This window comes from Benincasa hispida, chromosome 4, assembly GCF_009727055.1.
Source record: "Benincasa hispida cultivar B227 chromosome 4, ASM972705v1, whole genome shotgun sequence".
In the NCBI taxonomy this organism is placed as follows: domain Eukaryota; kingdom Viridiplantae; phylum Streptophyta; class Magnoliopsida; order Cucurbitales; family Cucurbitaceae; genus Benincasa; species Benincasa hispida.
Genome location: NC_052352.1, coordinates 29,490,867 through 29,562,955, shown reverse-complemented (window position 1 = coordinate 29,562,955; position 72,089 = coordinate 29,490,867). Strand labels below are relative to the sequence as shown.

At 35.4% G+C, this 72,089-nt stretch overlaps 4 protein-coding genes across 5 annotated transcripts in view; 3 read left to right on the top strand and 1 right to left on the bottom strand.

Annotated features, from left to right (window-relative positions):
• The first annotated feature begins 17,001 nt into the window (after window positions 1–17,001).
• LOC120075341 (U-box domain-containing protein 44-like) lies at window positions 17,002–43,326 on the top strand. Its single transcript, XM_039028641.1, has 4 exons — window positions 17,002–17,506; window positions 17,672–18,254; window positions 18,346–18,655; window positions 41,375–43,326. The coding sequence occupies exons 2-4, from the start codon at window positions 17,691–17,693 to the stop codon at window positions 42,964–42,966; spliced, it is 2,466 nt and encodes an 821-aa protein (XP_038884569.1). The 5' UTR covers window positions 17,002–17,506; window positions 17,672–17,690; the 3' UTR covers window positions 42,967–43,326.
• Window positions 43,327–57,374: 14,048 nt separating this feature from the next.
• LOC120075879 (F-box/kelch-repeat protein At5g42350-like) lies at window positions 57,375–60,386 on the bottom strand. 2 transcript variants are annotated; one of them, XM_039029613.1, is made up of 3 exons: window positions 60,185–60,386; window positions 59,903–60,001; window positions 57,375–59,624 (listed from the first exon to the last, which is right to left on the bottom strand). In XM_039029613.1, the coding sequence occupies exon 3, from the start codon at window positions 59,427–59,429 to the stop codon at window positions 57,687–57,689; it is 1,743 nt and encodes a 580-aa protein (XP_038885541.1). In that variant the 5' UTR covers window positions 59,430–59,624; window positions 59,903–60,001; window positions 60,185–60,386; the 3' UTR covers window positions 57,375–57,686. The 2 variants fall into 2 exon arrangements, with proteins under 2 accessions (XP_038885541.1, XP_038885540.1); XM_039029612.1 differs by lacking the exon at window positions 59,903–60,001.
• Window positions 60,387–66,305: 5,919 nt separating this feature from the next.
• LOC120076156 (secreted RxLR effector protein 161-like) lies at window positions 66,306–66,977 on the top strand. The gene has a single exon (XM_039029926.1). The coding sequence runs from the start codon at window positions 66,306–66,308 to the stop codon at window positions 66,975–66,977; it is 672 nt and encodes a 223-aa protein (XP_038885854.1).
• A 4,699-nt stretch (window positions 66,978–71,676) lies between these two features.
• LOC120076155 (MLO-like protein 9) overlaps window positions 71,677–72,089 on the top strand; it is a 7,191-nt gene continuing 6,778 nt past the window's right edge. Inside the window, exon 1 of the mRNA XM_039029925.1 lies at window positions 71,677–71,811. Coding sequence (XP_038885853.1) covers window positions 71,677–71,811 — 135 coding nt within the window. The remainder of the gene's footprint in view (window positions 71,812–72,089) is intronic.

Here is a 72,089-nt window from a genome sequence, read left to right as displayed (position 1 = left end):
AGGCCCTTACAACGTGGCTTACATTAGGGGAAAAAATAAAGGGGAATTGAAGCGTATGGTAGATTTTTGGGGTTTGGTTTTGAAAAATGGCAAACTGGCAAATAATAAGATTTATGGCAATTCACATGACATGCACATGGCCACGAATTTTCAATCCCTGTTTTACGCTTATCTAGTTCGTAGCTTTTGTTATTGATGAAATTACAAATACATTGTAAATGCATAATCATAAATAATGACGGGGTTCTGTGTAGAGGGTAATTGCTGATGCCTTAATTCTCCACCTTCCCCTCAATCGATTTGTTTGAAAAACTAAAAATAACCGTTTTTCTCAAAATAACCACACTTCTTGATTTTTCTGATGTAGTTAACATTTCAATGCAGATTTTATTATTAATTTAGATTCTATTTAACCACTTTTCAAATTAATCTCACTTGAATTAAATATCTATATCTCTCTACCAAATTTAAATTTTAAATATCCATAGATTATCAATTTTCATTTATCTAATCAAATTTTAAATTTATTCAAATGTTTGAATTGTTTTTCATTATTTTATACATATTCTTAATAAATTAACCATATATTTTTCCATATTTTTTAAGATTTGAATTGTTTTGAATGTGTTATTAGGTTCAATTGTACATTTGTTAGGTCTTGAAAAGAGCTATGTTTTTTATGTTAATTCCCTCAATTCTACTTCAATTCTTTGCTTAAAATGTATATTTTATAGGTAAAATCTAATCTCGACAACAATGGATTCATCACAACAAATATGGAGCTACTTCGAGCCAAAATAGACCAAAATGATCACTTAAGAAGAAGATCAATTACAAATTACCACACTACCCTCAAAAGGATCAAATTTACACACTTCATCAATGCTCGGAGCATCGTAACGCTCCCTCCATAATGTAACCCAATGGCAGCTCAACACTGAAGGATAGAATACTACATTTTGTTGCAAAGCAGGCCAGCATCACAACACTCTACACAACATTGCAACACTCTAGAGAATGATGGAAAAATAAAAATGTGCACTCGCGCCTGCGCAAGTGACCGTCGGACTCCATAATTGTAGGGTTGCAACACTGCGACCCTCTTCAATACAAAAAGCTTCAGTTTCAAACTTCACAAAGGAGGAGAATTTCACATTTTTTATAGAGAGATTTCGATTTTCATGAACACTAGAGCTATTCTTTGTAAAATTTAGAGAGATTCTATCAAAATTACTTCATTCTTTGTACCAATTATGCAATTCTTAATAGATTTCTTGAAGAATTTATATCCCCATGAGTAGGTAAGTCTTTTTCTTGGTGAATTATGTAGATTAGCATTTTCTTGAGACTTTTTTTTTAATTCTTTCATGTAATTACTTGTTCTTGAATGTTCTTGCTGAGATCTTGAATAAATTGATTAAAAATGAATTGACAACTCAAATTTAATTGATTTTCTATGAAAAATTACATGGTTCTATAAAAAATTATAATTAGGTTGCAAGAATTAGTAATCTTGATAAAACCTTGGACTTCTTTTCCTATTTTCTTGAAAGAACCTACTAATTCATAACATTCATACAATTAAGCTTGAATTTTCAGTTTTTTGATTTCAAGAACTATCATAGTTAAGAAAACCCATGAGTTTAACGTAATTTAGGGACTAATTGTGGAATGTCTTTAGGAAGCAATTAAGAACTAAATTAGAATTAATTGTTTAATTGGCTAATTAAGGCATTAGGGTACTTCCTTAATGAACTATGGAACAACTTAATTGCATGAATTTTGTTAAGTTCATGATAGAATTTTTTAAATCTACAAAAAAAATCCCCAATATTCATTTTTTCATTGAAATTTATTGTATAATCTCTCTCATTTCTCTCATTACTAAAATTTTCCTATCAATTCTTATCTTTGCTTTGATTTTAGTTAGTTTCTTCACAAACAAACCCCCGCAATTGTTATCTTTTTTAATTCAAAGTTCATTTTTGGCCAATTTATAGAGGTTCCTTCTGATAGAATACGAGACATACGCAGCGGAATTGGAACCTAATTACACTCTAATTGCTTCTAAATTAAAGGAAAATAGCATGCAATTGAAGGAAAAACAGTGAATTAAAAGTGTAGAGATGCTACCTTTGAAGCTCTCGAAAGCCGTTTCTCCTCGTTGAATCTCGACCCGAACTCTTTTGGACCACCACTAGATTTGACCTACTATCCTCTGGACTCAGAACCTAGTTGTGGGATCCGGTGGATAAAGAAAAACCGAGAGAGAGAAAAGAGATGAAAATAAAGTATGGAATTTTGAGTAGGTTTGGGTATTTCCTTTGTTTTTCACAAAGTTGTAATTTTCCAGTCCAAATATCAAAAAACTAATTTTCAAAATGGTAAAAGTCTTTTAACTCAATTGAAAAGCCCAATTTATAGAAAAAAGGCATGCAACAATTGCATGAAAAAACTTCACAAAAAACCCAACACCTAGAATCCACTCACTTAGTTGGCTTAATGTCTCCACTATAAGCCAACACCTAGCCCACTATTTTGTTAGTAGAATTATCCAACAAAAGTTTGGATTTTCCCACTAACTATAGTCAAAAGGCAAAATAGTCATTTGGTCAAAGTCAAACTTTGACCAAAAAGTCAACATTTTGACTTTTTATGATTTTATCCGTATTGACTAATTTTGACCTCCCGAGCATGAATCCACATTCATTTTTTCGAAATTCAAATCACATTTGAATATAAGGTCGGTCAAAGTTTGACTTTTCAAAGTCAAAAAACAACTTTTTGACTTTTTACAACTTTGACCATTTCCATTATTTCCGAGCTTCTGAATATGAACATATTCACATTCTCAATATTTAAATCACATTTAAATATTAAAGTTGTATTTCTAAGCTGAAAAACTTGACCACTATATCACATATACTTGTCGGTTTCTCTCTCTCTACCTAATTCGAACAATTCGAATTGTTCTATCATACTGTTCTAAGTTTATTCCATATGAGCTAGTAGGGGAACCTAATAGACCTATAGATCATGAGCTCCAACGATCCGAGATTAGCTAGCTAAACTCTTTAGACGGAGCTAATCAACATTCGTTAACTAACGGGTCATTCCACTATTCGTAGTTGCACTCCCCTCACTATAGATATATTTGTGTCCATTTGATATAACCATGATTATTAAGTTAATCCTTCACAGGTTGTTCGTAATCTCGGCTGGGTCATAAAAACCGTTTTACCCCCGAGACTACATCTTATTCCTTAAGTTCCACTGATCCTCTAATGAACAATTGGTTTAAGGTCCAACCTATAAACCGAATCCCTCTCGGGCCAAGGAGAGGGTGGGGCCTCTTATTCAAGACCTGAATTTAGTACTAAAGGGAACAACCTATCTACTATCCCTATAACGGATAGGAGTGAATTTCGTCTTGCACCCTATGTTCCCAGCTATCCACCCGATCTTACCCCTGGAATTGGAGGCTTATTGGGTTAGCGATGATGAGCTGCCCTCACTTATGAAGATCTAAGGATAATTCCGAGAATAGGAGTTCATAGTTAGCTCAGGTCTCATTAAATTACCTAGGTCATCAATTAACAAAATAGTCAATTTTATACATAAAACGACATTTAGAACGTAAAAAGTGACTATTTCATGGTTCAGTCTTATGCAAACTTATTGCATAAGAAGGAAAGGATAGCATCCAATACATCTTCTCCTACTACTGATGAATGAGTCACCTCGTTTCTGAATATTGTGACTTTTCTTCAGAGCCAGCAATTGGCTGCCGGATTTCGTCCCGCCAGGTTATCGATGATTCTACAATAGGCGGCCGTTACCCGACTTAGCGGTACTTGTCGGATCAATCACACTGATAGCTTAAATAGTTCCCTGGGATCACATTATTTGTACTAACTACAAAGTGGGTCGCATCCATAGTGTCCCCAGAACAAGGCGCCCAACCTCATTCATATACTATAGACCATTTTGGCTATATATTTGAAACTTGATCCACATTTATGTCATTACATAAAGTTTAATCTACATTAAATAGCCTCAAAACCTTAGTTTATTGGATTTAAGATTACAATTTCAATAACAACTTTATCAAAAAACAAAACAGAATATGTTTATTAATTTACAAACTACGAGTTTTAGAACATAAAATCCAACACTCACACCATCGCACCACAATTTTACGCATCAATAGGAAATGGTGGTATGCAATTATCTTGTCTTATGTGTGCATAAGCAAGAATAGAAACCTAGAAATAAGTTCTCTCGACTATTTCGCATATGCATCGCACGCATATATTTGTGTATAGTAGGATTGCATAACTTGTGCTAGCTGGGGTTACCCTTGCGATCAAGCTTAGTGATGCGGTGAATTTATCCCCTCCACCATTTTATCTATTTTTCCATGCATCTTATTACTCGTTAACAGTTGCCGCATCTCTACCAATTCTCATAGTCATACTTCCATTGCTCAATCTGTTTAGTTAGGAGTAGAAGTTGTGCATAGTCCTTTAACTTCATTATTCTTTTATCCATTGCCACAAACACATTACTTCGCAACATTTAGTTACAAGTCCCTGAGTTCGACCTCGGATCACCCCGAGAAACTTGCATTATCGTTATACTTGGCGAGAAAGCAAGAAAACTTGTGGCAGGAATGCATGGTCATCGCATATATTCTTAAACGCATCTTGCATATTTCTTAGTCAACGCATGACCATCGACGCATGGAGATCAACGCATATCATAAGATGCACACATATTTATGCTCCATTTTCTATCCATCACCTCAAGCCTCTGGCCGTCGATCATATATTTGCAAGACGCAAATCGCCTCTGCCTCCGACCTCACGCTTCCAGCTACACATCTTCGGCCTCACGCTTTCGGCCTCACGTCGATCTGCGGTCCTTCACACCTCTGCCTTAGATCTGCCATCCTTCACGCCTCCACCTCCGATCCAATGCCCTTTACGCTATATCTTCGTCGTTCATTTCTTTTAGTACGGAGTTTTTGCTTTTCTTTTTTATTGATGATGTTGAATAAAAAATTTGCACTGTTAAGTCAATATTAAGATGAATTGTTTGTGTCTGTGAATGTGTGTTAATCAAATCACTCTTTGTGTTAATCAAATCATTTCTAATCACTGTCAATTTGCACTGTTAAGTCAATATTAGGATGAATCATGAGTAGTTAATCCTTAAATTATTCATTACTTAATTATTGCCTTACCATTATGTAACTAATTGAATTTTTTGTTCAACCTCACAGTGTCTCGAGAATAGTTAGATTCTTCAAAGCCGTTACAATGGACATGAAATCAGACACGGCCGAATCACCATTTTCTAACTTTATCGTGAGTAAAATAATTTAATTTTTATTGTGTACATATATTGTTTATGTGTGATTGATGATTGATCTTTATACATGAGTTGTTCTGAGTTAATTGAGAAGTTAGTGTTTTTTTTTTTTAATCGTATAGGTAGGTGTAATTAGTTGTTTACTAGTTTCATTTATTTTATAGATGGATAGCAGTAGTGGTAATGTAAGTGAAACCGGTAATAATGAAATGTCGCCTCCTTCTCCTCCTCCCCCTTCTAATGTTAGCCAAACTCCTAAAAATATACCACCCCTACCTCTTAAGTCCAATCGAAAGAGACCTAATAAACCAACTTCGTCTGTGTGGGATCATTTCACAAAAATGGAAGCGAGTGCTAATGATGGATTTGGGTGCAAGTGTAACTATTGTAGTAAAGATTACGCATGTGATAGTAATACTTGTGGAACTAGTACTTTATAGAAGCACTTAAGAAATTAATGTAAAAGTACTCATATAAAGAAGAAGAAAAAAGACCAACCATCCTAACTCCTGTACCTTCAAATGATGGAAATGGAGTCAATGCTAGTAATTTTGTGACGACATTGTTTAGCCAACAAGCGTATAGACTAGCATGCGCTAAGATGATAATTATGAATGAGTTGTCGTTCAAATTTGTTGAGTGATAACTTGTAGAAATACAAGTTATGTATGCCACCTTATCTAGATATTGCGGCCAAAATTTAGTAAATATGCACCTATTGTATGAAAATTAGCCTAGAATTACAATAATTATAAATGTTTGCAATTACACCCACTAATACCATAAAGATAGAAGACAAGCCGAATTTTACTCTGTTTTGCAGGAGACCAAGTCATCGCTTGCGCTCAAGGCTCACGAGAAACTGATCAACACATCTCTGTCACATTACGCCCATCAATTAACAATGAAGAGACGATTACCGCAATGACAGCGCAATGCGACAGTCGATCTAGAGCTGTGTGTAACCGTATGCGGTAATAAAAACAATACCGCATGCGAATCCATGATCGAAAGATGTAGCTGAGCAACGCAAAAGTGGAGGATTGAGACATGTGTACAACTAACGGTTGTGCAGAATTGACGGTCTGATTGCATAACAGAAGGAATAATATCCCTCCATCTTCGGAATAACCATAACCATCAGTGGGGACCACACGGCTGGAGTCAAAGACTTGCATCTATAAATACCCCAAAGATTTTAGAGAAAACTCATGTTAGAGGATACGGGGTAAGTTCTGCAAAACTATTGAGAGAAAAGGCTGAGTTGAGTGATTAAGTGAATAAATCCAGGAAGAAGACGAGATAAGGCCGAGAGGTGAATCTCAGATCTAATCTACCAAACACCTCGTTGAAAGCTCTGTGCAAAGATCCCTGCTACTGGTGGAGCAAGCCTGAGAGGGAAGCTCTTCCTACCATCAAATCCATCAAATCCGGCAAGTAGATCTCCATCGAATCAGTGCCAAGACATTGGCACTTGTTGGTATCTGTTCTATCTCTTTCATCATTGTATTTTATTGTTTCTTTACCTCTGTATTCACACCATGTATCAAACGCTTAATAGAGATATTAAATGTTTCGATAGCTTTCATTTACCATTTTCTGTCTATTTCCATTCACCTGTCAATCACTTTCTTCATGATATCTTCTTAATTCCCTGATAAGCAATATGAATTAACCAAGTACTTAATCTGTGTTAAATATATAAAATGTGTTTAGCTAAGGCATGCTAGACGGCATCTTCACGTGTGAGAGCAGAAGTGAAGATGCCATTCCGACCTATCGAGAGAATGTCAGAAGAATGCGTTAACTAAAGCAAGTAGTACTTCCAGACATGGAAGCAACCTTGTGTTCATTACGTTAATCTTTGTTTCACTACAGACATGTGGGAGCGTGGCCGATCACTGAAAGGTGTACGCCAAGAAAAGAGCGGAACAACATTTGTAGCTTCAACGCAATTGAGAACTTGCGTTGTTATATTCTTTGTCTTTGTCTTTCTGTTCTGTTCATAAGACTTGTCGCCGCATTCCACGTCTTTGCACAACTTTCACAGCCAGCTTTGACCCCAGCATCTTGTAACACAAAACCTGTATCTTGTATCATCTAGCTTAGGTTTATTGTATTTCATTTTATTATCGCATCTTTACTGCTTTATTTTATTTTTATCGCAATTTATATACCTGTACAAACACATTTTTAAAGATTGAAAACCTGGTCGCATATATCATGAACATACCACAATAACCTAAATCAGTCCCCGTGTTCGACCTCGGATCACACCGAGAAACTTGCGGTGGAATTACACTTAGTTCCATCGTAAGGAAACTTGTGACAACGCATGGCATACTACGTGAACACTCATCCTTAATGCATATCTAACGATAGTATCGCATCATTTCGAGCATAGAACATCATCAATCATATCTATCAAATTTTGTGTCACATTGAGATGGAGGGTTTTAGACACTTTTGTAGTGTTTTGTGTCCTAAGTTTAATGTTCCATCAAGAGTAACAATTTCTAGAGATGTATATTAGCTTTATCTTGAGGAGAAAAAAAAAAGTTGAAATCATTTGTAGTTAAAAGCTCTCAAAGAGTTTGTCTTACTACCGAGACATGGACTTCGCTACAAAATGTGAACTACTTGGTCATCACTACACATTTTATTGATTATGAATGGGTTTTGCATAAGAAGATTTTGAGTTTTTGTCAAATTGTTAATCATAAGGAGGAGACTATTGGAAAGATGATTGAGGGTTGTTTGTTGGAATGGGGGATTGAATTTTTTTTTCCATCACTGTTGATAATGCAAGATCTAATGATGTGGCTATTTCTTATGTTAAGAGAAGACCCAAAAGTTGGAAATCTGTTGTTTTAGATGGAGAACTATTACACATGAGATGTTGTGCCCTAATGTGAATAATGGACTGAAAATATGCATGATTCTATTGCCAGTGTCTGTAATGCTGTGAGATATGTTCGATCATCACCTAGGAGAATGAAAAAGTTAAAGCTTGTGTGAAATAAGAAAAGAATCAGTGTAAGGCTCTTGTTTGTTTAGATGTGGCAACTAGGTGGAATTTTACTTATTTAATGCTTGAACATGCAACTAAAATTGATGAACTTTTAGAACTTTAAAGGAGGAGAAAGATGACTCAGATTTTGTTGATTAGTTCGAGGAAAATAACTGTGGAAATAAAAGATTGGGGCCCCGAAGTATATCTAATTGGTTGACTATAGGTGTGTTTATTAAGTTTTTAGGTTTTATGAAACCACCACAAAGATAAGTGGATCTTCATATGTGACTTCTAACGTTGGTTATAAGGAAATTAATAAAATTCAATTTTCTTTAAACAAATGGAGCAATAATACCAACTCTGTTCTAAGTATGATGGCTATGAATATGAAGACAAAGTTTGATAAGTATTGGAGTTCGCTTGAAAAAATGAATAAATTGATGTTTATGGCTATGGTGATTGATCCTCGGTACAAGTTAAAGTACTTGAATTATTGTCTTCCCGATGTTAATGAGAGTGATGTTGTTAAGGATATGGTTGAGAGTATGAAATTATATATTATATCGTCTATATGACTTTTACAAATCACATAACACTTCATCTCGAGGTAGTCATAGTACCAATGATTCTCAACAATTAAAGACTGTCACTATAAATGAAGATGATCATGGTGTGGACGATAAAATAAATGATCCATGGATAACTTTTAAGAGATTGAGAGAAGAAGAAAGTTTATTGGAAGTGGAGAATGATTTTACTTCTTATTTTTTTGACAAGGATATAGAAGATAAAGATGATTTTGAGATTTTATACTGGTGAAAAATGTATGGCTACAAATATCCCATTTTATAAAAAAATTGTTCGAGATGTTTTGGTGGTTCTGATATCTACAGTGGTTTCTGAATCTGCGTTTAGTACAGGAGGGAGAATTCTTGATTCATTTCGAAGTTCTTTGACTCCAAAAATAGTAGAGACTTTGATATGTACACAAAATTAGATTCGTGGCAGCTCAATGTTACTAGATCTCCATCCACGACTTGAAGAGTTAGAGGCTTGTGAAAATATTGAGTCATGTAATTAAATGAATTTTTTATTGTACATATCTAACATGTATTATGCTCAAATAATTAATATATTTAGTTTTGCATGATTTGTTTTTTAGAAAACTCATCAACCTCTGTTGTTTTGAAATAAGGAATTGGATTTGGAGCATAGTAATGATTTTAATTGTAAGTTTTACTACCATAAGATCAATTATTATTATTACTTATAAATGATCCTCTTGGTTTAATGTATTTGTAATTTTTACAGGCATTGAGAAGTGAAAAGACCATAGATGAAGAAAAAAACTCACTCAAGTCATTCGTTATGCCTCATGGTGTAATAGGCCAATAGTTATTATTAAACTTGGGCTTTTTGTTTCTATTTTGAATGATTTTGAATGTAGACTTTGAATATTTTAAGTATGGACTTTGAATTTGAACATTTGAATTATTTGAGTTAGTTTCTTTTGAAGTTTATATTGAATTTATAGTGGTTGTATTTTAATGTAAATGCCAAAACTTTTGCATAGACTATATGTTGTTTGATTATATTTTAATAATTTATGTAATATATTTAGAATTAGTTCACTTCTGTAAATATGAAGGTTTATTGACTCGCAAAAATCAAAATTTTCAATAGAAAAGGAAGTAACTAAAAAAAACAGTCAAAATTCAAAAAATAAAAATAAAAACCAGTGACCTAACCCGACTCAACCCAAAAATTTTGGGTTGGGTTGGGTAGACTCTTAAAAAATGACACCGATAAGGTTCATTTAAAGCCAACCTAAATTTTTGGGTTGGTCACAAAATTCCTCTGACCCGGCCAACTCGGCCCAACCTGACCACTGTACACCCTAGTTCATACCATGCATAAGGGGCTTGTTTCAACCCATACAAAAACCTTTTAAAGTTTATAAACATGATCTGGACATATAGAATCCACAAACCCCTTGAGTTGTTCACATCATAGACCTCTTCATTTAAGTACCCATTTAGGAAGGCACTCTTGGAATCCATCTGATAGAGCTTAAATTTCAAAAGACATGTTATACTTAGAAGTGTTGGGGTTGATGCCCTAAAGTCTTGTGTCCTGTAGTTTGTAAACAGTTACATACGAACACTAGTGATTGTTAATATATGATATTTACTTCACATCTTGTTGTTTTGCTCATTTACTTGTTTTAGTGTTTTACACACAAACCAATAAACATCAAATCCCTGGTTATCTGTATATGACTCAAGCATGTATGTGATGACATACAAGTGGATCATGTCTTGAGTGATAACCAAAATGGTCTGTAGTATATGGATATAGGAGGGAACCCTTATCCTGGTAATGCTACGGACGCGGCCCGCTTTGTGGAATGGTCACAAGTGTTGTGGCTTGCCATAGATGATCTGATCCTGATTATTCGTGTTGGGGACATGCGAACGGGGTGTTCTATACAAAGAGTTTGTATAAGACCTGACAACGAAGTGTTAATGTCTCGTTATATAACACCGTTCATGACAGATACTTCACTTCACTAGGATGACAATAGGTAACATGACCTCAATCCTGAGTGAATTGGGAACTCCTACCATTGAGGGCGGTCCTTTGATTTGTATGGGTGCGAGTGGCCAAGTCGTCGATTCGAACCTACCATTTTGGGGATACGTCTGATTTGGGAGTTGGGAACTCAACTACATAAGAAGGAATTCACTCCTTTTCCGACGTAGAGGTAAGTAGATAGATGGCTCCCTTAAGGGCTGATTCCAAGGCTTGAACGATGTGGCCTCACAAACCTTCTTTTGGGCCGAGAGGTGTTCACACATAGTTGGACTATGTTGTATTGTTCATTAGAGGAATCAGTGGTACTTAAGGAGTGAGATGTAACTACAGGGGCCCAGCTGTACTTACGAGCATTTGTGAAGGGTCATCGTACTGGACACAGAAATATATCTGTGGTAAGAAGAGTTCAGCTGTTGGTCTTTAATGGAATCACTGACAGTTAACGGATGGTGAATCTTGTGGCTAAAGAGTTTAGTCAGCTATTCACGTACCGTTGGAGCTTCGAGCCACAGATCCATTAGGTCACTTGGGTAGCTTAGATAAAGTCGAGAACCAGTGTTTAGGTTAATTTGAAATGTTCAAACTGACAAGAGGAAGTACAATTATATATGATATAATTGAAATGGCTAATTATATATGATATAATTGGCTAAATATATGAGATACATTATTTTGGATGAAATTAGATATAAATATGATTTATATCAAATATAGGAAAAATACTATAGTAGATATATGATATCAAACTATAGGATATAAATATAATATGATTATATTTATTAAATAAATTAATTGATTAATTATTTTTAATAAACCAATTTTCACGTTTAGGAAATGGGAACGTGGGCACCGAAGGTTATGGTAACCGGCGGGATACAAGTTGAAAATTGTTTTCAATTTGTGATGGAATTAAGTCGTGCAAAAAGAATCCCCGCGCCAAAAAAAAAACGTGAAAGACTGATCGTCTAGAGCCTATACAATAGCTTCTCAGTCATTTAAACGATCGTCTAACTCACGCGTCTTTTAAACAATCGTACATTAGTTTCCTAAACGATCGTCCAATTTTTCCTAAACGATCGTGTAGTTTTACTATACGATAAGCGTCCCTGCTATACGATAGCGAAGTTCTTCTCGTGCGCGCTTGTCGTCTACACGATTTCTTCTCCTCCGTCTTCTACCAAACTCACCAGAGCCCACTCTCTGGGTTTTTAATGCCGAGGATACCTGGGTCTCCCTATTGGTGGTGTTGTCCCCGACTTCTTGATCGTGTACGTCCGGATCGTGCAGTATCAGACGAGAGCCTTGCTGGGGTGCTGGTAGATCGGTGGAGTTCTTCCGCTATCATGGGTTCATACATTCGAAGATCGTCTTCCTCTATTAATGAACCTCTTCCCTATGCTTTATTGTATATTGAGCATGCTGTTGTTGAATTTTATTATGCATAACTATTATTTAGAATTTATATCATTTATATTCCGGTCACTCTGAAAATCGGAGCGATCTAAATCCGCTCATGGAATTTCCATTTTTTAGTTCCTTCAAGAAGAAGTCTAATAGCTTCTAGTCGAGCCACTAGTGCAAATGTCTCATCAAAGTCAATACCCTCTATTTGAGAGTATACTCGAGCCACCAATCTAGCTTTATTTCTTGTAATCGCACCATTCGCATCAGACTTATTCTTAAAGATCCATTTTGTACCAATGACATTACCAGACTCAGGTTGAAGAACCAGAGTCTATACCTAATTTCTTTCGAATTGATTTAATTCTTCTTGCATCACATTTACCCAACATTCATCTTTTAAGCATCATTGAAATCTTTTGGTTCCTCAAGTGATGTATAACAAATCTTATCGATCATTTACAGTAATCCACTTTATCTTTCTTTCTAATGGATATACCTGCCTCAAGATCCCCAATGATGTTGCTAAAAGGATGATTCTTCATAATTTTGTTGACTTTTAGTTTTGACTTACACACATCTATAGTGCTTGTCTCATTTTCATCTTCCTCTGATTGGGTAACAGATTCCTACCATTTACATCACTATAGTAACATTGATGATTCCATGACATATTTTATACACTTGTTATAGACCCTATATGCTCGACAATTGGCATAATACCCTAGAAAAGTTCTTTCATCACTCTTCAAATCCCATTTTTTCTTTGGGTCACGATCAGCTAATATGTAACACAAACTATAAAAAATATGGAAGTGTTTGATGTTGGGCTTTTTTTTTTTTTTTTCAAATTTAATAATTTGTTCAGTCAGTGCAGGACGAAGAACACTTTTATTATGAATATGACACATAGTGTTCAAGGCTTTAACCTAGAATTAATAAGGTAAATCATAAGCATGAAGCATAGACTGAGCTATCTCTTGCAGAGTGTGATTTTTCCGTTCAAGGACACCATTTCTACTAAGGGGCGATGAGAGTAGAGAAGTCATGTTGAACCCTTTCAGTGGTGCAAGATTCAATAAATTGACTATTTTCAAACTTCCTATTGTGGTCATTACATATACGAACAATGTTTAGCCCTTTCTCTCTTTACAGTTGCAGACAGAGAGCCTTGAGAACGTGGAAAGCTTATGACTTCTTCCTTATGAATTTAACCCAAGTGTATCTTGAAAAATTGTCAACATATACCATGACAAATTTCTTCCCAGCGAGGCTTTACACTTGCATATGACCCATAAGGTCCACATGAATTAGTTTAAGAACAAGATATGTAATTGTTACCGACACCTTTTTGTGGGACACTCTTATTTGTTTACCAACTTGACATTCTTCACATATAATTCTTCCATGACTACTAACCTTTGGAAGGCTGATCACTACATTGTTTAGTCACAACCTTTTGTATAGCTTTAATACTGACACGACTCAATCATTTATGCCATAAGGAAGTTTCATCTTGCTTAAAGACAAAATATTGTTGCATAGTGTCTATAGGAGTCCATAAATAATAGTTGTCAGAAAATCTCTTGTGTGTCATGATAAGTGAGTTAGCATTATCCGTGAAAACACACCCATCTTTTGTAAAATTCACATTCAGTCCCTGATCACACAATTGGCTAATACTAATAGTTGTTGTAAGTCTCTCTACAATGTCGTCTGCAACTCGTGCTGCCGAGAAGAAGAAAAAGAGATGGAGGAGGAAGAAAGGGGTCAATTAAAAGAAAGAAGAATAAAATAATAGAGATTCTAACATTTTTTTTCTTTTTTAAAAAAGGAACATCAAAGGGCACGAAGCTGCATGAGGGAGAGATACACAAAACCTAGATTTTTTTTAAATTTTTTAATTTTATAAAAAATCATGGATGAGGCCTTAATGGTAAATAGACACCAACATTAGTGAAAATTTCTAGTCTATTGGGCTATTTCTAAAATAAATTGAAGGTAGAAGACAATAGTGTAATATGTGCTTACAATTAAGGCTATCAATGTAAAATTATTTAATTAAAATTAAAATTACTAATAATGAATTTAATTAATTATAAAAATGATTAATAATTAGATTATAATTAATATGATGTTCATTTAATATATTAATGGATTAATTTTAATTATAGATTACTCAATTTTCAAATATTTATAATTAAATTTATCATTATTTTTTAATTAATTAATTTTTATCAATACATGGAACGATAATTATTTTGTAATTATTTAATCTATTAAAATCAATAAGATTGTAATACTTAATTTCATTAATTAAATATAAACATAATTTTTGTTTATAAAATTATGATAGCATTTCTCATATATAATCAAACATAGTCATCTTTGATTCTCAAACATTTTTTTATTCTCTAATATGTATAAAACATTAAATCAAACTGACTTTAGAGGGATTTTTAGGGCCCATTTGACAACGTTCCCATTTCTTGTTTCCTGTTTCCCATTCATAAAATAAATATAAATAAAAGAAAGAAATAATATAAAAAAAATTAGAAAAAAGGGAAATATAAAAGAAAGAAAGAAAAATAAAATAAAAAAAATCTTACGTGAAAGTTGATCCTAAGACCATAAGAATTGAGAAATGATTTAGACATTCTTCCTCACCAATTAGCCAAGTCTCAACTATGACACAATTTAGGAACAACTTTAAAATATATAGAAACATAATCAATTTTGACCCCATTTTTAGGGATTTTTTCAAATTTTTGGAACAAGAAATGAAATCATTATCAAACGAGTCCTTATTATAAGTATTTCTATTTGCACTTGGTACATAACGTGAAGGAAAACTAATCAATAGATAGCTAGAAACAAATATAAATCACCTTAATGGTTCATTATACTACTTCACCCATTCCAAGATTGACCCAATACTCATTTTAATGTCCGCTTAATTAATTTATTTATTTTTCCCTTCTTTTTGTGGTGGTGATGTTTCTTAAACCATCAATTCAAGTGAAATTAACCACAGAAAGTAACGGTATCCTTTAGGGATCTACGGAGAACATGCTCCAAAGAGAAAAGGTTCAATTCACCTAAAAAATATATTCTTTTTCCAGTTAGATCAAACAGGCCAATTGGTTCACTCTCTCATCTTTGACATTATCGAAGTGAGAGGCAAGTTGGCCTCGACCTAGGCCTCCGAGACTGAGGCAAGCTAATTGGACCGAACAATTCAATTGCTTCTACACTTTTTATTGAAATATGCCTGTTTCCTACTCAAGATTGTAGAGGTGGGTCCCACCCTATTATGTTTGAGGTTGTTTACTTAAATCTATGATGAGAATCAAAATGATCCACCATTTTTTTAATACACCCAATCTTATAATCCAATTGATCCCAATATAGGTTGTATTTTGATTGCATTACATATTACATGGACCCAAAGCATATTTTTTTTCTTCACTTTACACCATTAACCATTTCTTTCTCGTTCATCTTTTTTTAAAATCATTTTTATCTCTCCCTCTCGCCTCCCTCTACCACTCTCTCACTTCCTCTCTTGCTTTCCTCCTCCCACACTTTCACCTTCCCTTCCACCTCTCTCGCTTTTCCCTAATTATTTCAAATAAATTCACTCTCTATTCGATCTCTTTTGGAAAAAAACTAGTAACACGTTACTCTTTCTCCTCTGCAACATGAATAGCAAAAAAAAACCCATATCAAACTTTATACTTGTTCATGATATGAACACCATCAACAATCCCATCAAAATCCATGAAGTTTAGGCTTCAAATCTTGAATTAGAGTTCCAATTGATCTTGCTCTCGCTCATGTTTGATCTTGTTCTTGCTCATGCCTAATCACGCTCTTGATCATGTCGTACTTCCCATCTTGAATTCGAGTTTCAATTGATATGTGATTTCATAGATCAATTCCTTTCTTGCATTCGATCTTACTTTCGTTCATGCTTGATCTTGCTCTCACTCTTGTTCATACTTTTTCTTGCTCTGGTTCCAACTTTTTTTGAACAAAACTAGACAAGTTGGGTATGTCTCACTTTGGTTTAAGATTGTGTCTTGAGACTTTTGTTATTTTTTTAAAACAAAGAATATATTACTGATTCTATAGATTTTATATTATTAAAAATTTCGTTATATATAAAATAAAAATAAGTACAAACAAAGTGAACAAGGCATCCTAAAATTAATTAGAAATATAAAAAGGTATTTTAGTAATCATTCAATTACACGTTGTTAAACACAATGAAAAATAATTTGATATAGATAGGTAAATGAGGCCTAAAAATAAAGGTATTTTGATTTCTTTTAAAAAATTTAGAAGTATTATTAAGTGTAATAGTATTGTTTAAGGATAAAGTTTAAAAATATTTTCCATAAAAGTGAAACATAAAACACACCTTTTTAATTATCGAGGTACACATGAATCACATAACATATCCTTTAGTAAAAGATTCAAGTCGACTAAAAAAAAGGAACAATGATCTTTCTAATATGAAAAGATAAGAACAAAAACACAAAAGAGAAACCCTTTCAAAAAAAAAAAAAAAAAAAGGAAAAAAAACAAAAAGAGTTGAGTGGGAACAGATGGTCAGAGGGTAGAGCTGGAACTCGTCGCAACACAGCCGCACGGGTCTGAGAATGGTGGGGTCTCTCTTCCATCTCTCGTCAAGTTTCTCTGCTGCGGCTTGCGGCTTCTCTCTCTCTTACGTTCAAATCCTCTCTCTCTCTCTCTCTCTCTCGCTCTCTCTTCTTTTGGTTGTTTGGAAGCTCCTGTTGCTTCCCCCAAATCACAGCCCTTCCTTGTTCCTCGTATACCACCATCGCATCTCACTGCGACCTCACAAAACTCCCAATTCCACCTCCACCAACGACAATTTCACTCCTATCATTCTTCCCTCTTTCATGGGTAACAGCCAATTACCCTCTAATGGAGTCCACTTTGGTCAACGAGCCTTCCTGGATTGTTCTTCCAGGAAATTAGTCTTACCCTGATTCTTCCCCACTGAAAGGAATCGCCAGCCTTTTCAAAATTTTTTAATGTGCTTGCTTTTACCTTCCCCTGCCACGCGTGATCACGATTGGGTCGCAGCCATTGCAGGTTTGATTTGATGGTTGTTGCTATTGCTTTTGTTTTGTTTTGTTTTGTTCAATCCTGAAATGTTTTTTAGATGTTATTGCGTTTGTTGGGATTGGTATTTTCTTTAGTCCATTTGGGTTTCTCGTTCTACTGTGTAGTCAATCTTGTGCTGGCTCTGTTTCTCAGGGCTTGATTTATAGATCGGATGGCAGAGAGTAAAGAGAGTTGGGATGGAAGTTATGATGACTCCGGAAGTATATCAGATGACAGCAGTTATTATGCGAGACTGCATATTGAACCTATTTATGACTCGTTTTTGTGCCCTTTAACGAAGCAAGTAATGCGGGATCCTGTTACTATAGAAAGTGGGCAAACCTTTGAACGCGCGGCCATTGAAATGTGGTTCAAGGAATGCAAGGAAAGTAGAAGGAGGCCAATCTGTCCAATGACACTAAAAGAATTAAGAAACACGGATCTGAATCCCAGTATTGCTCTGCGGAATACTATTGAAGAGTGGACTGCTAGGAATGAAGCTGTTCAGCTAGATATGGCTCGTAAGTCACTTAACTTGGGAAGTCCAGAAAAAGAAACTTTGGGATCTTTAAAGTATGTTCAGCATGTCTGCCAAAAGGGTTTGTCAAGGCACATCGCACGAAATGCTGGGTTAATCCCTATGATTGTTAGCTTGTTGAAGAGCACCAGCCGAAAAGTCCAGTTTAGAGCTTTGGAAACCCTTCGAATTGTGGTACAAGAAGACAATGAGTGTAAGGTTGTCATTCGTGGGTTAGCATGATTTCATTGGCATGTTGAACTCAGTTATGCTTTCGGAGTTTTTGTGAACCGCTTGTTTCATTTGGCAGGATATATTAGCTGAAGGTGACACTCTTCACACAGTAGTAAAGTTCTTGCGTCATGAGCATTCAAAGGAGAAGGAGGAAGCTGTAGCTTTGCTGTATGAGCTTTCCAAGTCTGAAGCCTTGTGTGAAGAGATTGGTTCAGTTAATGGGGCTATTCTTATATTAGTTGGAATGTCGAGCAGCAAATCTGAGAACATCTCCACAGTTGAAAATGCTGATAGAACATTAGAAAACCTGGAGAAGTGTGAGAATAACATTCGACAAATGGCTGAATATGGTAGACTGAAGCCTCTTCTGACACAGATTCTTGAAGGTACATACATGATCTTCAGTTGTAGAGTTATTATTAGTTCTTAGTAGTTCCCATTTGGTATTTGCTTCTTTTGAAAAAAGGTGAGGAAGCAAACATTTCTTATCGTTGCTTGCATGCAGGTGAAGGTTCAATTCACTTAAAAAAGTATTTTTTTCCCATGTTTTCTGTACAATACTTAAACAAATTTCTAATGAAACATAGTTGCATAAATACACACCGAACCCTATCCTGTGGTATACTTGTTCTAAGTTAAATTTGGAAGACCCATTAGAATGTGCATGTCAAACCCATATCTACTGCGAACCCTATCCTGTGGTATACTTGTTCTAAGTTAAATTTGGAAGACCCGTTAGAATGTGCATGTCAAACCCATATCTACTGCTATAGGAGTAATTTTTCATTATTGGAGTCCCTTCTTATAACTATTCTATAGGAGGTGTTTGTAACTATTCTATAGGAGTTATTTTGCATAGTTGGAGTCCCTTCTTATAGTGGGTTCTCCTCCTTTTTTCTGGGTTGGTTTTTGTTGCCCCTGTGTTCTTTCATTTTTTTCTCAATGAAAGTGGTTCTTTCTTATAAAAAAAAAAGCCCCGTATCTAGTGCTGGTTATCTGCTGGACATTCTCACACTTGCCTTGGGGATTTGTAGGTGCTTCCTAGTTCCTAGACCCTACCTACAGGAAATATTTTACTGAATGCTGTACTTCACCCTTGCCTCTTTTACTGGTAATCAAGTCCAATGTGGAAAGAATTTATAGTACTCTCCTAATGAAACATGCACTATAGTTTGAGCAATATATCGGTGTTACTTGTTAGATATGTAACCAACGTAGACAGACACGTGATTTGTAAGGTCTAATTTTCTTTCTTTCTCTCTCTCTCTTTTTTTTCCCTGATATGAAGTTTTTGTAGTTTGATTTTAAAGATATGTAGACATGCACGAAACTTGTTTAGAGGAGATAGACAACAACCATATACCCGGAAAAGTGGAGTTCTGGAGACCAATTGAAGAAAAGTTTACAAGGACATTTGAAAAAATTTGTGCCTGTCTAGGAGTGCTTTAACTTTGTGTACCTTAGTCTTGGAAAGCTTGCTAACTTAATGTATGTCAAGTGTTCCTAATGGCAAGGAAGGATGCTAGGAAAGAAGATAAGGGAATTTCTTCGAATGGCAGCAGGCAAGGGAAATCAAGTTACCTGATTCATGGAAAGCAGTTTCATAATCACTAGAGGGAGGAGGCAATTCGAGAAAAAGAAATCTAGCCTTACTGATAAAATGGTTTTGGGGGATCCACTTGAATCTACAGATCTATGGAATTAAAGTAATAGTAAATATAGAGGGACATTTGGTTTGTTGGTTGGAAAACCTATATTCATGTAGTTTGAGATTAACAAATTTGGACTATGACAAACCAAGAGAACAACTTGAGGCAGTATTGGATACCGTTGAAAATCACAAGAAAATCACACTGCTTCTTTCTCGAAGCTCTTTGATGTTGAGTTGGTGGGGATTTTCATGAAAGGGCTGAAAACAAAAAATCGGGTATGTGGTAATGGGCTAGGTGGTATTCTGATGTAAATTCAGCGACCAGTGGTCTACTCCTATAAATTCTTTAATAGCAAGCCCAACAAATATCAATTTATTAAAAGGAATTGATAGCTAGGGTGTTTGTAGTATAGAAATGTAGTCAATATTTATTGAGAAGGAAGTTTCTTATATGGTTATAGGCACAAATCAGAGAAGTCTACAGAATCTGTTGGTTAGTGTTGATCATCAAAGGCGGCTGATATGAGGAGGTATGCTTATTTTCTATTTTCTTATTTTTTTTGATAAGACACAATTCCACTGATGGAATGAAATGATTCGTAGAGATACAAAACGGGATCCCATTTTATAGGGAATGCATAACATTTCTCCAATTTGTAACAATGAAATTTAATTTGTAATTCTTGAAAGGTTGTGAATGTTTACACCAAAATAGCCGTCTCTAAAACTTCAGTAGAGGATCTATTTGGCCTTGAAAGATTATGGAGTTCCTTTCATGCCAAATCTGCCGAAAGACAACTCTAACAATATTCTACCGTACAACGTCTCTCTGATTTAAACGAGCGATCAATTAAAAGCATCTGAAGCCAGCCAAGCGAAATTGGGGGGGGGGGGGGGGGGGGTTGGGGTGTGGAATTGCCGTAGGTGCCTTTTCACAATTTATGCTGAAGTAATGCAGATTCTATTTAGTTGTGAGAGTATTATCTAGGTGAATTGACACTATATTGGACAACGATCTCTTTTCATTCAGTTTATATTAATCCTCGTGTATTTTGTTTACTAGGAAAAGATATGAAAGAAAAGTACCTAAAATGCAATGGAAAAAAGCGCTCTCTCCCATCTTGCCCTCATGGCTGCCTGACCACTATCATCTTTTCTGATTACATATTTGTCAACTAGAATGCCTTTGTTTTACCCACAGTTAGTCTTGATGGCAAGCCTAAACGCTTCTTCCAAAATAGAAAAAAAATGTATTTTGCAGTGGAGTTTGACAAACGGTATAAAGGAAGGGTGGAGAAAATACAGAGATGCATTGAAAGATATTTCTTTATTTTTGTTGAAGAAGCGGTTTGAACCAAATGAAAAAGGGAGTCTTTTGACACTTTTTGAACATACCATCTACCTCACTATGACTTGGTGCAAATGTACATCGTTTTCCAATCATATGATCTTACACTCTCTCTGACCAATTGGAGAAATCTTTTGTAACTCCTTGGTTAGGGCTAAGTGCCCTCCTTTTGTAAATTTCATACATCAAAAGAAATTTGTTCCTTTATAAAATATATATATATATAATATATATATACTATATATTGAAAAGTAAAGAGAAAGGAGAAGAGAATAGACAAAGCTTACGTGGAAAACCCTAACACAGAGAGAAAAAATCACGATAGAGAAGTTTTTATTTTTTTAATGTCATACATACAAGAGACCCCAACCTCAGATATAAATAGATTGAGGAGAAACCCTAATTAAGTAGGCATAAAATAAAAAGACAAAAATGTCCTTAGGGCTAAAGCACCATAATTTCAACACTCCCCCTCAAGTTGGGTCGTAGATATCAGTGAGACCTAACTTGCTAACACATGCTTCAAAGGTCTGTCTCGGTAATCCTTTGGTGAGAACATCTGCAACCTGTTGGCCTGAAGGAACGTAGGGAATACAAATAACGACGTGGTCTAACTTCTCTTTAGTAAAGTGTTTGTTAATCTCAACATGTTTGGTTCTATCGTGTTGCACAAGATTGTTGGCAATACTGATGACAGCCTTATTATCACAATGCAGTTTCATGGGACCAGGATTGTCCTAGTGAAGATCAAACAAAACTTTCTGTAAACATATTTCTTTACACACTCCCAGACTCATAGCCCTATACTCCGCCTCAGCATTACTCCTAGCAACTACACCCTATTTTTCTTACTCCACCAGGTAACCAAATTTCCCCATACAAAGGTACAATATCCCGAGGTCGACTTTCTATCGGTCACTGATCTTGCCCAATCTGAGTTAGTATACGCTTCGATGCTCCATTTGTCATGTTTTCTGAAAACTAAGCCCTTTCATGGGGTGGATTTCAAATATCTTAGAATTCGAGTTACCACTTCCATATGTTCCTCATACGAACTCTACATGAATTGACTCACCATACTCACAGCATATGATATATCAGGTCTGGTATGAGATAGGTAAATCAATTTTCCCACAAGACGTTGATACCTCTCTTTATTTACAGGAACTCCCTCCGTAGTATTTCTTAGTTTGCTATTGACTTCAATAGGAGTGTCAACGGGTTTACATCCAGTCATTCCTGTTTCCTTTAACAAGTTCAGCATATATTTTCATTGAGACACGGATATCCCTGCTTTCGATCTCGCCACTTCCATCCCAAGAAAATATCTCAAACTGCCAAGATCTTTAATCTCAAATTCGCTTGCCATCCTCTGTTTCAACTTAACAATCTCTATCGTATCATCACCTGACAAAATGATGTCGTCGACGTAAACAACCAGAACAGTAATCTTCCCTGACAATGATCATTTGGTGAACAGGATATGATCAGAATGCCCTTGAACAAACCCTTGGGATTTAACAAACATCATGAATCTATTGAACCACGCTCTCAGAGACTGTTTTAACCCATATAAGGACTTTCTGAGTTTGTAGACATGGTTCCCAAACTTTGCTTTGAAACCCGGAGGAGGACTCGTGTAGACCTCTTCTTCTAACTTACCATTTAGGAAGACATTTTTTACATTCAGTTGATGTAGAGGCCAGTCCTGATTCACAGCAACAGACAGAAGAACTCGGATCGTGTTGAACTTAGCTAATGGAGAAAAAGTTTCTGAATAGTCAATCCCATACGTCTGAGTGAACCCTAACTTGGCCTTGTATCTTTCGAGCGTTCCATCAGATTTATACTTCATTGTGAACACTCATTTGCACCCAACTGTTTTGTGATCTTCAGGGAGGGCCACCAGATCCTAAGTTTTATTTGCTTCGAGGGCTCTCAATTCTTCCATAACTGCCGCTTTCCACTTGGGAACTTCCATGGTTGTGCGCACACTGGTAGGTATTGCTAGAGCATCCAGTTGGGTAGTGAAGGATTTAAAACCAGGAGACAAATTACTATAGGTCAGAAAGCTATGCATTGGATACTAGGTGCATGACTTGGTTCCTTTCCGTAGAGCGATTGGCATATCAAGAGTGGTATCATAATCGCTAGATTTTTCTAGCCTCTTTCTAGTATCAGGACATTGACTCTACTCAATCTTTTGTGGCAGGTTCTCATTCTCCTGAGGATCCTCCAGCAACTCATTATCATCTGTAGTTTCAACCTTCTCTGAGCTCGTCTCACCATCTTCTACACACCAATCTTTCCTTCAAGAACACTATCTAAAACAATAGGATCTTAAACTTGAATTGGTGTTGGTTTCGATTCTTGGATGTCAAAGGTTAAAATGCCACAATAAATAATCATTTTCAGAAATAGTAAATGACGATAAAAGACTAGTCCTAAACAAATTCCTAGAGGAAGCATCATTATAAAGGAAATAGAGGCCCATGTCATATCGAGCAGTGCCAATTGTCGTCCCCGAGCTTAAGTCTTGAAACAAAGCAGCATCTAGTGAGAAGATAACTCTACAGTTCAAATCTTTGGTTATTTTACTGATAGACAATAGATTGTAAGAAATCTTCGGCACATGTAGCACATTTTGTAAAACTAATCCTTGAAACGGGGACAAACGACCTTTTCCTGCAACAGGAGCGAAGGACCCATTTGCAATTTGAATCCTCTCATTTCCAGCACTCGGACAATATGAGAGGAATCGATCGGATGAGTCAATCAAGTGATCGATCGCTCCTGAATCTAGAATCCATAATTCATTCCCTTCAACAAAGAAACTAAAGGATTGAGGGTTACTTGATTGAACGACTGTTTTGATCCCTACGGTACTCGAGTCACCCAGGTAGGTCACCTGAGGTTGTGCGATCTCCTCAACAGATTCACTCACAAGAGCCCGGTCAGACTTCGACTTGTCATTCGGAGGGCGACGTTGCCATTGGGGAGCGCATGTAGTGTCCACACTGGTTCTTTTGGCCATGACTTTTTGTAAATGTTCACATACCAGCAAGTGTTTTGCCATTTGCTTGTTCGTAGTTCCATCCAGAGGATTTCACCCAAATAGCAGCCGACTCATAGTGGAACAGCAAGCTATTCATAGCACTCGATCTATCGTCCTCAACCGACCTTCAGACAGCTCTTTGAGAAGACAGTATCACTTTTGCCTTAGAATTCGACTTCGAACTATTTGGGTGCAATCCTATAAGGAAGTCATAAACACGATCAATTCTTCCATCTTCGAATACTGAATTCCGTCATGTAAGCAAATCTAGATATTCTCTCGACACAAATCCATCTCCTGCCATAAAGGACATCTTGTAGAAGTATGACGTTATATCTATGCTCCTTGTATTTGTTTACTGTTAGAGTAATACAGACGTGTAATGCGTTCTATCTTTTAGAATATAACCTCTGGACCGCATCCCAAATATCTCGTGCAGTGGCTGAATAGAGCAGGGGTTTCCAATTTGAGGTTCCATGCTGCTGATTACATCAACACAAATGTCCTCTCCTTCAACACGCTCATGTTGGGGATCCCTAGGGCTTGGTTGCGGTATTTCTCCGGTCAAGTATCCGAATTTATGGCGTCCTTCAAGGACCATTTTAACGGTTTGGGATTAGGTAAAGTAGGACTGTTAGTTGAATAGATTGGAAGACTGGAAGACTCGAAAACTCATGGCCATTCAGATTCGCCCCAAAAGCTGCCATCTATTGTTGGAGACTTGCCAATTGCTATTGGAGTTCCCCATGGGATTCCGATGTTGGATGTTTTTGCCCATAGGAGATTAGGATGGAATTTTCTCCCATGGAGTTACCCATTCGATACCGAGGCTGAACAGGGGCATGCGAGAGATATTGCTCCTGAACAGGTGCAACCGGAGAGGCATTAAAGGATAGGTTGATCGGCGGCTCTGGGTACTATCCACAACGCTCGACGCTGCTGCTGGATGAAGCCGCAACTTTGTAACGCGAGAACGAATTAGTGCTATTGGGTGCGATTGGCTGGCTATTGGACGCGAGAAGGGATCCGATCGATTGACTCGATTCGGCTGGAATAGAATCGCCCGATGGTTTCTGCGGTTGGGAGATCCGTGGTGTGACGGTTGGAACAAATTCGCTCGGTGTCTGGGTGATCTGCAATCCGGCTATCGGACTAAAACTACTCGATGGCGCAGCTCCCTGGACGACCAGCGGCGCGATTGCTGGGTTGAAACCGCTTGACAGCTGGGCTCCCATTAGCTGCTGTTGTTGCGTCGGGTTTAGGACCATCTGGAGATATCGATCCACGACAGCCTAGATCATGACTATATTGGTTGCTTCTGCGTCATTCCATCACCTACCAAGGTTGATGACTTAATTTCTTCTATTGGGGCTAGGGTTTCATCACCTTGCTCCGATACCATATTCAAAAGTAAAGAGAAAGGAGAAGAGAATAAACAAAGCTTACATGGAAAACCCTAACATAGGGAGAAAAAACCACAATAGAGAAGTTTTTATTATTTTAATGTCATACATACAAGAGACCCAACCCTAGATATAAATAGATTGAGGAGAAACCCTAATTAAGTAGGCATAAAGTAAAAAGACAAAAATGCCGTTAGGGCTAAAGCACCATATTTCAACAATAGATATTTTCATTGAAGAAGTGGCAGGCAATATGGATTATAGATCTGATTGCGAACCTTCTTCATACCCCTCGATCACATAAGTTCTTTAGACGAACAATAAAGGTAACATATAGAGGGGATTGCCATTAAACTTGACATTGAGAAAGCGTTTAACGAAGTTGATTGAGAGTTTCTTGATGAACTATTGAAAGTTAAAAGGCTTTTAATACTAAGTTGTCATTTGGTTTAAGGTTTTGTAGATGTCTGAGAATAAAAGGTGATTGGGAATAAGATATCTGGGAATCAAAGATGACTGTGTTTCGTTGTGCATGGGTAATGCTATCAAAATTTTATGAACAAAATTTATGTTTGTATTTAATTCATGAAATTAAGTATGATAATCTTATATAATTGTAATACATTAATTAATTAAAAAGTCAATATCATTCAATATATTTCTAAAAGTTAATTAATTAAGGATCAATAATAATTATAATTATAATATTTAAAAATTAAGTAATTTATAATTAAAATTATCACTTATTCTTAATTAATTAAAATTAATCAATTAATATATTAAATGAGCGTCAAATTAATTATAATCTAATACTTAATCTTTTTATAATTAATTAAGTTCAACATTAGTCATTTTAGTTTTAATTAAATAATATAAGAAAATATATTTTAATAAACACTATATTATATAAAAAGTAAAAAATGAGATAAAAATATGATATGTTAATAAAGAATATTAATAAAAAATACTAAATTTTTTTTATATGTCTATAACGAAAGATCAAATTAAAATTAATCTCAATAAATAATTGTTTGATTTTAAAAAAAAAATCAATTATAGTTATTGAAAATAAATTTCTGCACTAATAAAATTTAACTAAACCTAGTTTACTAAACAAATATATTTAAGATATTGTTAGCTAATTAATTAATTGTTTATGTAAAAAAAATAATTGCATTCATTTAATAACTTTTTATTGTGAAAATAAGTTAGGTAAATATTTTAATAGATTATCATTGATTTATTAAAAAATATTTATATTAATTTTATTAAATTAATATTAATTAACTAAGTAATTAATTATATTCAAAATGAAATTATATAAAAAATTAAAAACAAATGGAGAAGGGAAAAACCTACAGTTTTGGAAGGGAATAAAAAACCCTTGTCTGTGGGTAATGAGGATGCTTGTGAATAGTTTATTCTCAGGCAAAATGTTGAAACCTGTAAAACAAACATGAGTTTTGTATGCCAATGTCAATTACCATGCAGAAAACCCTCCAAACAAATGACCCCTAAGTGGAGACATTGAATTCGAGGTTGAATTCCCCCCCCCCCAATTTCTCCATCATTATAAACGGCATGCCTAGAGGGAAAATCAAAGCTTCGAGAGGACTTAGACAAAGTGATCTTTTATCTCCCTTCCTCTTCATCATTTAGATTGTCTTTGTAGAATCTTTTCATTAACATCTAGAAATCGATTCATATGTGGTGATACTATACCAAGGACATCCATCAACAAAAATCACCTCCTTTCTGCTATGGATACAATTCTTTCCTCAACCACATCGAGAGGAAGATTGATAATCTCATCAACCTGGTTAGTCTTTTTGAGGATTCCTCCGGTCTCAATATTAATAGGCATTAATCTAAATTCTTGGGTATTAGCTGTGAAGAGGTTTGGGTTGAGAATATTGCAATTAAATATGATTGTAAGATGGATAAATGGCCAACTACATACCTGGGGCTCCCTTTTTATGGTAAGCCATAATTTATAACTTTCTGGCAGCTCATCTTGGAAAAGATTGATAAACGTCTTCACTCATGTCAACACAATCATCTCTCCAAAGGTGGTAGATTGACTCTCTTGAATGCCACGCTATTCAATTTACCTATCTAATTTTTTATCACTATACCATGTGCCAACTAAAGTTGTCAAGGACATTGAATAAAGCTTCATGAATTTTTTGAGGTCCGGATACAGGGAGAGTAAGTTGTCTCACCTTATGGAAATGGGATAACCTCAAGAGGCCTTCGGGTTGGGAATCACAGATATTAAACAACAAAATAAGTCTTAAATTGAATGGAACAAAAATTTGTATTTCAATAATTGTAATGTAAGATACATAGCCTTCTTATATAGGAGAAAGACTCCTATATAAAAGGAAAGAATCATAAAATAAAATAATAAGTGATTATACAGCTAATTAACATACCGACAATAAGGCCCTCCTTGCAAAATGGATTTGGCCTTTTCACCTAGAAAATGATGCCCTTTGGAGTATTTTGATCAAAGCTAAGTATGGTTGCCATCAAGGTTGCTAAATTGTGAAACAAACATGTATATAAATTGAATTTTAGTGTATCATGTATGGTAAGTTTTGATTTGATAGATAACATTTAAATATAAATATAAATATAAGTACAAAAGCTTATAATAGAGAAATAGCTAATCATACATTAAATGAATCCAAAATATATATGAAAACATAAACTAACTTCAAAGTTCAAAATAGCAAAGAAAAGAAAAGATCCAACTAACTTCAAAATAAGTATAGAAATACATTAAAAACAATAGAATTTCTTTAAACATCCAACTAACTTCAAATGAAAAGCCTTCATTTTTTTAAAAAAATGAAAAGGCTTATGACTACATGTGGAGAAGATAAAAGTAGGAAAAAAAAAAAAAGAAAGGGAAAGGAAAATTAAAAGTCTTGGTGCACTGAAGATGGAGAGATAAAGGTAAGAAAATCAAGATTTGGCAATTAAAAAGAAAATGAAAAGTCTGAAACGTGAATGGAGGAAGAATGGAGGATAAAAGTGGTCGCATGTTTATTGATGTTTTGAATTATGAATTATATTTATTGAAAAATAAGGGAAAGGAAGATAAACACTAGGTTTACGTGGAAAAACCTAGGTCAGGGAGAAAAAACCACGATAGGAGAATTTTATTAATTTTTGTCACGCTTACAAAACACCCAAGACTCAGATATAAATAGATATGACAGAAACCTAAAAATATTAGGATCACATAAAAAGACTAAAACACCCTTGGGGCAAAAACTCCTTATTTCAACACTCCCCCTCAAGTTGGGGCATAAATAACACAAGTGTCGAAGCTCTGTCTTAGTAACCCTTTTGTGAGAACGTCAGCAACCTATTGACTCGAAGGAAGGTAGGGAATACAAATGCTGCCACTGTCTAGTTTCTCTTTAATAAAGTGTGTATCAATCTCCACATGTTTGGTTCTATCATGTTGCACTAGATTGTTGGTAATACTGATAGTTGTCTTATTATCACAATAAAGTTTCATTGGACCATGACTGTCCTGGTGAAGATCAAACAAAACTTTCTTCAATCATATCTCCACATATTCCCAGACTCATAGCCTTGTATTCTGCCTTAGCGTTACTTCGAGTAACCACACCTTGTTTCTTACTTCGCCAGGTAACGAGATTGCCCCACACAAAGGTACAATATTCTGAAGTTGATTTTCTATCTGTAATGGGTCCTGTCCAATCTAAGTCAGTATAAGCTTCAATGCATCTATTGTCATGTTTTCTAAACATTAAACCCTTTCCAGGAGTAGACTTCAAATACCTCAGAATCGGAATAATAGCCTTCATATGTTTCTCGTATGGAGCTTGCATGAACTGACTGACCATGCTGACAGCATAGGATATGTCTGGTCTAGTGTGAGACAGGTAAATCAATTTCCCTACGAGACTTTACCTGCGAGACGCTGGTACCTTTCTTTATTCACTGGAACCCCTTCAACAGAATCTTCCAGTTTAGTATTGACTTCAACAGGTTTACACCTCGTCATCCCTGATTCCCTCAACAGGTCCAGAGTGTATTTTCGTTGAGACAGATATTTCATCCTTCAATCTTGCTACCTCCATACCAAGAAAATATCTCAGACTACCAAGGTCTTTGATCTCGAATTCATCTTCCATTCTCTGCTTTAATCTGTCAATTTCTGCTATATCGTCTCCTGACAAAACTATATCATCAACGTATACAATCAGAACAACAATCTTCCCAGATTCGGGTCTCTTCGTGTATAGAGTATGATCAAAATATCCCTGTACAAAACCTTGGGACTTAACGAAGGTAGTGAATCTATTGAACCACGCTCTCGGAGACTGTTTTAAGCCGTATAAGGACTTCCTGAGTTTGTAGATCCGATTGCCAAATTTTGCTTCAAACCCAGGAAGAGAGCTCATATTGACCTCTTCTTCTAACTCACCATTCAGGAAAGCATTCTTTACATCAAGTTGATGGAGGGGCCAGTCTCTGTTAACTGCAACGGAGAGAAGGACCCGAATTGTGTTCAGTTTTGCTATTGGAGAGAAAGTTTCTGAGTAATCAATCCCATATGTTTAAGTGAACCCTTTAGCAACCAGTCTGGCCTTGTATCTATCAAGAGTCCCGTCAGACTTATACTTGACAGTGAACACCCATTTGCATCTAACTGTTTTGTGACCCTTGGGAAGAGTAACAAGATCCCATGTCTTATTTATTTCGAGAGCTTTCATTTCTTCCATGACAGTAGCTCTCCACTCGGGAACTTCCATGGTCGCATGCACACTGGTTGGTATTGTCACAGTATCCAAATTGGTGGTGAAGACTTTAAACCCAGGCGACAAGTTACTGTAAGTCAGAAAAACTATGCATGGAATGTTTGGTACACAATCTAGTCCCTTTTCGTAGGGCAATTGGTTTGGTACACAATCTAGTCCCTTTTCGTAGGGCAATTGGTATATCAAGGAAGGCATCATAATCTCCTATTTTTCCAGACTCCTCATCAACACAGGGATGGTGATCACGCTTGCTTATTTGTGGCAAGACCTCACTCTCCCGAGTCTCTCTTGGTGACTCATTACAACTTGTAGGTTTGTCCTCGTCTAGAGTCATCCCATTAATTTCACCCCTTTCCGTTATATCACCTTCAATACACTTAGTTTTACTTCCAGAAGTATCATTAGAAACAGGGGACGCTTGAACCTGAGCAGGTACCGGTTCTGATTTTTGGGCAATCCCCGATGTAGCAACAGGAGCCACTATTTCCTTTCTAAGATTCTTCTTGTAGATGTTATCTAGGGTACTTGTTTTGTAGGAAAGACTAGGTCAGACACAGGAGGGACAGGGTTTGTGTCAGGAGTAGGCTCGAAGTTTATAGGAATAGAGTAGGTAGATGAGTTAGCCTCTTCGCTAGAGTTCTCCCCCTGAAGAGGACTAACGGGAAAAAAGGGCTGATCCTCAAGGAACGTAACATCCATAGTGATAAAATACTTCCATGAGGATGGATGNTCCCATTAATTTCACCCCTTTCCGTTATATCACCTTCAATACACTTAGTTTTACTTCCAGAAGTATCATTAGAAACAGGGGACGCTTGAACCTGAAGAGGACTAACGGGAAAAAAGGGCTGATCCTCAAGGAACGTAACATCCATAGTGATAAAATACTTCCATGAGGATGGATGGAAACACTTATAGCCCCAATGGTGAAGAGGATACCCCACAAAGACACATTTCTGAGCACGAGGAGCAAACTTTGTTTGGTGAGGGCTGTGGCTATGAACAAAGGTAGTACACTCGAACACACGAAGAGGGATATCTGGAAAGAGACGTGTAGACATGAAAAATTCTTTAAAGCACTCGAGAGGTGTTTGGAACTTAAGAACACGTGATGACATACGATTGATGAGGTGAACTGCAGTGAGAATAGTGTCTCCCCAAAGGTACGAGGGAAAGGATGTAAGAAGCATGAGAGATCGAGCAACTTCTATAAGGTGGCGATTTTTTATTCAGCTACTTCGTTTTGCCGAGGAGTATAGGCACATGAGTTTTGATGGATAATTCCTTTTGAATTCAAGAACTCACGAAGAGTGTTATTAACAAACTCCCGCCCATTATCACTCCGAAGGATAGCAATCTTAGTATTGAACTGGGTTTCAACCGTAGTATAGAACTGTTGGAAAACAGATGATACTTTTGACTTATCAGCAAGAAGAGAAGAAACACCCATGTAAGACGGGTGTGGTTGTCAATGAAGGTGACAAACCATCGCTTGCCGGATAAGGTAGTAATGTTCGATAGGCCCCAAACATCACTATGAACCAAGTGGAAAGGTTGGGAAGGTTTATAAGGTTGTGAGGGAAAGGTCACCCTGGGTTGTTTGGCACATATACAGACATCACAAGACAAAGAGGAAATATCCAGATTAGAAAATAAATGTGGAAACAAATATTTCATATATTGAAAGTTCAGATGACCAAGGCAAAAATGCCATAACAAAGTCTTTTTCAGAAATTGTAAATGACAATAACAAACTAGTCTTAAACGAGCTACTAGAGGTAGTATCTTCAGAAATGAAATAGAGGCCCCTATCATGTCGGATAGTGCCAATCGTCGTCCCTAAGCTCAAGTTCTGAAATGAAACATCATCAGGTGAGAAGATAACTCTGTAGTTCAAATCTCTGGTTATTTTACTTATAGACAACAAACTATAAGAAACTTTAGGCTCGTGCAGAACATTTTGTAAAACCAACCCTAGAAAAGGAGACAAATGACCTTTTCCAGTAAAGGACCTATCTACGATTCGAATTCTCTTATTTCTAGCACACGGAGAGTACGGGAGGAATCGATCAGATGATCCAGTCAGATGATCGGTCGCTCCTGAATCCAATATCCAAGTATCTTTTCCCTCAATAAGAAGACTAAGAGATTGATTGGTACCTGATTGAGCAACTGTACTGATTCCAATAGTACTTGGGTCACTCGGGTTGGTCACTTGAGACTAGGAGGCATCATCAGCAGTTTCACTCACGAGGGCTCGGCCAGACTTTGATTTCTCATTTGAAGATCGATGTTTGCCATTCGTGGGTCGACTATGTAGTTTCCAGCATTGATCCTTTGTGTGCCATGGTTTCTTACAATGCTCACATATCGGAGGCGATTTGACAACTCTGCTTGTCATTCTCTGATCCGGATGATTTTACCCCAAATGCAGCAGAGTCCACAGCTGTAACCACAGAACCGTTCATAGCACTTGTCATATCTTCCTCCAATCGAACTTCAGAGCAAACCACCATAAGGGACAATATCGACCTTTGTCCCAGTATTCTACTGAGAACTGTATCAAATTTTGAATTCAATCCAGCAAGGAAGTCATAGACGCGATCAGTCTCCTCAATCTTTGAATACTGGACCCCGCCACACGAGCAATTTCAGACAATTTCTCAGCATAAATCCATCTCTTGCCATAATAAAGACAGCTTATTAAAGTATGAGGTCACGTCCATGGTCCCTTGTTTGCATTCATAGACTTGTTTTCGCAATGTATATAGATGCGAGGCATTCTGTCTTTTTTAATACAGCTTCTGGACCGCATCCCAAATGTCTTGAGTAGTGGTAGAATACAGCAAGGGCTTTCCGATCTGAGGTTCCATGCTATTAATCAACATTGAGCGGAGTAGGGAGTCTTCACCTTTCCAAACCCGTTCTTGAGGGTCCCCAGGGTTCGGTCTTGGTATTTCGCCAGTCAGATATCCGAAATTATGTCGCCCTTTGATAACCATTCTTTTGAGACCAAGGAAAATAAATCTGGCCATTTAGTTTCTCTACTGTGATTATTCCTGCAGAATTCCCCACAGACCTAGATGTTTGCAGTAGGTAAATTAGGAAAGGCTGTTACTGGAGTTTCTACGTATATAGGCAAACTTGAAGATAAATTTGGATTAGGGTTGTCTGATGGTTGGATGTGGTCCCAAAAAGCGACCCAAGTTCTACAATCTGTTGTTGAATTCCAATCGAAGAGACACCCATTGGTCCTAAACCTCCATAGTTGATCGACCCATGAGTTGGAGAAGGTTGCTGCCCATTCGGACCCGAAGGATGAAGCTGACCCATAGGCTCAGCTGCTTGGGCGTGAGGCTATTTGATCGGAGGCTGCACGTGTCGTGGTTGGAGCCCTAGATGAGCCGCGACTTGGAGAGCATTGAGCAGGGCAGGGGCAGGGCTGAAGCTCAACGCTAGCTGGGTCAGAGCCACGCTGGTGGACGAGTTGGCCTGCCTAGGAGCGGCACTAAAGCTGGACATCGACTGGGTTGGAGCCGCGCTGGTGGACAGGTCGGCTTGCCTTGAGTGACGCCCGAACGGCTCGACGCTGAGCGACAGCACGATCGGCGGTTGTTGGACTTGTGTGTTGGTGGTCTAAGTCGGCTGGGTCTAGGTTTGTTGGGTCGTGAGGCTGGCAGACTGTGCGCCAAGTTGCTGGAACATGTGCGGCGCGGCTGGGCTTCCAATCAGCTGCTGAGGGTTGAGAATCGACTTGAGGTGACGATCAACGGCAGCCTGGATCGCAGCGGTGTTCGTTCCTCTGCCATTGGTCCATCACCTGCTAGGGTTGATGACTGAATTATTCTATCGAGCCTAGGGTTTCATCCCCTGCTCTAATACCATATTGAAGAATAAGGGAAAGGAAGATAAACATCAGGTTTACGTGGAAAACCCTAAGTCAAGGAGAAAAAACCACGATAGGAGAATTTTATTAATTTTTGTCATGCTTACAAAACAATCAAGACTCATGTATAATAAATAGATCTGACAGAAACCTAAAATAGTAGGAACACGTAAAAGAACTAAAACGTCCTTAGGGCAAAAACTCCTTATTTCAACAATATTAATTAATCACATGGATCTAGAAGGTTAGTTTATGTCTCTTCTTCAATATGGCCGAATGGGAGTTTGAATCTCTTCATTTTCCCTCTTTCTTCTTCTTTGGAATGGAAACAAAGTTACAAAACAACACTTCTTCTTTGGTGCCAGTCTCGCTAAGTTTTGAAGTTTCGTTTTCGATTTTCTTTTCTTTTCTTTTTTTCTTTTTTTTTTCTTTTTAATAATTTTGAAAAGAATGCTTTTACTTCGGCGCTAGTAATGCTGCAACTTGAAACGATACTCTTTCTTTCTTTTCTTTTTTTTTTTTATTTTTAATTACTGAATTGGAAGTTCTGGTTCTAAATTAGTCACATGATTCAGTATCTTGAATTGTGTGGTACATGTTATCTGCGATTCCGAACCCCAATTTAATTGTTTTCCCTTCTTTCCGATATGTATAGTATAATAATTTTTTTTTTTTAATCTTTTAATCTTTTATTATATTTTTTAATAGAAACAACTACTTTCGTTGAGAAAAAATAAAATAACACAAAGGCATAAAAAAAAAAAGAAGCCCACAAAACATCCCTTCTAAAGAAAGGATTCCAACTAAGTAAGGTGTTACCTATAGAATAATTACAAAAAAGCCTCGATACCTAAGCCTAAAGAGAAACATGAAACCTTTCGAAGGACCAAACCTCATTAGGGTCTCTATTCTTGCCTCTGAACACTCTATTGTTCCTTTCCCCCCAAATATCCCACAACATAGCACACACCCCAACAAACCACAAAAGACGGTCTCTCTCTGAAAAGGCAAATGGAGGAGGAACTCCCTAATCGTCGCACTAATATCCCTCTGCCCGGTTATCTGAACATCAAACTCTTGCAGGAAACAACTTCAAGCATACCTCGCAAACTAACAGCCCCAAAGAAGGTAATCTAGATCTTCCTCTGCCTTCCAACACAACATACAACAAAAAGAACCCATTGGTTGGAATTGCTCTTGCCCAAATAGGGTAAAATTCCTTCTTCGCGAAGTGACAAACTCGTCTTATTACCATGGACAGATTGCAGAAACGTTACCCTTGGCTCTTTTTATCTCCTTCTTGGTTTTGCCTTTGCCAAAGCAACAATGGAACTGTCCAACACTTATTCTTTGATTTTCCCTTTACAAAAGGCATTTGGTCGAAGTTTTTTACAACTTTCAATTGGTTTGTGGGTCTCCCTAACGACATAGAGTTGGCTCTGTTTGATGTTAATCGATCTACCATTCAAGAACATTAAAAGAGCGTTTGTGGATTTGCATTATTAGTGCTATTTTGTGGAAGATTTGGGATGCCAGAATGCAAGAATCTTCAAGGAAAAAAGCAAAACTATAGGAGACATCATTGATTTTACCATCGTTAATGTATTTTTTTGGTGTAAGGATATACCAGCTTTAAAGAGCTATTGTTTTCACTTTTTCTTTCCTCACTACAAATTGGAAACATCTTTTTGTATTCCCTATAATATGGGCCCATTTGTATCAGTGGATATCCTTGGATATTTCATTCAATCAATGAAATTGTTTTTTATAAGAAAAAATTGTCTTATCCAAAAAAAAAAAAAAATTATAGTGTGGATCTTTTCAAGAATATAAGAGATTGCTTCGGTGGTTACATTGATTACTTAGAAGATTATTTTCACGCTCATTGGTTGTTTGGAAGTTGGAATCAAAACAAAGGGGAACTATTTTCTTTATATTCCGACAAAGGTGAAAGTTGGTGATGAAATGGTCTTTATTGATCAGGCTTCAATTTCGAAAACCTTTTGTAACTACTCTACTATTATGCATAGTTGGAGTTCCTTTCTTTATTAGAAGGTGCTTTTTTTGGATACTCATGTATTCTTTCATTTTTTTTTCAATGAAAGTTATTGTTTTCATCTAAAAAAAGAAATGGTCTTTATTGGGCAAGTTAGCTCCTACCAAGATCCAAACCTGTTGATTCGAAAGGTGGCCAGAATCCATGGTTGCATTTTGTTGAAAGCGACAGAGACTTTCTACAGTGGCTCAATGTGTCCTGGCCCAAACTCGGTTGATAAGTGGCATGTTCAAAATGGTTTGTTTTGTCCCACAATTTTGTCCAAGGAGATGGAGAGGGATAAAAAACATAGGATCTCAGGCAACAAAAAAGCAAGTGGTAGGGGTCGAGATTTTTAAAATATTTCAAACCAAGATTCAGACTGATAAAGGATGTCAGAAAAGGACGCTGGAAAGGTGTTTTAAATGGGCCCATCCAATGGTCTTCAATTAGGCATTAAGTGAAAGATAAGAAAGAGGTGAAAGGCCAAGGGACAATTATGCGGAAATTGTTAAAGGAAAGTTCTTGAAACGGAGGAAAAGCCAAAGCCAGAAAGAGTGTCTCCTTCGCTAAACAAAATCAAGTGAACATCCTAAAAAAGGAGTGATATGCTCTTCATCAAACACTTCCTCGCCCAAAAACAACCATAATACAAAAGAGGAAAGGAAAAGGAGTGGACACGACTTTTGAATCCTCCATGTCTAGTATCCCTTGCAAGACAGATGATGATTTGCTAACTGACGGAAAAGACAAAAGAGATGATGATAAAGTTTTTTGTAGTTTCCTGGGGTGTGTGTGGTGTTGTGGGATATTTGGGGAGAGAGGAACAATAGAGTGTTCAAAGGTAGGGGTAGGGACTCCGGTGAGTTTTGGTCCTTAGTGAGATTTCATGTGTCGCTTTGGGCTATGGTTTTAAAGCTTTTTTGTGATTATTCTCTTCGTAACATCCTACTTAAGTGGAACCCCTTGCTTTAGAAGGGGTGTTTTGGTGGGTTTTTCTTTTTGTATGCTTGTATTCTTTCATTTTTTTTCTCAATGAAAGTAGTTGATTCCATTTTAAAAAAAGGAAAAAAAGAAAAAGAAAGAGAGAGGACGATAGAGTTGATTTATCACAATCTTTATTCAGTGGTATTGATTATGGCCGGGAGACAGTTGTCCCCAGCACATGACATCAAATATGGAATTAGTGGAATTTGAGGGCAACAAGGAGCAACCTCTGTCCATGTTGAAGTTTAGAGAGGCTAACATAGCAACGATAGTTGACGGGGAGGAAGGAGATTCTAATGCAAAGTACCTTAACTATCCTTTCATGCAAGAATTCACCGGAAATTATGCATTAGACCCATTGTTTAGAAGGCAAATAATGTGGGCAAAGATAGTGCAGCTAGTAGAAAAAGCAAAGAGAGTTAACAGGCCTTTTGTTGACGTGGAAGGAAAAAGCTCAAGCAGACTTGGAGGCTGAACTAGAGGCAGAAATAACGGGTAGTAGTAGAGAATAGGGTCTGAACAATTCTTTATGAAGATTGCATCTTGGAAATGTAAGAGGTATTAGAGCCCTTATCAAGGATACTTTGTGGAGAAAGATTATCAAATCGGTTGGGTGTCCTTTGACGTTGAAGGCTCTTTTGGAAGCATTTTAGTGATGTGAAAGGAAAACAGAGTTGAATTTTTTGAGTCAGTGATCGGAGTTTTCTCGATCTTTATCTGCTTTAGTTCTCATCCGTTGTTTAAGGTGTGGTTCTCTAGCGTCTATGACCCCTCTTCCACTTGAGGGAGAGGGTTAATTTTGGCAAGAAATCAGAGATGTTTTTTGGATATGTCAAGTATCGTGGTGTCTTTGTGGTGAAATCTGTGTTGCTAGATGGCTGGAAGAGAAATTGGGGGAGGGAGAAGCACAGAGAGTATGAAGAAGTTTAATACTTTAATTCTTAATCTTGATTTTGTGTATATTCCGCTTAGTAAAAAAGCTTATTTACTTTGTCTAATTTGAGAACTAACCCTGTTTGTTCGAGATTGGACAAACTATGTCTCTGAGAAATGAATTGATGCTTTTAAGAAGGTTTTGACAAACAGAATAACCCAAATTACCTTTTGATTATTCCCCATCATGTTGAAAATGGAGATGCTTAATTGGGGTTCCTTTCCCTTTCCCTTTCCCTTCGGATTCAAGATGTGTGGCTGGCAAGCTTTTCCCAACCATCTTTTTCCATGATGACTTTCCATGAGGGTCCTGCCACACTCCAAATTGGCACCCAAAAAATTAACTTCAGCCAAAGAATTGTTCTTGCCTTTTAATGGCTCTGATACGAAAGCATATTTATCTGGTCCAATTTTTGTACATTCACTAAAAACCATTGATTATACCACCCCACAACCCTTGCACCTATCCGTTTTCAGTGATGAACCTGTTGAAGTCCATCAACAACCATGAGTAATTTTCCCTCCTCTCCCATATGACCTGCACTCACCATCTCACAACCCAATTGCCCCCCAACCAGCCACTATGATCATTCTAAACTAACCCATTTACCTTTCCCCCCGCCAAGCCCATCCACCTTACCTAGCTCAATATGTATCCCTTTGAAATCTTCGTGACATGGCTGATGTACTTACTGACCATGGCCTCAGTACTATGGCTATTCCTTCCATAACGCCACCACCAAAACCTAAGAGATTGTACTCTAATGGGAAGAAAAACAGGTTGCTATGAGAATTTCACAAACCTTTAATCGCTGATCAATTATGATAAATCTTTTTTATTTATTTTTAGGTAGTGGACGGAGTTCTTCCATTCATTCTATCCTATTCACTGGTACTTATCACTGATACGGGAAAAATTTTGTACTTTCTTTTGTCCCGGTCCATGGTCTAAACGAGTCGCACATACACCCTAGTACATGTTCCTCGACGCTGAGGGCATCCCCGAAGGGCGGGCGATTTGGTGACATTTCTGATTGGCTGTCTTGTGTTTCTAATAAGTTGTTTAATAGTTGGCATGGTGAATTGTATACATAATGAGTTGGTTTAGATCAATCCTAACCGGATTGATACTTTGGCTATTTTCGAGGGAGCTTTTACTAATCAATGAAGTTCATCATTTGGATTGTACGTGGATTGTTTTCTTGGAAAAAATGTGCTTTGGCTAACCAATTATTGCAAAACACAACCTTGATATTGTTCTTCTTTAAGAAAATTGTTGGGTATTGATTTTCATATGACTAGATCCATTTGGAGCTCCTCTCACATTGGCTGGAAAACACTTGATGCAATTAGCTCTTCTGGGGTATATTAATACTTAGGAGTGAACCGAAGTCAGAAAGATGTAAAATGGATTGTCAATGCAAGAAACCCACTTATATGGAGAGGCCCAACAAAACAACAATCCAAGGAACATCAAACCAATGCAAATCCCCAAAGTGAAACATCACCGAACCAAAGCATCCTTCGGTCAACCAAAAAAATAGTGACACTTTGAGAGGAAGAAAAGCCAATAGAGAATCGACGAGCTAGATCAAGCTGACAACGAACCAAAGCATCCTTCACCAATGGCTTGTTTTTCTTTGTCTTGGCGGAATGGCCATAATACCAAGGACATATTTTTATTGAGATATTTATGTTCCTTGCTCACTTCAATTCCTAGGAAATACGTGAGTCTCTAGGTCTTTCAAATCAAACTCCTTGGTGATATTTCTTTTGATACTCCTTTTTTCGAGTTCATTGTACCAATCAAAACGCCATATTTACTTCGTCCTCTAACTGATACTTATGGACCGAGTCAATTGAATTGCTTATTCATTCTAATTGACCTATGGGCTCTGATTTGCATGGATAGAATATTAGAGATAGCGGGTTATATGGGAAAGTTTTTGGCTGATGTTTGAGGTTTCATCACGATTGATTTCAGACATGATTAAATAAAGCTCAAAGGAAAAAGACACAATGGGTAATGGTATAAGGGTTGTGATAGAGCCATGGTCACGAGCATGGAATCTTTGGTGGAAACACGGAAAAAAAAAAGGCTGGGGGTATAGTTGTGATACCATAAAAACAGGGTATTTTCTCTCATTTTATTGTGTGAAGAAGCATCGTCAGCCCTTAGATATAAAAGTAGCAGTGGATTAAACTTTGACTGGTGGGAAGAAAATGACTGAAAATCAGAAACTTAAGAGCTGAAAGGAAAAGGAAACAAACTGCGGCTCCCATACCCAAAAAGATTTCTGAACAGATTTTTCCATATCATTGATGGTAAAAATAGTAAAAGGAAGAAAAGGAAGAGACCTGCATCTGCAGATTTTTCCATTTTCAACATCTACGTGAAAACCTGCATGTGCAAATGTAGTTTAAAAAAAAAATAGGAAGGACAAAAAAAAAAAGAAAAGAAAGTAAGAAAGATATGATAAAAAAACACAACGATGGATAGTTGAAAACAGAATGCAAAACAAACTGAATTGTAGTAACGGGAAATGATATTTGAGCTTTGTTATTTATTTTCTTGGATATTGCTTTTGTTTCATGCATCTGTTGAATGTTGTTGCATAGGATTCTAGGAGAAGCTTAATTAGTAATTTGAAAGGTTAAATTTTCTTTTGTTTCATGACATCTGTTGCAATAGAAATACATGTGTTTAAGCTTTTTAAATTTTTTTATTAAAAAAAACTGTGTATAAGGCTTACGATTGAGTTATTTCATGATGTGTCTGTGTTCAATCATTCTTGTCAGTCTCTAAATTGATTCTCTCCCTACCGAGTAAATTGCCAACATTACTACCTCAGTAAAGGAAGTTCTTCAACATTAAAATGATGACTGTGTTTCTTTATGGTAGATATTGTTTTTGAACTTCTGGATAGGTTCGGAGTGGAGTTATCCTCACTGTTTCGATGATTTTTTTTTTAATAACTTCACATCCTTCAATGGCATTGTTACAGGCCCGCCAGAAACTAAACATTCCATGGCTGCACATTTGGGTGAGCTAGTTCTAAATAATGATGTAAAACTCTTTGTGGCTCAGACTGTGGGGTCGTCTCTAATTAATATCATGAGAAGTGGTGATAAGCAGTCAAAAGAAGCTGCATTAAAAGCCTTGAACCAGATATCGTCTTTTGAGGCTAGTGCAAGAGTTTTGGTTCAGGAAGGGATACTTCCACCTCTCGTTAAGGATCTTTTCGCAGTTGGTTCAAATCCACTTCCCATGAAACTAAAAGAAGTATCTGCAACCATTCTTGCCAATGTTGTGAGCTCAGGTTGTGATTTCAATTCCATTCCAGTGGAACCTAATAATCAGACTACACTTGTCTCTGAAGATACTGTCCATAACCTGCTACAACTCATTAGCAATACCGGTCCAGCTATCGAATGCAAGCTTCTCCAGGTTCTTGTTGGACTTACAAGTTCTCCTTCAACTATTTCAAGTATTGTTGATGCCATTAGAAGCTCAGGTGCAGTTATCAGTTTGGTTCAATTCATTGAAGCCCCACAGCTGGACTTGCGTGTTTCTGCTATAAAGCTCCTCCAGAACATCTCCCCACACTTAAGCCAGGAGCTAGCAGATGCGCTACGTGGTTCAGTTGGCCAGCTGAGCAGTTTATTTAGAATTATAGCAGAAAATACTGGAATCACAGAAGAACAAGCAGCTGCGGTACGGCTTCTAGCTGATCTTCCTGAAATGGATTTTGGCCTCTCCAGGCAGATGCTTGATGAAGGAGCTTTTGAGTTGGTCTACCTTAGAATTGTTCAACTCCGCCAAGGGGAGACTAGGGGTGGCCGATTTTTAACACCATTCCTTGAAGGCCTTGTTCGAATTCTTGCGAGGATTACATTTTTAGTGGGTGCTGTTGAGCCTGGTGCTCTTGAATTTTGTCGCAGTCACAATCTTGCTGCTTTATTCATTGAACTGCTTCAGTCTAATGGACTCGAGAATGTGCAGATGGCTTCAGCCATGGCATTGGAAAACTTATCTCAAGAATCCAAAAATTTGACTCAGATACCTACGCTTCCGGAACCTGGATTTTGTGCCTCAATTTTTCCATGTCTCTGTGCAGAACCAGTGCTGACAGGGCTGTGTCCTCTCCACCGGGGTACGTGTTCTTTGAGGGAAAGTTTTTGTCTTTTGGAAGGTAAGGCAGTGGACAAATTGGTTGCCCTTTTAGATCACACAAATGAGAAGGTTGTCGAGGCAGCGCTTGCGGCACTATCTACTTTATTGGATGATGGGGTTGATGTTGAAAAGGGGGTTAAAATTTTGGACGATGCAGATGGAGTTCAGCCTATATTTAATGTGTTGCTTGAAAACCGTACAGAGAATCTGATGAGAAGGGCCGTTTGGACAGTCGAGAGGCTGTTGCGCATGGAGGACATCGCCATCGAATTCTCAAATAATCCAAAGGTGAGTACAGCGCTTGTTGATGCCTTCCAGCATGGTGACTACAGAACTAGGCAAATTGCTGAGCGTGCCTTAAGACATGTTGATAAGTTACCCAATTTCTCCAATATATTTCCTAATCCTAGTAATTTGGGATAACCTTATTTCTTCTACATAATGCTCGTCCAATTATTTGTGGCTTTTGTTGCCCTTTGCAAATGGAATTTTCTTTCCTTTTCTTTTTTCCTTATCATTATTTCTTATTTTGGTTCGTGAGATTCTAGCCTAAGTATTGGAGGTAGATATCGATGTATAAAGTCTCCAGCTCTTTAGTCTTATCAGGAATTTGATTTGTTGAGTGGTTCTAGCCTGTAAGTTCTTTTGTCGTCAATCAAATAAACTGCATATCAAGTTAGGGATGCAATGTTGGTGAAAGGTGGTGTTTTTCTAAGTTTTTAATTTTCTGGAGGATTGTTTGTCAATGGATTTGTACTTTAATAGATTGAGTTTCTTGACCCACTTTCCTAAAATTCAGCATTGTTACAAGTCCTCTTCCAGTTAACTTAAAAAGGTTAGGGAGATGGTGAATAATTCTCAATTTCGTGAGATTAAGGATATATTATATGTTATTAGACATATATGTATGTATGAATACATGAAACTTAGATCTTCCTATATCAGAGAGACTACTACAACATAAGGAAAAAGACAATCTAGTATTTACACATTTATACATATTCTTTATGGAGTTGGTTTCATGATTTCTTCTAAAGCTAGCTCGTCGAAGTCCTTTAGTAAGTACATCAACAATTTACTTATAAAATAACGAGTAGATATTATTAAATTCATGTCAATCTTTCCCTCAACAAATTATTGATCAATCAATTTTTAACAATTCTTTTAAATTTTTTTGGTTTATTTTTATTCACGTACCTTCACAACATGCACGAGCTAAAGTATAATTATTATAAAAGGAAGTGGTATCATCACTAATTTTAAAATCCTAAAATCCTAATTTGCATGTAGCATTTTCCATCGTTCATTCATGCATGCATAAAACTCAAAACGACTCTCACAAATTTTAATTAAATCAAACGAATTTTATTAAATAATTAACTTTTGTAAAGTCTAAATAACTGAAAATCTTTTATCAGGGTTCCTTGAAACATAAGTTCAAAATAAATTTCATGAAGTTTTATAAATAAAAATTTCAACAATGGAATTTTAAGTTCAAACATCAAGACTAGAATTTAAAACACTAAAACATGAAAACATGAGTGGAAGCATCTCTCTAGTCTCAATGGCACGGTCACGGATTCCTCCTGTCATTTGTCGGTATGTCCTTGCACTTACTTGAAAAACATAACATATAAAGTATTCAGTAAGTAATCCCACTACCGAGGTCAGGCTAAGCATCTATGTTCTCTTGATGCCATTCTCTAATGGGACGTGCATAAACCTCTACTTTCTATGGGATAGCTAACTAGTGATTAGTTGAACCCACTCCTTCGTAGATTAGGTGTACTCAAACCTTTTGCGAATCTCGAAGGAAACAAAAACCTCTGGTGAATCTCGAAAGAAATACAAAACCTCTAGTGAAATCCTGAAGGAGATTACCACCTCTGGTGAATCCTAAAGGAAACACAAACCTTCGGTGAATCTCGAAGGAAACACAAAACCTATGGTGAAATCCCAAAGGAGATCACCACCTCTGGTGAATCCCAAAGGAAACACAAACCTCTGGTGAAATCTCGAAGGAGATCACCACTTTTGGCGAATCCCAAAGGAAACACAAACCTCTAGTGGGTATCTAACTACGGGTAGGGATAACTATCACTATCATAAATAACATGCATCATAAACTAAGTCCCACAATCATGCAAATACACATCATCATGCTCAATGTACATCTAGCAAATCATAACAACAAATTAACTCAGTTCATGCTAGCATTCATAGCATGCTTCAAAACATAACCAAGGTCAACTTATTTATCCGTATGCATCTCAATGTAAGCAGTCTTAGAATCCTCAAAATTAATCTTAAATTTATTGGTTGGCTCATAGACAATTCCAGTAGTAAAATTACTTACGTCAAATTGAAATTCCAAAATTTAATCCAAAAAACCAACCTCCAACGAAAACTTGAATTAATGTCTCAAATGCTTTGTTTACTTCAAATTTATTCCAAACTTCGCTTAAAGATCCAAATCAATTATGCGGTCCAAAGTTCCGGGACTTGTTGAATAGTATACTAGTGATTTTAAAAAACTTGAGTCGATGCTCCTAATCAAATAAAAATCCAGCAAGTGGCAGTGATCGACCGACACACAAAGGCAAACGGCTAAATAAAATATGAATTTAACATGGATTTTTCTCTCTAATTGACCTCCATTTGGAATAAAGTGAATGGTTTGGAATGAAGTGGATGGTTGTATTTATAGAGGAAAAATACTCCTAATCCTAAATTATTTGGGATTCTATAACTTGAAGTAGTAGATAGATTAGATTTTCTTTTTGAATAAGAAATTTTTTCTAATTAGGAAATCCATATTTTAATTAATTAGAAAATCCACCATCTAACTAATTTAAATTAAATCGAAATTTCTCTTATCAACTCAATTTAAATTAATTATCTTCTCTAATTTGGATCCAAACTCCAAAATTAAAGAGGAAAAAATTTAGAACCACAATGTCCCATTTCCTCCTTAAATTTCAAATTCCTTTTAATTTTCCAATTTTTTTTTTTTTTTTTTTTTTTATTTATAGTTTTCAAATCTTTATCCAAAATAATTCAAAAATTCCAAATCTCTTATCAAATTAATCTCAACCCAATTAACTTCTCCAATTAACTTAATTTTGGCTCCAAACTAAATTTGAAGGGAACATACAATCCAATAGTTGAGATAAATTACATCCTTCCAAATATTTAATCAATTTAAAAACACACTTTCCTCATAATAAATGAATCAAAATTTTCCTTAAATTGAATTAAAATTCTAATTTTTTACAAATATCTTTTAAATTAATTATCTTACCTCCCAAATTAAATATTTAGCCACAATTTATCAAAATAACGTCCAAATATTTCAAGATAATTTAATGCAAATTACTTGAAAAATACGGAATGTTACATTCTTCCCTTTTTAAGAAACTTTCGTCCTCAAAAGTTCATTCCTGGATAAGTTCTAGGTATTGGGCTCTCACCTCAACCTCTCGCTCTCATATTGCCTTTTTAAACTAGTGATTCTGCCATAAAACTTTTACTAGTGCTACATTCTTGTTGCTTAAAGTCTTCACCTCCTTGGTGAGAATTTGAATAGGATTCTCCTCATAACTTAGGTTCTCATTTAACTGTAATGGTTTGAAATCCACCACATGAGATGGATCTATCACAAACTTCCTCAACATCGAGATATGAAAAACATTGTGAATTGTGGAGAGAGATGGTGGCAACGCCAACCGATAAACTACAGGGCCAATACGCTCTAGTACCTTGAAAGGTTCAATAAATCATGGACTTAGTTTCCCTTTCTACCAAACCTCATAATGCCTTTCATAGGTGCTAGTTTCAAAAACACCTTGTCACCAGTTTCAGACTCTAGGTCTTTACACCTAACATCGGCGTAACTTTTCTGTCTGCTCTAAGCTATTTGCATACGTGCTCGAATCTTCTGTATTGCCTCATTTGTCTTTCGCACTAACTCAGGTCCTAGCAACTTCCATTCATCAACCTCATCCCAACATACAAGAGACCTGTAACTCTTCCCATATAGGGCCTCAAATTGCAACATGCCAATACTAGTCTGGTGACTATTAATGTAAGAAAACTTCATGAGATGTAAATGAGAGTCCCAACTCCTCGAAAACTCCACCCACAAGCACATGACATATTTTCCAATTTTGGTTCAAATGCTCTGTTTGACCATCATCCTGTGGGTGAAAAGCTATAATAAATTCTGACTAGGTATCCAACACCTTCTAGGAGACTCTTCTTGTCACACCCCTTCCTAGATTATCCTCTTAATCTAGAAGAGAATGTGACGGCATCAGTTACATACCCCTTTATGGAATTACCGCCTAACTAACCTATTTAACCTACTTACGAAACCCTGGAATAACATTTTAACATTCAAGAGCTAGCGGAACTTAGAACATTTAAAATAACCTCAGGGCTCCACATTTAGCAAACTCATAACATATGTACAGAAACAAGGTTTAGTGGGCCCCACACTCATTACTAGTCCCTAATGTGAAGACACATGTGTACAAATATTTACAGAACAAACACCAAAACTTTCTCTTCCAAACGAGTTTTTAAGTGGCAGAGCAGTAGTGTAGTTATCCTCTAGGGAGACCACTACCTGGGAGAAAGAGAACATTTAAACGAGTGAAGAAAACATTTAAACGAGTGAGCTACTAGTACAATGAGTGACTAATAAATTATAAACATCGTGCTTAAAAATTGGAACTGCCAAGCAAACTCATATTTAAAACTTTCAAACATAGCATAGCTTTAAAACTTAGCTTAACATAATCCTTAGTTGAGAGAGAACCCTTTTGCTCAATCCCTCAATGTTAAACCTTAGTTGGTGTGGAGTATTCTCAACACAACCAACGTCGACTTTACCTACGTGCACATGGTTATCACTAAGTACAATCATACCTTAGGTACTATGGCCTAGATACCTTCTCACTGTCCTTCAATATCGGGTTCTAATAATCATTATAAAACTCATACTTTGTAGTAAATCATACTTTGAAAGCATAGCAACGTAAATCAGATGCTTAAACATGCTCACTATAAAGCATCAACTTCCAACGCACACTTCTTGAATAATAAGTATTGAAATACTTAAGTTATGCTTATAAACTTCTTTAAAACTAGCATGCGTTAATGGCTTCATGAAATATAGTTTGCTTGGAAATCATTTTAACATTCTTTTAACATAAGCAAGCATGAGTCTAATCATTTAAGTAAATCATGTGTTACTAAAATATTTGAAAAACAAAAACTTTGTCACTCACAACCTTGGACATTCCTCCTAGGGATGATAAGCCCTTCCTATTGGCGTTAACCCTGTGGAAATGAATAACATGTTTAGCTAGTACCTTAAATCTTCTTGTGAGACTAACTCACCTAAATGAACTTAACATTCAACTTTAAATGTCTCTTCCCCTCTCAACACATACCTTTTATGCGTCCAACACTTAGGAAAAATTCGAGTAACTAAGCCTTAGTCATGCGGCCAACATCGCAACCCATGCGCCTATCGCATGTCTTATGCGCTCGTCCAACGCGCCAACGCACGGCCAACGCTCCTTGTGCTTGCGTGTCTACCCATACAGCTTAGTGCCCCCTGTGCTTGCTTGCGCTCACAACTTCAGCACACGCCTACACAACATAATGCGCCTCTCGCGCACAACTTTAACGCATGCCTTGCGCCCAACCAGCTCCTCGTGCGCGCCTGCAGCCTGCTTGCTCAACGATTGCAGCTGCCTACTTGTTCAACTACAACCCAGTTTCAACTTTGAGCTCAAATAAATTATTTTCCAGCCTTTATCTTAGGAATTTTCCTTCTACAAACTTATTTAAAAGCATCTTAACTTTCTTACCTTAAAATTTGAGCTCTTAATTTTTCGTGATTTGTCCGAAAACTTCAAATCTTCATTACTAGCTTAGATTCATCTGAGAGCTTGACCTTCTTATAATCTTCTTAAGATTTCAACCTGGATCCTTAGGAATTCTCTTCTGGAAACCCTAAAGCTTTAACTACACACATCAAGCTTTCGAATGGCTCTAGAATCATCTCATTTGCACGAGCAAAATGCTTAAACTGAGCTTTTGAACTAAAGCTCTCCTTTTATATTGTACCTGCATGTCCTCAATGCACTTTAAGCTGCCAACCCTCCCACTAAGTGGGATTAATTCCCTTAATTTCGATAGCTGGTCCATTATAACGGGTGACTAAGCTGCTAATCACTACTTGATCAACGCATGGCTTCACCATCAACTTACCTTTGATTGGCATAATCAACGTATAATCCTTGGCCCACGCATAGCCTCAATGCATCAGCCATTGCTTAGTCTAGTGCCAGTGCCTGATTTCCTTTCTCGTGGTCTTTGCTTTGAATATCACATAGACTCAACCAACGCATGTCTTAACCTTATCGCATAGTTCTCTTGCCAGCGCCATCGCATAGCCAAGCCAGTGCCATCGCATAGCTACCAGCTCACCATTGCCTCGCCTAAATGCCATTGCATAGGCTTACCTACCCACGGCGCGCATCAGGCCATTACATGCATGCCCACCCTTGGCATATAACTTAACTTGGCAGTGCTTTACTTGGCGCATCTTGCATCCACATTTATGAACGCATACACGCAACCCTACAACGCCTAAGGCCTTCATGCTCTCTTTCACACATCCTTACCCATCTAACCTCTCATGGGTTGATCAACGCATACCACTGTCTCAACGCATGCCACCTCATGCGGCCACCATTTAGCCACACCTAACATGGCCTCACGCCCATCATGCGTCCAAATAACCTCCCTGGAGCATGCCTGCCACAACCTAGGCAAGCCCTTCAGCGCATGGCTATTTTGACTTCAACACTTAGCCAAAATTTTCCTTACAAATTACCTCATTTGTCTTGCTACCCAAGGGCTATTTTGTTCAACACTTAGAATATTTTTTCCATTCTTTTCTTCTTCAAGCTTTTTCCCTACAAATATATTAATAAATTATTCTTATTCTTGATTAATATGTTAATTAACTTACTTAAGTAGAAAAAATAGAGTTCCGGATTTACACTTCCAAAAATGGATGTAAAACGTATTGGGATTGGTGTCCTATTTTTCCGGAGTCTCATAGTTTGTAAACACCTCTGTAAACACATTGTTATTGATAAAATAAGTGTTATTTTATTTGCATTTACTCATATCCAATAAACTAAGATCCGTGGTTATTTTATGTAACTTAAACATGTATGTGAGACATACAAGTGAATCATGCCTGAAGTAATAACCTAAATGGTTTGTAGTATAAGGATAAAAGAGGGATACCTTATCCTGGTGACACTACGGATACGGTCCGCTTTGTAGATAGTTACAAGTGTTGTAATGTGCTACAACTGGTCTGATCCTGACCATTCATGTGGAGACATGTGAGCAGGGGTGTTCTATACAAAGAGTTTATATAAGACCGAACCACGAGATGATTCGTCTCTTTATATAATGTCATTGATAATTGCGACTTACATCTCACTAAAACGACCATAGGTGACATGACCTTAATCTTGAGTTTTTTGGGAACTTCTGCCTATGAAGGCGGTTCTTTGATTAGTATGGGTGAGAGTGGCCAGATTGCCAACTCAACAAGTCTACCTTTTTTGGGATTTTTCTGATTGGGGAGCTGGGAACTCAGTTACACAAGACAAAATTCACTCATTCCCTGAAACAGGGGTAAATAGATAGATTGCTCCCTTAAGGGCTAATTTCGGGTCTTGAACATAGTGACCACACCCTTTCTTTGGAAAAGAGGACTCAGTCATAATAGGACTATGACTTATTGTTCATTAGAGTAATTAGTGGTACTTAAGGAGTTAGATGTAACTACAAGGGCAAAACGGTAAACTGGCCCAGCTGTACTTATGAGCGATTTGTGAAGGGTTATCGCACTGTTGATTGGTTATATGAACCCAGAAATATATCTGTAGTGAGAAAAGTGCAGTTGTCGGTCTTTAGTAGAGTGCCTGGCAGTTAGGATGGTGGATCTCGTGACTAAGACTAAAGAGTTTAGTCAGTTATTCACGTACCGTTGGAGCTTCAAGTTACAGGTCCATATGGTCCTCTTGGTAGTTTAATGGGTTCAAGTTGAGAATCAAATTTTGGGTTAGTTTGAAATGTTCAAATTAACAAGAGGAAATTCAATTATATGTGATATAATTGGTGTGATGTATGAGATACATTAATTGGAGAAATTAATATAAATATGATTTATATTAAGTACCATAAAATAGAAAAAGAACTATGGTTTATATGTTTCATATGATGAAATATTAAAACTATAGGTTATAAATATAAAATGATAAGTTGGTTATCATATTTATTATAATATATTAATTATATGATAATTAATTATTTTTCTCTAATAACCGATCGAGTGGGAGGTTATTGGAAGTTTTATGGTAACCGTAAGATAAAAGGAAAATTGTTTTCCAAATTTAGTAGTTGTTCCATTCAGAAATTACTCATGAAAAAAAGCTATCAAGTAAAAATTGTTTTTACTAAGCGATAGTCGTTGAGAGACTAAACGATCACTTAGAGTTGACTATACGATAGTTACTCAGTTGATCATTGTTACAGGATCGAATAGCAAAGTATATGCGATAGGTTTTCATTTACTAAACGATCGAGTACATCGTCTATGTGATAGGCTATGTTCATATCTCCCGCTTACTCGATCGTTTACTCGATCGTATACCTCTACTCTTCCTCAATCCAAGATCATACAGATCCCACAACTCCTAGATTCTCACATCGAGAATACCAAGGTAATACTTATGGTGGTTTTCTTACTCTGTTCGTGAATCGAGTTGGACTTGATTGGGTTTAAGGAGCATCAAGTTGTTCGTGCTGTTGGTAATAGTTTGTTCGTTGCATTCGCGTGCTGTTTTTGGATGCATTGGATTGATCGAGGTATACTTGAAGAATGGTTCTTAAAAGGTATGAATACTCTATTCCTTGAATCTCTTATAGTATGTTGTAATTTCTATTTATGCATGACTTGTTAGTTTCTGTTTAAGATTGTAATTGCTTGTGTTCAATTTGAATGAAATTTGGTACGTCCACTTTCGCTGCTCATGGAGATCTGTGTTTGTGATTTCCTTCAAAACGTGGGTTTCCGTTTGACATAATAGAAACTAGTACCAAAAGAGGTGTGACAACCCCTTCCATATATAACTATGAAACTTAAAATGCTGAAAATCAACAACACTTTTACACGTTCATGCTGAGAACTTGAAAACTGTCGTGAGCTTAAGAAAGTCTTATCCACTAAAAATATATATCTGAGCCTACCATCTTCTTACATGGGTTGGAGAAACTGGTCATACTATATAATGTGTCATTTGAAGATAAATAACAGAACAAATCTGGTCAACTGAAAACTGCTTCTATTTTAGAAGCGCCGACTATGATGTCTTTTTTAAGGTTGACATGTCTGAGAATAACTCTGTCTAATTAAGTCTCATATTCATGAGAAACTCATCTTGAGGCTCTATACTGTCATGGACTATAAAACTTGCTTGAGCCAATCCTCATGTTATTCTTTAGCCTTAAAACAATCACATATCATTACTTAGACCCTGCTGTGAACGATTCTAGAATTCCCTCCGAAAATGAGGTCTTGAAGTCCCTGGATGCTAAAGCATCTGCCAATTGATAACACATTTCCATAACCTCATAATAATCGGAATTGATTTTTGAAGTTAGTTTTTATGATAAAATCTTCTTGATTTATGTCCTAGCTTAAATTACTCATACTTCCTAGAGCTAGTTAACTCATTGCCCATGCAAGAGAAAACATACTATCTTGTAATGCTCCAAACCCACCTATAGCAACTTGTTATCAACTCAACTTTATTATCAAGTCTATCCCTCATGCCAATGGTGATCTTGGAAGATCCAACTTACTTACTTTTGTGCATATACCACTTTTGTCTATCTTAAGTTGGATTATTTTCCCTTTTTCAATCAAATTGATGGTTTTGCTAGTTCATGTTTCCAACTTGCATCAAAATCCCTTAAATCTTACTAATGTCCTCAATGATTTATCTCTTGACTAATGAAGCCTCAACATATCATGTCAATAATTCTTGAACATCTACTGTTACTAGTAACTCCATTTTAGCTTATCCCTTATCAATCGTTTATTTCGGTAACAGATTATTGTTCCAAAGTTCCACATGATAATGAGATATTCTTCTCTTACACCAAAACAAATTCCTTGTAACCCCTCATATCATGCCTCCAAACAATACTTAACTAGGAGTTTTGGACACATTAAATTCCTTTCTCTTTCCAAAAGAGTAACCTTTCTTGGATACTTTTCTCTCCTTCACACTTATCTTTGATAAAACCACTAAATTCAAGACACCTTTTTTTTTTTTCCACTTTCCAAGTGGAACATAATTTCTTTACTAAAGTATATCTTTTTAACTCCTTCGTTAGTCTTATCTCTCTCACTAAGAATTTTCATCTTGTAGAATTCTCCTTTCAATTTTCATGCTTTTAAACTCCAAAAGACTTTTGTTTGTTCAAATTTGCACAACTTGGATCTTCTCTTTACAATAAGGTTGGCTATGGATTTAATCTAGATACTCTAAAATAATCCTTCAACCCAAACAAATAACACTTTGCTTTATCCATTTTAAATTCAAGCTCATGTCCAACTATTTTGGCTCCCTTTAATTACATCAACTTAGCTAGATATTCTAAAAGAATTCTTCATATCGTTACACATACTTTACCTAGTCCATCAATTTTCTAGTATTACCAAAGTGATTATGACTTATTAATCATTTCCAAAATTCCTCTCGAAATGTTTGATTTTAATATCTCAGAATCTTTAATAAATCTATAATCTCTTTTTCTTCTCCTTCTTATCCATAAAACAACTTTTAACCTTATACTTGAGTACGTGGCCTACGAAAGAATTCATTTATACTACCACCAATTGTACTACCTAACACAAAACATAACACTAGTCCTTAATGAATTCTTATCTAGACAATTTTATTCCTTAGCTTAAATATATACATACCTTTATTCCTAAACTATCATAACTCTACATAGTTTCATCAACCTTTAAGATCTCTAAACCGAGGTATATATTTGTTCATTTCTAATAGAATTTTTATGAGATAAACTAGTGCCAAGTGACCCCATATTTTTTTTTTTCCTTTTGTAGCATCGTACCTGAACAATTAGCATATAATAACTTTTATCGAGTCACTGACCTAGCATTAGAACATGACTGGTGCATTAAGCTAAACAAATATTTTAATGCACAACTATCATAAAACTTTTAATTGATAAGACATACCTGACAATGACAAGGAATCCGTTCATGGGCCTTAGGGACAATCTGGACTTACATAGTATGTCAGTCTACAAAACCCAAAATATGGTCTCTGATACCAACTGTTACGACTTGACGTTCTAGGACTTAAACTAGGTTGTTACTATATGCATGCATAAATCTCAAAATGACTCTCACAAATTTTAACTAAATCAAACGAATTTTATTAAATAATTAGCTTTTGTAAAATCTAAATAATTGAAAATCTTTGATCAGGATCCTCTTGAAATATAAGTTCAAAATAAATTTTATGAAGTTTAATAAATAAAAATTTCAACAATGGAACTTTAAGTTCAAACATAAAGACTGGAATTTGAAACACTAAAACATGAAAACATTAGTAGAAGTATTTCTCTAGTCCCAATGGCATGGTCACGGATTCTATTTGTCATTCACTGGTACGTCCTTGCACTTACTTGAAAAAAATAACATAAAAAAAAATATGAGTATAAAATACTCAGTAAGTAACCCCACTACCGAGGTCAAGCTAAGCATCTATGTCTTCTAGATGCCACTCTAGTGGGACGTGCATAAACCTCTACTTTCCATGGGATGGCTAACTAGTGGTTAATTGAACTCACTCTTCCGTATATTAGGTGTACCCACAAACCTCTTGTGAATCTCGAAGGAAACACAAACCTCTGGTGAAGTTCCGAAGAAGATCACTACCTCTGATGAATCCTAAAGGGAACACGAACCTCTAGTGAATCCCGAAGGAAACACAAATCTCTGGTGAATCCCGAAGGAAACACAAAATCTCTGGTGAAATCCCGAAGGAAACACAAACCTCTGGTGAAATCTCAAAGGAGATCACCACCTCTGGTGAATCCTGAAGGAAACACAAACCTCTAGTGGGTATCTAACTATAGGTAGGGATAACTATCACTATCATAAATAACATGCATCACAAACTAAGTCCCACAGTCATGCAAATGCATATCATCATGCGTAATATTCATCTAGCAAATCATAATAACAAATTAAATTAGTTCATGCTGGCACTCATAACATGCTTCAAAACATAACCAAGGTCAGCTTATTTATCCGTATGCATCTCGATGCAAGCAGTCTTAGAATCCTCAAAATTAATCTTAAATTTATTGGCTGGCTCATAGGCGATTCCAGTATTAAGATTACTTACCTAAAATTGAACTTCCAAAATTTAATCCAAGAAACCAACCTCCAACGAAAACTTGAATTAATGTCTCAAACGCTTTGTTTACTCCAAATTTATTCCAAACTTCGCTCAAAGATTCAAATCAATTATGCGCTCCAAAGCTTCGGGACTTGTTGAATAGTACACTAGTGACTTTAAAAAACTTGAGTCGATGCTCCTAATCAAATAAAAATCTGGCGAGCGGCAGTGATGGACGGACGCACAACGACGAACGACTAAATAAAATACGAAAGTAACATGGATTTTTCTCTCTAATTGACCTCCCTTTGGAATAAAGTGAATGGTTTGGAATGAAGTGGATGGTTGTACTCCTAATCCTAAATTATTTAGGATTTCATAACTTGAAGCAGTAGATAGATTAAGTTTCCTTTTTGAATAAGACATTTTCTCTAATTAAAAAATCCAAATTTTAATTAATTAGAAAATTCACCATCTAATTAATTTAAATTAAATCCAAATTTCTCTCATTAACCCAATTTAAATTAATTATCTTTTCTAATTTGGATTCAAACTTCAAAATTAAAGAGGATAAAATTTAGAACCACAATCACAATGTCTCATTTCCTCCTTAAATTTCAAATTCCTTTTAATTTTCAAAATCCTATTTTTTTTTAGTTTTCAAATCTTTATTCAAAATAATCCAAAAATTTCAAATCTCCTATCAAAGTAATCTCAACCTAATTAACTTCTCCAATTCTTAATTTTGGTTCCAAACTAAATTTAAAAGGAACATACAATCCAATAATTGAGATAAATTACATCCTTCCAAATATTTCATCAATTTAAAAACACACTTTCCCCAAAATAAATTAATCATATTTTTCCTTAAATTGAATTAAAATTTCAATTCTTTACAAAAAAAAAAATCTTTTAAATTAATTATCTTGCCTCCCAAATTAAATTTTTAGCCCCAATTTATCCTAATAATGTTTAAATATTTCAAAATAATTTAATGTAAATTACTTGAAAATTTTGGGAGATTACCGATTGTCACCTGTTACAGAGTTGAAACTCCTAATCATTTTCTTTTAACCCTAATTTTGAGTAATTGATCCTCGTGCAAGCATCAACCATCAAGCTACGTTATCATTCATTATTGAGAATTTCATCTTATATCAATATTTTAACATTGTACATAAGACAAAACAAACAAGTATCAATTATGTGCACCTTGATCTTTTATAGACAAGAGAATGAAAAATAATAAGTAAAATAATAATCAAATATTGACAAGGGAGATTTTCAAAAGTAGGAAAATAAAAAAAACAACACAAAATAATAAAATTTTACTATTTGATAGAGACGGATAGAAATCTATCAGTATCCATGGATATTTTTTTTTTACTATTTCTATAAATAGTTTGACACTTTTTCTCTTTGTAAAAATTTCCCTATTTACAACTAATATTTACAAATGAACTTTATAAATTTAAAATAAATATTACAAATTCCAACAAAAAAATTGAGTAGGTTCAATTTGATTATGCGCAACTGGTTCAGCATTTAATTGATAGTTTCACTAGTAAACATAGCACAACAGTGAAAACTCTGGATTTTATATAATAGCAATTTTATGATTAATAAATAATCTAGGTCCCATTTGATTATCATCTCTTTTTTTTTTTTCTTTTTTTTTAAGATAAGCATATTTCATCTCAATTTTTTACCATATTTTGTATCTTAAGTAGAAGAATGGTATTCTTACTCAAATTCAAAAAACAAAAATATGCTTTCTAAAAAAAAATAGTTTTCAAATTTTGACTTCGTTTTTGAAAACTTAGGTAAAGAGTAGATAAAAAATACAAGATAATTAGAAGTGAAAGAGGTGTTTATAGACTTATTTTTCAAAAACTAAAAACTGAAAATTAAATGGTTACCAAACTCCTAATAAACCACACATACAAACATAACTCAGATTTTCTTAAAAGTTGAAAGTTAAAACCCTCACAATAAACAGAAAGAAAAAGTAACATCCTTGCAACTAAATGAATCGAAATGGTTCAATCCTATCCTTCAGTAGTTGGTTCAGTATAGTCTCAATAATAATCCACAGGACAAGATCGATCAATTCAATTAGTTTAGCCAAAAACCAAATTCAAACCCATATATGGTGTAAGCATGCATGACATATTTCATTTGAAAGAAAAATATTTCCTAGAAAAACTGTCCTCTTTAAAAAACGACTGCTATGCTAGAACAGAAAGAACACAAATTCCCAATAGTACATTATGGACAATTGGGAACTACAATCAATCAGCACAGTAAGTTTATTATGCTAGAATTTGTGTTCGTCGAATTATCATGAAACAAAACCAAATTTACTTGAGATATAAAATCAATTACGAGAAAGATGATTTGACAGAAAATTACAAAGTAGGGTTGCAATATATAACCCTGAATGTCTGTTGAAACTAAGATGAATTGATCATGTCCAAAAGAATTTTGATTCAACATGTGAAATTTTACCTTTGGATTGCACCACATATTTTCAAGATGAGAGTATTATTTCAGATTTCTTCAAGCGCAAGGCAACGAGGCAGATCTAGAGAAAGGACTTTAGAGATGGAGGACTGCCATTGATTTGGTCAAGCAGGAAGAAGCATCCATTTCGTGAGTTACACGAGTTCTTGAAATGTGATTCCAGTCTGACACTGCATTGGAGATGTCGCACACTGTCAAAAAGTCCAGTACCTGGCCGAAGATTTTGAACATTTCAATTCCAAATATAAGGTTTCTATCAGCAACAAATGCAGCATTCCAGTCCATTGGAGCATCAGGATGCACTGACACCTCCGTCCAGGCAAGGTACGTGAGATCTAACTCCCACAGTTTCCTCACAGCCTTGTTTCTCTGCCCTATTTGTCCATCCCCTTCACACCATGAGACGGAAAGCATGAACAGCCGACCATTAGAGGATACGAGTTTGGGGTAGTACTCATGAACACGAGGTGGGAATGGAGATGTTTGTATTCCAATCCAAAAGCCTCTTTCGATGTCATAACCTGCAAGTCTGTCTGTTTCAGAATAAACATAGAAGATCCCATTGCAGACAACCCCAGAACATATAATACCGAAATCCACAGGGAGCCTCTGAATTTCTGTCCATTTATTTGATGAGGAATCATAAATCTCTCCTGAATTTATCGGCTCATCCCAAGATCCTAGACCCCCTATAGCAATAATCACAAACCTACGATGTCCTTTTCCACGGGACTGATCACTCTTTTGTCGAATAAACTTATATGACTTCCTATTAGACAACATTGAAACATCATTGTCTTCCACAGGATTTCTGACTTGACGTCTTAGCGAGAGCCTGTGAGGATCCTCATAAACATCCAATGAACCACCAGCACGTGATCTCAAATAACGTCTCTCTTGCCGATTATGATGGCTCTGAACTACTGAAAACTCTGAGTTGACCTCAGAAGTTCCTAATATAGGCATTGATCTGGCATACTTCATTGACGCAACTTTGCGCCAAGATTTAGTTAAAGGACTAAACACTAAGACCCCTTTATGTGTTCTGAAGGAGCTCTTATCTACTTTCCCAAAGTTGGTCAAGCTAGAACATCCACCAACGATATATATATCATCCTGGATACTGGCTATAGAGAACATAAATCTTCCCTTGAGAATATCAGCATCTATTCTATGCCATTGCTTTAGAGATACATCCAGTGCATGTATCTCGCCAGAGCAATAGCCCTCTTTAACTGCACCAAATAAAAATATCCATGGAGTCTGATATAGACATTCCCGTCTCATTTGTAAAAACCGACGAGTGCTAGTCAAATATCTCCACTTTTTGCATACAAGGCGAGCATTCATAAGACTCGTAATGGGAAGCCTCATCAAGCACATTTCCAGAATGTCATCAGGAAGAAAAATATGAACGTCATTGTTCCTTGTAGAGTCCCGAGGTTCAGAATGCTTTGGGCTTTGTTTCTTACGAAATCTTTCCTTTACACCATATGAGAAGCAATCCACACCATTTTCTTCAGTACCAAATAATGTTTTGTATCCCTTACCTTCCTCACTGGCACTGGATCTTCTTCTACTACCTGGATCACCAATTTCCTCACCAGTGTCAGCACCAACTTTACAACCTCCACCTCTACCATATAATGTAAGACATCTCAAAGATATTCCCCTTGAAATATCCTCTTCCTCAGCAACACCTTTGTTATTTTTCCTCCTCAATTTCTGGCTCATGCTTCTCATGAGCCGTTTTGACATGCTCAAAACCTCAAAATCTTGATGAAGGTATTCCAAGTCAGCTTGTGTATCGAATAACATTCCTTGTCCAAATCTTTGCAGTAAAAGTCACTCTTCCCATGACCATATGAACCATAGTTCAAAACTCATCCTTCAGCACACTTCATTTTTCTATCTAAGATGTGAACTCTAAGGACTGACCAGTCAGTCTCACAAGAAAAACCACATAGCCGCGCACCAACAGTACAATACTATTTGTTTACGCACTTGAAGCACCTGTACAATAAACCACACTTGCTAAATAAGAGAAGAAAGGCGAAAAAATTGATTACCAACTCCCTAACTTTCAAACAGTCATGTATTGCTGGTTTAAGAACTTGCACCCGCATTCACAGACATCATCCAAAAACAGAATCACGAAGTCCCTTGTTACGATTATTCACTCAACCTCACAACACAGAGTTTGGATAATTAATGCGATGAAATTCAAAACAGCAGCAACTACGATCTACAAAGACATAAAAATCAACACAACAAAATCTGGACATAATTACCAACAACTAGTCAATCATTTCAAAGATTCTAATCCCGAAGAAAAAAAAAGGCACACTCCAGATCCACAACATTCAGTGACTACAACACATTAAATCCATCTGAAAAAAAAAAAAAAAAAAGAGAATCAAGATTCAAAGCCCTGGAAAACAACAACAACGCCAACACAATAGTAGCAAAACGAGAATTTCATAAAGAATAACAAAGTTTTACACCACAGGCAAGATTAAAAAGAAAAAAAAAAAAAGAAAGAAAGAAACAAAAAAAGAAAAGGGGAAACTTACATTAGGAGAAGAGGAATCCAGGAAGCGAAGGAAAGAGAAAGTGAGAAATGCAAAGAAATGAAGGTGTAACAATGGAGGAATTTTGGGTTTGGTGAGAGCTCTGTAAAAATTTAGTAAAGGCGAGGAAGAAGGAAAGCATTTGATCTTCCTAAAGAAAGCCTAAAGAAGACGAGGCCCTCCATCATCATCATCACCACCTTCATCTCTCCTAAATTCTATTGTTCTTCTCGGTTATGATCCTCTACGGCCACTTTACTCTGCTACTGGATTTCTATCCGTTGGATTCGATCTGATCGTTAACCTGCTTCGTGGGACCCCACTGGGAAATAAATTCAAAGAAGAAAGAAAAAAACAAAAGCGTTTTACTTTCTTTTTTTTCTTTTTTTCTTTTTCTTTCTTTTTTTCTTTTTCTTTAAATTCTATTTCCGTTTATTTTGATTCTGCAAAGCTTTTATTTTTTTTAATTCTTCCGTTTTTGAGAAAAAAACGTCTATCCATCTATTTTTAAAACATCTATTTTATTCGATAGATTGAAAAAAGAAACGACAACAAAATAAATGCTTATTATTGTTTCATAGTCTTTTATAGTACATTTTCTTAAATATTTAGGTTCAATTCGGTAAGTTTGATTCATCAATTTGACCGTCTCCATCATTTAGTCACCGTTTTCTTGCTGAAATTTTGATTTTTGATGGTTTAAAGTTAAATGGAAAATTTTCAAAAATAGAAAAATAAGATAAATTATTTATACAGAATCACGGATAAAAACAGATAGAAATCTTTCATTAATAGATGCTGATAAAAGTCTATCAAGTGTCTATCAGTATTTTGTTATTTTTTTTTTGTAAATAGTTATGGTTTGACATTTTTACTATCTAAGAAAATTTTCCTAAAACTAAGTCTATTAAGTCTATTTTCATTTTTTTTTTTAAATAAAAGAGTTGAATTTTTAGCTAAATTTTAAAAAAATTTGAAAAATATTGATAGAAAGCCGATAACAAAACAAAAAATCTAGAAGTGAAAATGATATGTTTATAGACTTAATTTTCAAAACTTAAAAATATCATATGGTTAGGTTAGGAGCATGATTAAGATCGACCAATGGTAAGTTTTCGTTTCTATCTACATGGCATCAAACTAGCTATGATGGTAAGGCTAACATCCACCCTTATGAAAATGAAATTAACTAAAAAAACTAGTGTGGATTTTAGAAATGGGGAAACAACATTTTGAAGCTAAAACCAAAATGTTGTGGGTGATATTCAAAGTAAATGCAAAAATGATGGAATCATGAAGAAAATTGTTTGCCAAAATAAATAAATATTTAAAAATGCTATGTAGTTTATAAAATGAATACATACTTAATAACATGTCTTCTAAAAATGGAAAGAATATGTACTAGGTCTCTTATATTCTGTTGAAGAAAGTCCCGATTTATCGAGATTATCTAGTTATCAAAGGGTTTTTTTTTAATGTTTTTTCTCATTGTTTAGTCTTTATTTACTATATATATATATATATACAAAATTTTACAAATATAAAAAATATCAAACTATTTACAAAAATAGTGAAAGTACACGGATAGATATTCTATCAGTAATAGACTTTCTATCATTGATAGATACTTGACTTCTATCAACTTTTATCAACCTCTATTGAAGAAGATTAAAATTTTGCTGTTTTGTGTAAATATTTTTCCTATTTTTTTATTTTGGAAAATTCTTCCCCATCACACACACACACATATAGTAGTAGTGAGTTAACCAAAATTCAAAAAAGAAACAAGTTCCTTTGAGAGGAAAAGTTCAAAATTTTACTAAATTCTAAGAATACACTTCCTAATATCTCGATTACTTTTTCTTTTTCAAATTCGCTTAATTGTTATTTTGAATTTCTAGTAACTGATTAAAAAAATCTACCAAGTGTAGCTTATTGTAAACAAATCTTAATTTTGACTAATAGAAAATTATATATATTTTGAATTTTGGCTAAAACATAAAAGGATTAAATAGAAACATTTTAGAGACTAATTTAAAACTCAACACTAAATTATATATATTTAGTCTAAAAAACAACCGCTTTTGGTTTTTATGATAACTCCACCATCTAATACTTATTATCTAATACTTCTTTGAGTTAACCTTATGTAGCTTGCATAGACATACATTCAAAGACAAATTTAAAATTGAAATGAAATAAACTACAAATTTATTAGATTTAAATGGGGTTTTTTGAGGAATAAAAAAACATAATAACTAAGTACAGAGGGGAAAAAAGCGAGCAGCAAAATTGAATTTTGTTATATGAATAAAAAACACATAAAATCATATAATTACTAAATTTTACAGGAAAATATCTGTGTCCAATGAATTCAGGTTAACAAACTTACTTACTTTAGTACCTAAGTTTGGAGAGTAATTATCTCGCAAGATAGAACAAATTACTTCTCCTATGAAAATAGCACAACATCTACAAGATCAACGAATTATAATTTGTGGGGTCTAACGAAACTTCAAAAAAAATTTGAAATAGAGAGAATTGTTAGGGAAGAAAAATGCTTCATTGAAAAGTGAAAAAAATCAGGTAGATACCATATTTTGTATGACTTATTTTTTATTTTAGTTTAATTTATTCATCCACTTTTATCATTTTCTATTATTTCCAAGACTTCATAAAATAGAAAGAAAACAAAAGAAAATAAAGTTTGAAGTTGGTTTTTAAAAGAAACGAAGTTTTTAATTAACCTGTTAAAAATAGATCGATTATATTTAGTTTCTTGTTGCTAGTCTTTAGGGTTGCTATTTTTTGTGCTAGTCTTATGCTATTTGTTTTGGGTGATTAGTTTATTATTTATGGTGTACTTTATATCACTTCTTCTCTTTTACTAGTTCTCTCCATTTTTTCTAGCAGTGATATCAGAGCCCAGTTGTGACATTTTTTTTTCTTAGCTATTAAGCCAATTCTCATTCCTTTATCTTCTACATTAGCTAGCAAGCATAGATAATGGCCTCAGACAACTACGTGCAACTAACAATTCCCTGCTTTGACAGTCATTATGATCATTGGAGCATGTTGATGGGAAATTTCTTACGATCCAAAGAGTACTGGACCATTGTTGAAGCAGAAGTGAACAAACTAGCTGCTGGAGTTGTCTTGTCAGAAGCTGACCAAAAGAAGCTAGAGGAACGAACATTGGAGGATCTCAAGGTAAAGAATTATTTATTCCAAGCCATTGATCGTGCCATCTTGGAGAGCATTTTGCAAAAAGATACATGCAAGCAAATTTGGGACTCCATGAAGAAAAAGTATCAAGACACAACGAGGGTGAAAAGACAGTAGCTCCAAGCTCTTCACAAAGAGTTCGAGATTCTTAAAATGAAGCAAGGTGAGTCCATGGATAGGTATTTCTCACGCCTTGGCTATAGCAAACAAGATGTGTATCCATGGAGAGAAGATTGAAGATGTAGCTGTGATTGAGAAGATTCTTCGGTCGATGGATTCTAAATTTTCATATGTGGTTTGTTCAATTGAGTAATCAAAAGATATTGATACATTATCAATTAATGAATTACAAAGTTCTTTACTTGTGCATGAACAGAGAATGACGTCAAATACAGGTCCAACCGAAGAACAAGCTCTGAAAACTTTAACTCATGGTGAAAACTTTGCAGGGAAAGGATCAAATAGAAGACTGGTCGAGGTCGTGGAAGGTGGCAAGGAAGAGGACGAGGTGGTGGACATGATCCATACAAGCAAACATCCAACAACAACTCGAGACTTGATAAATCTAACATTCAATGTTATCGTTGCCATAAGTTTGGTCATTACAAGTCTGAATGCACAACAAACTTCAACCATGAAAAAGGAGAGCAATCCAATTTTATAGAGGAAAAGGAGCAAGAAACTCTATTGATGACGTGCCACCACAATGAGGAGCTTGGAACTAACATATGGTATATAGACACTGGTTGCAACAATCATATGTGTAGTAACAAGTCTCTCTTTTCTCATTTGGATGAAAGTTATCATTCTACTATGACATTTTGTGATAATTCTAAAGTAAATGTTGTGGGTAAAGGAAATATTCAAATTAAGACCAAAAAAGACAATATTGAAACCATATCAAATGTATTTTATATTCCTGATTTGAGAAGCAATTTACTGAGTGTTGGACAGCTACAAGAGAAGGGTTATGTCACAACTATCAAAGAAGGTGCCTGTGAGATATATGATCCAAGAAGAGGATTGATAGCTTGTGTTGAAATAGCCTCGATCAAGTTGTTCCCACTCAAACTAGAAGGTTTGGAGCTATGTTTCAAGACTAATGTAGATCAAGACCCCACATGACTTTGGCATTTGCGATATGCCCACTTGAATTTTAAAGGTTTGCAAGTTCTTTCTAAAAAACAAATGGTGGTTGGCCTTCCCCAAAATTTTCCTCCTACAAAAGTATGTGAAGATTGTGTTGTTGGCAAACAACATCGTGAGAGCTTTCCAAAAGGCAAAGCATGGAGAGCACGTAAATCCCCTAGAGTTGATTCTCTGACATATGTGGCCCATTAAACCCAATATCAAATGGGAAGAAAAAATATTTCATTTCTTTCATTGACGATTTTTCCAGAAAAACTTGGGTTTATTTCTTGCAGGAAAAGTCTGAAACATTCTCAATTTTCAAGAGCTTTAAAGTGGTAGTTGAAAATGAAATTGGGAGAAAAATCAAAACTCTTCGAACGGATCGTGGATGAGAATACATGTCACAAGAATTTGTAAATTTTTGTGCTCAGCATGGAATTCGGCACTAGTTGACAGCAACCTACACACCTCAAAAAAATGGTGTTGCCGAAAGAAAAAATCGTACTATCCTCAACATGGTTCAAAGTATGATTACAAATGGGAGAGTTCCAAAGAAATTCTGGCCAGAAGTAGTAAATTGGGGTGTTCATGTTTTGAATCGAAGTCTGACTTTTTCGGTGAAAAACATGACCCCTCAAAAAGCTTAGGATGGGCGTAAACCATCAGTTGATCACTTTAAAGTATTCGGCTGTATTGCATATGCACACATTCCTGACGAGAAGAGAAGGAAGCTAGATGACAAAGGTAAAAAATGTGTCTTTCTTGGCATTAGTGAACAATCAAAGGCTTACAAACTGTTCAATCCAATCACAGGTAAAATTGTAATTAGCCGAAATATTATATTTGATGAACTAAACACTTGGAATTGGACAAAAGATACTCTAGAGCAATAAATAGTACCTGTGAATTTTGAAGACAGTGATGAATCTTTGACACCTCAACTTGAAAATCTAGTACAACAATCAGTTGAGCTTGAGGCTACTGAGTCTCAAACAGGATGTGCAAGTTCTTCAAGATCACAATGAGTTAGAAGGAGACCAACGTGGATGGAAGATTATGAGGTTAGTGGTGATCTTTCTGATGAGGAATTTGTCCATTATGCTTTATTATCAGAATGTGATCCATTAATTTTTGAAGAAGATGTCAAAGATATAAAATGGAAGCAGGCCATGGATGAAGAGATTAAGTCGATTGAGAAAAACAACACTTGGGAGCTATTAGAACTTCTTAGAGGGAAAAAATCCATTAGTGTTAAATGGGTTTACAAGACGAAGCTGAATAAAGATGGCCAAGTAGACAAATATAAGGCTCGTCTTGTTGCAAAGAGGTATAAGCAACAAATTGGCATTGACTACAATGAAGTTTTCGCTCCGGTTGCAAGACATGATACGATTCAAATGTGTTAGCATTGGCAACACAAAGCAATTGGAAAATTCTTCAAATGGACGTGATATCAGCCTTTTTGCATGGCAACTTGAATGAAGAAGTTTACATAGATCAACCCACTGGATATGTTCAACAGAGTAATGCAAGAAAGGTATATTGCTTGAAGAAGGCTTTGTATAGATTGAAGCAAGCTCCTAGGGCTTGGTACAGTCGAATTGAGGTTAACTTTATTAAAGTTGGATTTGAAAAATGTCCATATGAACATACTCTCTTTATTAAATTCCAACATCCAAACAAGATTTTGATAGTATGTTTGTATGTAGATGATTTGATTTACACATGAAATGACTCGATTATGTTTAAAGAATTCAAGCAGTCCATGATGGCAGAGTTTGAAACGACAGATCTAGGGCTGATGCATTATTTTCTCAGCATTGAGGTAATACAATCAGTAGCGAGAATTTTCATCAATCAGAAGAAATATGCACCGGAGATCTTGGACAGATTTCAAATGGAGAATTGCAACTTAGCCACAACTCCAGTTGAACCCAATTTGAAGCTCACAAAGGACCATGAAGGAAATAAGGTCAACAGTACTCTCTATAAGCAAATGGTTGGAAGCTTGATGTACTTAATAGCTACAAGGCCTGATATTATGTATGTTGTAAGTTTAATTAGCAAGTTTATGGAATCTCCAATTGAGCTTCATCTCCTTGCTGCCAAAAGAATCTTATGTTACTTAAAAGGGACTCCTGGTCTTGGCATACTTTATCAAAAAAGAGAAAAACTAAACATTGTTGGTTTTAGCAATAGTGATTATGCAAGAGATTTAAATGATGGAAAGAGTACTTCAGGGTATGTTTTCATGCTTGGTTCAAAAGCTATCTCATGGTTTTCCAAGAAACAACCAATTTTCACATTATCTACCAATGAAGCTGAACTTGTAGTAGCAACATCATGTGCATGTCAAGCCATTTGGTTGAGGAACATTCTTGAGAATTGCATTATAGGCAAGAAGAAGCATCTATCATTCATTGTGATAACACATCAATAATCAAGTTCTCAAGGAATCCTGTCTTGCATGGACGAAGCAAACACATCGATGTAAGATACCATTACTTGAGGGATCTTACAAATGATGGAATTATCAATCTAAGGTTGAAGATCAAAGGGCAGATATTTTAACCAAGCCTCTCAAATTAGCAATATTTGTGAAGCTTCTAAGCTTACTTGGCTACTTTAAATTAAATACTAAATTGCATAGTTTTAGTTTAAGGAAGGGTGTTAAAAATAGAATTGATTATACTTAGTTTCTTGTTGCTAGTCTTTAGGGTTGCTATTCTTTGTGCTAGTCTTGTGCTATTTGTTTTGGATGGTTAGTTTGTTATTTATGATGTACTTTAAGCCTGCCTAATTGGAATGAAATTCAGGTACTAGAGTTTTATATCACTTCCTCTCTTTTACTAGTTGTCTCCATTTTTTTCTATCATAACCAATATTGATTTTACCAAAACTCTCCTAATTTTTCTACATTTTCTCTTCCTACTCTCTCATATCTCATGGATTATTTCCCCCTTCTCTATTTCTCTCATTCCCAATTTCTCTCATACTCCTTATTCTCTTCACTCTCTCACGTTCTCCTCCCACAATCTTCTTCCTCTCACGTTTTTTCTAGAGATGTCCAAAAAATCTATGGGTCGGAGTCCCGCGGGGACCCGTCCTGTGAATCCTCGAATATATGGGGAATGGTGGAGAGAGTGGGGAATTTTTTTTCCGTTTGCAATTTGGGACCGAGGACGAGGAATATATTCCCCGACCCTACCCCATGTCACCGTCCCGCCTTGACTTCTATATATATCTATATATTATAGATTTCGTTAGGATAATTATGAAGGTTTTAATTATTTAAGTTTAAGAGTTTATTACTTTAATTCCTTAGATGCTCTAATATTTAAGATAGGATGTTCTAATTGTTGAATTTTAATTTATAAAAATTATAAGAATTTAGCATTTTAATTATATCTTTTTAAATTAAACGTGTATTATTGTTTTTATTACCAAAATTGATAATATTTTATTTAAATGAAAGTTGTATTGGATATGTTTAAGAAATTGTTAAAAATATATATTTAATTGAAATAAAAAAAATTCTTAGAAAAAAATGACGGCAGGAAAATTCTCCCCGTGGAGAATCCGATCACTACGAAATTCCTGGGGAGAATCCCCACCCGAATCCCCATTCCCACCCTGGCTCTTGGACATCTCTAGTTTTTCCTATCTTCTTCACCATTCCTTATTTTTTATTTTCACCCTATAACTATCTCTTTTATTTCTCTCCCACACTCATGGAATTAAGAAGGGAGATCAACATTATGTCAAGATAAAGTAATTAAGATCTATTTTTCATTTTTCTCTCAAATTTTACTATACTGTATAAATCCTACGAATACTAAAGATTTCAAAGGAGAGAGAAATAATAAAGATTTATACTATCACGGTCTTCAAGTCATGATAAGCTTTGACGTCTCCCTACATGGTAAATTGCCTGGGGAACTTACATACAAATTGGTGTGCCAAATTTTATTTTCTTTAATTTATATCGATCTGTTAGCTAATTGTATGTTTTTTCTCTCTTCTTTCAAATTAAATATTAAATAAGTTGATAAATATTATTTCATGCTTTCTCACCTGAAGATTATATGTTTACCGTGAGTCGATTTACTCTTTTTCTAATTCTTGTATTTTCTTGGATATGCCACAATCTTAATCTTAATTATAATTATTATTTAACTTAGATTTGATTTGAATATCAAGTACTATATCATAAATTAGTTATTGTCAATTAGTAATTTTGTATATATATATTTATATAAATCTTAAATCTACTTTAATCTCATAAGTCCAGAATTTCAACAAAAAAAAATCTAAAAATAAATTATTCACAGCAAATATTTCCTAAATAGTTGTGTCTATTCTTCAATTTGGTTAATTATGAAAGATGCATCCATTCATGAAAGAATACCTAACAATTCTCTCCATTTCAAAATTTGTTGAAGTTTTGATAGAACCTACAAAGTAAAGCTCGTTGATCTTGAGGACATGGTGTTATTTCCATAGGAAAGATAACATGTTCTATCTTGGGAGACAATTACTCTTTAAACTTAGGCACCAGAATGAGTAAATTTATCTTAAGGAGACATCGTGAATTTGTTGGGCTAAGATATTTTCTTGCATATGAAGTTTAGTAATTTTATAGTTTCATATATTTCTAATTCATATAACAAAATGTGAGGTCAGTAGGTGCACCAAAATATCTCAATTAGGTTGACAAAATTTTTAGCATCCTTATCATACCCAAATCCTAAAGATTTCATTCCATATAAACATCAGTACAAAGTGGCTAGCTCAACAGATCAATATAGATAAAGGAAGGGCTAAAGTCAAGCCCTCGATAGAAAGCAAGACAAAGAATCAAAGCAGATATATTACATAAGAACTGCTAAATTAAGAGACATAGTAGTTGAATTGTAATTGAAGAAGAGCTTAGATCGATGAGACCAATAACCAGTCAGATTTCAAATATTTCCCCAAATTTGCATGTAGTTATTTGTTGTTTTTGAAAGCATGGTTATTTCTTTCAAATCAGAGACGATGAAACGGGGACATAGTTAAAATAATCTATTAGAAAGCTTAAGAATACTTCAAATAAATTTTGAACACCAAAAACATTATTGAAGCATTTTGCACATGTTGAATGTATAGTAATCATAATCAATGAGTTTTAAGTGTGTATGTGTACATTGGCGGATAAAAACCCATTTAATACACATTTCAGTTGCCTTATCTTTGTTTTGTTTATTTGCACTCATATCCTTTATTTTGTAATTCATAAAAGTTTCACTCCACTAGGAGAAGTAGATAAAAGTAAATGAAAAAATATTCATTCCCTTTTCCAACTTTTTACCCTCTTCTGTATTAAGAGGAGGTTAATTGATCAATTGTTAAGAAAGTAGTATCTTAAACCATTCAAATTCTACGGCTGTAACTGACTTAGTTTAAGACCACGAATTAATTTACGGTCCCAAAGACTGAATAATTTAGTTTGACCTATTAAGAAAGAAGAAAAGCATAGTAAACTTAGATTTTGCCCAAAAAAAAAAAAAAATAATAGTTTTGAGCAAAGGTCACAAGAGTTCAATTTGTTAGAAAGCTATCATGGTAGTTTCTATATACATACAAAATACAGGGTGACGAGCTTCAATCATTTATTGAAGAATTTCAAGTTATATTCTCATTCAAATTTCTTGTAGTGGAATCAAAACAGAATAAACTTGAAAAGTGGAGTAGGCCAATGGCCAAACCACTACATAATGGTGCGATTTCTCTTTCTTTTTCTCTATAAAATTTCATGTGATTGATGTTAAACATAAAACAATATTCAAACCAATCTATAAAGACGCTTAATTTTTTTTTCTTGCACCTATTATGAATACGAGATTGGTTGATCTTTTCCCTATTATTTTGTATAGAATCTTCCTTAATCAAGTTTTGCAATAGAAAGGGAGTAAAAGAGGTGGTTTTCTCATTGGCATGCCATATCTTATTTGTAAGTCGGAAAATTCCGAAGTAAGAATTGAAGAAATTAATTTCAATGTAAAATCACTCTACGAGAACTAGATAAGAAATTATTGATCATAAAGAGTAGTAAATAAATTCATATAAGATGCCAAAGTGACACCGAACCAAAGGGTTTTATTACCACAAATTCAATTCTAGAATCTTAGAAGGATTATTCGAATTAAAGGGAGTGTTTAATAAAAGTCATATGTTCATCATGATGCATTATTAATATACCAAGCTATTTTATATACTCATGAAGTTATTTTCTATTGTCGAGTGAAATATTATTGGACCTAAATCGTTATCAACTTAGTTATTCTATAAACTTCAATGCAAACTCAAATTTGTTTGATAAAATGGTGGGAAATATTTTTTTAGTTTTTACCTGGATTTGTTTAGAATGTGGGACTAAAATAGATAATCAGTTATTGACCATATTAATTAGTGGATTGAAAATGGAAGAGGACTTTGAACTATAACTATTTTTAAAAACACATACCTAAATATAGATATAAACACTTTAGGAATATGACTTTGTTCTATAAATAGGAATGGTATTATCTTTTACACAATTTTAGAACCAAAGAAAGAAAACAGTGAGGGCTTTGATTTCCCTAGCTGGAAGGTTATTGTCATAAGAGTTTAAGGTGTTTCTTGAGATCTTGCTTTTAGAACATGAGTCGTAAAGAGCCTATTTGGTAACGTTTTTCTTTTGTTTCTCATTTCTCATTTTTTGCTTCCTATTTCTTGTTTTTCATTTTTTATACTCTAATATATAAAATAGAATTGCGTTTGGTAACAATTACCGAACGCTTCTATTTCTAAAACATTGAAAACAAGAAATAGGAAAGCAAGAAACAAGAAACAAAATAGGAAGCAAGAAACAAGAAACAAAATAGGAAGCAAAAAACAAGAAACGAAAAAGGAAGCAAGAAACAAGAAACGTTATCGTACCATAATTATTGATACTCGCAGAATCAATATAGATTTTGGTATAACATTCATTTTCACAAACTTCTTTAGTTTTCTTATGGTCATTATCTTTGATCTGACCCACTATTTTGATTAGTGATTAATGTTTTAGATTGATTGTTCACAAGGTTGCACTTCAAACCTTGCTTGAGCTCTAAGAAATGGGTGGCGGTGGCGGTGGCGGTGCACAGAGTAGGGAGTTAGATCAAACTCCGACATGGGCCGTTGCCGCTGTTTGTGCAGTCATCATTCTTATTTCCATCATATTGGAAAAGGTTCTTCACATGGTTGGAGAGGTATAGCTTTTTTCCTTTATAATAATGTATCGCATTTGGAATAGTTGATAAGATGATCAAGTTCTGTTAGTAATACAAATTGGATCATATATACCAAGTATAAATAATATGTTCGCATGTCTAAATATGTTAATAAACTAATGATTTAATAATAAATCAACTTTTTATAATGTTCTTAAAAAATATGAATATTATTGAACGAAATTTATAGAATGATATTATTGAGAATTTCAATCACATTAGGAGTAAAATTGATAATTTATATTCTTTTTTTTAAA

Bases quoted from the DNA above. Each gene is read 5' to 3' on its own strand.
- LOC120075341 (XM_039028641.1), top strand. From the start codon at position 17,691: ATGGCAGAGAGTAAAGAGAGTTGGGATGGAAGTTATGATGACTCCGGA. The intron at 18,255-18,345 runs GTTGTCATTCGT...TTCATTTGGCAG, and splicing joins AAGAAGACAATGAGTGTAAG to GATATATTAGCTGAAGGTGA. The intron at 18,656-41,374 runs GTACATACATGA...GCATTGTTACAG, and splicing joins TCTGACACAGATTCTTGAAG to GCCCGCCAGAAACTAAACAT.
- LOC120075879 (XM_039029613.1), bottom strand. From the start codon at position 59,429: ATGTTATTCGATACACAAGCTGACTTGGAATACCTTCATCAAGATTTT.
- LOC120076156 (XM_039029926.1), top strand. From the start codon at position 66,306: ATGGCAGAGTTTGAAACGACAGATCTAGGGCTGATGCATTATTTTCTC.